Source organism: Podarcis liolepis (assembly GCF_965112155.1).
Source record: "Podarcis liolepis genome assembly, chromosome: 1".
Classification (NCBI taxonomy): domain Eukaryota; kingdom Metazoa; phylum Chordata; class Lepidosauria; order Squamata; family Lacertidae; genus Podarcis; species Podarcis liolepis.
Window position 1 is genome coordinate 19,782,952 of NC_139554.1, and position 72,089 is coordinate 19,855,040.

At 43.3% G+C, this 72,089-nt stretch overlaps 1 protein-coding gene and 1 long non-coding RNA gene across 7 annotated transcripts; one reads left to right on the plus strand and one right to left on the minus strand.

The window, feature by feature from the left end:
* Positions 1 to 9,475: 9,475 nt before the first annotated feature.
* Positions 9,476 to 50,652, minus strand: VRK1 (VRK serine/threonine kinase 1). 6 transcript variants are annotated; one of them, XM_083519306.1, is made up of 14 exons: positions 50,329 to 50,652; positions 41,205 to 41,363; positions 39,482 to 39,537; positions 36,693 to 36,762; positions 34,375 to 34,462; positions 32,065 to 32,173; positions 31,838 to 31,930; positions 28,773 to 28,905; positions 26,436 to 26,556; positions 24,680 to 24,738; positions 23,613 to 23,791; positions 15,068 to 15,179; positions 14,705 to 14,792; positions 9,476 to 9,837 (listed from the first exon to the last, which is right to left on the minus strand). In XM_083519306.1, the coding sequence occupies exons 2-14, from the start codon at positions 41,353 to 41,355 to the stop codon at positions 9,738 to 9,740; spliced, it is 1,359 nt and encodes a 452-aa protein (XP_083375432.1). In that variant the 5' UTR covers positions 41,356 to 41,363; positions 50,329 to 50,652; the 3' UTR covers positions 9,476 to 9,737. The 6 variants fall into 6 exon arrangements, with proteins under 6 accessions (XP_083375432.1, XP_083375434.1, XP_083375433.1 ...); XM_083519308.1 differs by having other exon boundaries at positions 41,205 to 41,358; positions 50,329 to 50,566; XM_083519307.1 differs by having other exon boundaries at positions 50,354 to 50,561.
* A 67-nt stretch (positions 50,653 to 50,719) lies between these two features.
* On the plus strand, positions 50,720 to 57,951 carry LOC310699473. Its single transcript, XR_014522102.1, has 3 exons — positions 50,720 to 50,773; positions 52,629 to 52,801; positions 57,449 to 57,951. It is a non-coding gene; the product is annotated as an uncharacterized lncRNA (long non-coding RNA).
* Positions 57,952 to 72,089: the final 14,138 nt, after the last annotated feature.

A 72,089-nucleotide genomic window follows, 5' to 3' on the forward strand; every position in this document is an offset into this window, starting at 1 on the left:
CGGTGTTTGGCTAAATTTTAAAATCAGCCTCTCCCTCTCTTCTGAACTTGCTGTTTTTGACACCATTGCTGTTTTTCTAGAAAAAGAGGTGCCAGAACTCACCATGAATGACTCCCTTGTTCTCCTATAATGGCAATGGCACCCAGTTGAGAGGTGCCAGAACTGAGTTCCAGCAAGTTCCGGCTGGGGGGAAAAATCCCTGCCCACACCTATTGCATGATTAGCTGGTGGGAATTATCTGACACAAGAGGTGATGATGGTGTTAAGAAAGGGCTTGAAATCTACTTGTAGTCTCAGTGGCTTTGCGGAACATTAATGGTCAGAGGCAACATGCCGCTGAGTGCCATTCGCTGGAGAGAGATAGAGAGAGAGGGCTTTGGCATTCAAGCCCTCCTTGTGAGTTTATTAGAGGCATCTGATTGGCCACTAGTTTAGGATGCTAAACTACATGGATCTCAGACTGATCCAGTGGGGCTCTTCTTGCGTCCACATCCCATGCCAACATTCTGGCTCCACCTCTCATTAGCCACAGCCAGCATGCCTAGTGGTCAGCAACCATTGTGGGAGTTGCAGTCCAACACCATCTGCAGAATGACAGGCTCCCCATCCCTGCACTAGATGGGATGCCCTAGTTATCTCCAGCTTGGACTACTACAATGTGCTCTATGTGGAGCTACCTTTGAAGGCGACTTGGAAACTACAATTAATCTGCTGACTGGGAGCTGCTGCCGGGACCACATAACACCGGTCCTGAAAGACCTACAGTGGCTCCCAGTATGTTTCTGAGCAGAATTCAATGTGTTGGTGCTGACCTTTAAAGCCCTAAACGGCCTTGGTCCAGTATATCTGAAGGAGCATCTCTATACCCCTTGTTCAGCTTAGACACTGAAGTTCATCTCTGAGTGGTTCCCTCACTGCAAGAAGTGAAGCTACAGGGAACCAGGCAGAAGGCCTTCTCGGTAGTGGCGCCCACTCTGTGGAACACCCTCCCACCAGATGTCAAGGAGATGAGTAACTATATAACTAGATACCTGAATGCAGCCCTGTATAGGGAAGCTTTTTAAAATGTTTTATTATGTTTTTTATATATGTTTGAAGCCGCCCAGAGTGGCTGGGGCAACCCGGTCAGATGGGTGGGGTACAAATAATAAATTATTACTACTACTACTACTACTACTACTACTACTAGCTGGAGTTCCTGAAGGCACTGAGTACGAAATAGCCCCCTGGAGCCCTGTCTTTCTCGAGCTGTGTATGCAGAGCAGTTTTGCACAACGTACAACAATGCTTGCTTCCGCAACCAACGGAGGAATGTTTTCCATGTGAAACAATATTTAAGATTAAGAAAAAAATCACAATAATAAAACACAGGCCAATGACAACAAGGTCAACTTTATTATCCTCTGCAGCAGAAAGCAATGGAAAGGTAAAGATGGAACACTTTACCATGCATAGCAATTATTCGGCTTGATTACCTCCTGCCCACCAGCACGGAATGTACACTTCCAGAGGTTACGTTTAACGTTGATAGATCTAGAAATGCTGGATATTGCCGTTCCCTTCCCTCAAAATGCTGCTACATCTGTGGGAAGCTATTTGCCAGCAATCTAATTTCCCCCCCGCAATTTGAAGAAATGTAGCACAATATTTATTTTTGTTTCCTCTCAAAAGAAAGGAGAGAGAGAGAAAGTAGAGTACAGCTATTTTATTAGCATTGAAAACAAAGCACCTTCCATTTGAAACCTAACTTAGATAAACAGCTGAAAAACGTTGTGCTTTTATATGCTATTATGCTCAATAATATTATTGGTTATGCCTTTTTTATATTTTTTTGTAATATATTGAGGAACTTGCCGATGTTTGTTCTCTCTCTTTGCCCAGACAAATGAATTCCTCGCAGCCATAATAATACTTCAAAAAGGTGCCAAATGAAGAACCGGTTGGGTGTAGTGTAGTGGTTACAGACTGCTGGACTAGGTACAAGGTAAAAGGTAAAGGACCCCTAGACGGTTAAGTCCAGTCAAAGGCGACTATGCAGTTGCAGCGCTCATCTAGCTTTTCAGGCCGAGGGAGCTGGCATTTGTCCTGGTCATGTGGCCAACATGACTAAACCGCTTCTGGCACAACAGGACACTGTGACAGAAGCCAGAGAGAACAGAAACGCCATTTACCTTCCCTCTGCAGTGGTACCTATTTATCTACTTGCACTGGTGTGCTTTCAATCTGCTCGGTTGGCAGAAGCTGGGGTAGCTCACCCTGTCACGGACATTCAAACCGCCGACCTTCTGATTGGCAAGCCCTAGAGGCTCAGTGGTTTGGACCATAGCAAATCCCCAGTCACTGCCTCTCAGCCTAACCTACCTCACGAGGTGGTTGCAAGGATAACGCTGGGAAGTGTAAGCCACCTGGAGCTCCTTGGAGGAAAAGTAGGATATAATAACAATTAAAAAACAACAGGAAATTAAATGATTGAAGGGGAAGGAAACAACACACCTCCCTACCTACCCAGGCTTCCTCCACCTGACTGACATCTGATGCCCTTTTGAATGTGTTGTGGGAGGGGGGTTATTGGTTTGTTGTTGTTCCTGTCTTTATTATGTATGTTGTATTTTTTTATCTTGTATTTTTATGTTACGAACAGCTCTGAGATCTACAGTGGTACCTCAGGTTAAGTACTTAATTCGTTCCGGAGGTCCGTTCTTAACCTGAAACTGTTCTTAACCTGAAGCACCACTTTAGCTAATGGGGCCTCCTGCTGCTGCCGCACCGCTGGAGCACGATTTCTGTTCTCATCCTGAAGCAAAGTTCTTAACCTGAAGCACTATTTCTGGGTTAGCGGAGTCTGTAGCCTGAAGCGTATGTAACCTGAGGTAATAATAATAATTATCACTGTACGGATGAAGGGCGACATACAAATTGAATAAATAATAAAGAGGAGCAGACAGTTCTTTCCAGGGCTGCCTCTACCAATATTGAGTACCGATGGCTGAGGAGCAAAGAAGGAGAGTGAACCATTAGGCAGACTGAGGCAGGTGCTGGGCGTTGGACGCAGCAGTGAGATGGTACAAGACAGAGCAACATTGGCCAAGTGGCCTCCACTGTGCTCCCCAATCTAATCTGCTGCCTTCAAGTACCACCATATTGGATGCTGGGTCCTCACTAGTGTCGAAGTAAGATTCAGCTGCCAGCTTGGTTGGCTTCTCTATACAGAACAGTGGCCAATGTCTTGAGATGACCTAGATTCCTATTTCGGACATTCAACAAGGTTTCAAAAGCTCAGGAGCCCCTATCCAGGCCAGCCTTGTTTACCATCAAGGTGTGAGTCGCTTTGAGGGGGCGCCCAACTTCTGCAGGCTCTGCGTGCATCTGATATGCAAGACCCACACCCCAGCTGACGCTTTAATTCAAATGAGAGGACCCTGGAGTCTTCAAATGCATCTATTGGCAACCCAGGGAATTTCTCTTTCTCCACCCCCCACTCCCTCTCTCTCACTACATCACACTTCAAGCCAATTGCAGAGTTTAAAGCTTGATTGCAGAGTTTAAAGCTATCTGGAACAGGCATTCCCAAGTGATTCCGGGCACTTTGCAATCGGTGACACGAGGAGTATCAAAGCAAGGCACGAACATCAGGCCAGAAGACTGACTGCTTCAAATAACACTCCAGCCTCCCAACAGTAGCGAGTAGGCAATGCTATGGAAATGTAGCTAATTGCAGCTTTTGTCATTTGCCAGTCCCCTTTTAGCCCGCAATAGTTTCATTTCAGTAATTGACTTCCACGCGCTACTTACAAATGCTCGTTTTTGCAGGTGGAATCTCAGAGTGATAGGAGCACGTGACGCAGCCTGGTCACGCATAGGGTTAGGAAGAGATTTCCAGCATTTCAATATTCAGGCAGTATTAACCCAAAGCGATCCGTCCATGCAAGGGAAAGCGGGCATGCAGCCAGACACTGTGTAGGGCTACGTGAGATGAAAATAAGGCATCCTAAGTCAACAGGAAAGCAAAACCCCAAATACTGACAGCCTGGAATGTTTAGTCAAAGTTGTATTGGTCGGTTTTAATGAAGAATAAAGTAATTTCAAGATGTAACCCACAAATCAGACCTATGCTGTGTCAGTTCCCCTAATGAGTTTGCATTCAAACTGGCCAAAATAAGATTCTAGTAGTTTCTGGCTTCTAGTAGTTTCTGGCTTCCTTTCATGGATCAATTTGGTGAAAATGTTGCCTGTATATTTTGGGGTGTACAGGGCATTAGGGGAGGAGTACCTCTGGTGGGGGACACATCATGCTCCTTCTGGGGTAATTTCTCCACCTTTGGTCTGCATCCTGCCCTCAGATCTCACCTGTGGCTCCTAAAAGCTATCAGCATGCGACAGCAGCCACACCCCAGGATCAGCTTAGACTGGCCAGCTAAACCAGGTGAAGGTAGCTGATGGGTCTCAAACCCTTAGAGCATTAGGGACTTCCCCTGTATATGAAGTCTCCAGTGGATTGGGCGAACAAGACCGATAGTGGGTCCAGCTTTCAAGATGGCAGTTTCTGCACATGCTGTAGAGGGATGTGAGGGCCACACAGAGCCCACGCGGAACCCATCATCAGCCCATCTAGGAGAAGAAAAACTCTGATCCTAAACCTTCACCGCCTTGCAGGCTATCTCCAGGAAAAGAAAAGGCTAAGGAGTAAACCCTACACAAATCCAGAGCCGAGTTCCTAAGACAGTTGGATTGTGACATGTACACCTCCTTCAAGCAACACCTGCAGCCAAGCTCTGCTTTCCTTTGGAACAGATTAGAGAGGCCAAGAAGCAGGTCTTGTCATCTGGGCAGCCCAGGACCTCCATATACACTGCCCAGGCTAATGCAGCTGTTTGCCTTCACCCCCTGGTCACCCACGGTGAGAACAGATGGATGATTAGATGGTCGATTGGCCTGATCCAGTAGGCTCTTATGTTCATATGAGCTAAGGACAGAGTATTTCTTCTTTCAAGAAAACAAAAAAGGCAAGGAAGGGGCAAATAAAATAGCAGATGAAGATGGGGACCCCTTTCCTCCTCCCCCCCTCTCTCGCACAGGGCATTTGAAATGGGTCAGCCCTAGGATCTTGGCCATAAACATATTTACTGGGGCATAAATTCTATTGATTAAGATTGCACTAATTTCCAATCCATTTCTCCCATGTCATTAGCAGTGGATGAAGGAGGGGAGAAAAGCAGGAGTGCGTGAACTGTGGCCCTCCAGATGTTGTTGGACTCCTGCTCCCATCGATCGCAGCCAGCAGGGCCATCAATCACACATAATCGCAGTTGCAGCACAACATCTGCAGGGCCTCAGGTTCCCTTACCCTGTTGCAAAGGAACGGCCTCCAGAACAAAACCCAAATGCCCTGGTCTGCCAAAGCGGCAGCCATGTGCGGAAGGGCTTCTGGGCACAGCTGAAAAAGACGCTGCATTATGATGCACATCCATGCACCGCTGAACTGGCTGGAAGCACCCATTGTCTAGAGTTGCCTCAGTTGGGACAGAGGCCTTTAATTAAGGAAGTTGCATCCGCTGACTGCAAGCTGGTATAAGCATCCTCTTTGGCTTCCTGGCAGGGTGTTTTGCAAAGTAATCTCTGCAGTCTGACCAGAAGGTGCTTCGGATGTTTGTGCTAACCATTTTTATCAAATAGATGAAATAGAGGAAAAACCATCATTCTTCTGATTAAAAAATAAATAAATCAATCAAAACAAGGCTCCAAGTGGAGAAGTAGCTAGTAGAGCCTTGACACCTCCACCTCAGCTGCTGCCCCCTCTCTCCCTCTCCCTCCATCCCTCCCCCCATCTCTGAATATCTTTGGTTTCCAAAACTAACAGTGCAATCCTTTGCATGCTTATGGGGACACGGGTGGTGCTGTGGTCTAAACCACTGAGCCTCTTAGGCTTGCTGATCAGAAGGTCGGCTGTTCGAATCCCCGCAATGGGGTGAGCTCCCGTTCTCTGTCCCAGCTTCTGCCAACCTAGCAGTTTGAAAGCATGCCAATGCAAGTAGATAAATAGGTACCACTGCAGCGGAAAGGTAAACGGTGTTTTTGTGCACTCTGGCACTTGTCATGGTCCTCCATGCACCAGAAGTGGCTTAGTCATGCTGGCCACATGACCTGGAAAGCTGTCTGTGGACAAACGCCGGCTCCCTCGGCCTAAAAGCGAGATGAATCGCCTTTGACTGGACTTAACCATCTAGGGGTCCTTTACCTTTACCTTTTTACCTTATATGACAAGGTCTTCTCCATTCACTTCTCCATGCAATCCTTTGCATGCTTATATTTGCAAGCAAGCTCCACTGTGTTTATTGGGACTTACTCCCAGTTACATATGCATGGGATTACAGACTAAGCTTGTGGACTCTCTGGCCACATCTGCAGCATATATTTAAAGCACTATTATACCTCTTTTGCAATCATGGCCTTCTTGCAAAGAATTCTGGGAGCTGTAGTTTGTTAAGGATGCAGAGAGTTGGTAGAGAACGCTATTCCCCTCACAGAGCTATAATTCCCAGGGTGGTTTAATGATCAAGCCCTCCTACCAGGGAACTGTAGCTGTGTGATCTACTAAAAACTCTCGGGACCCTCAGCCAACCATCGTTCCCAGGATTCTTTGGGGGAAACCATGACTGCTTAAAATGGTATAATAGTGCTTTAGACACGTGGTGAGAATTTGGCCTCTATGCGTTTCCCACTCAGAGCAACGTGGAAGGCATCGCTTCCAAAAATTTCTACTGAAGTCTGGCATTGCGAGAGCTGCAAACATAAGCACTGGCTGCCATATATTGGCTTTTTGCTTTAATAGCCTTTTAACCAACTTTCTTAATGGACTGAATACAATTTAGATATGGAACTTGGCTAAAACGTAGCTTCAATTGGCTATTAAAATTTAAGAGCCAACTAAGACAGCTAATTACAAAAAAAAAAATAAGAGAGAGAAAGAAAAAGAGCTCCGGTGATAATGCTAAGCAGAATTAGTAATAGCAAATGACAGTCTGTCTAGTCTTATTCCCAAAGGGAAGCGGAATTCTTAACTGAGAAGTCAAGCAGACAATGTGAAACCCCCTCCTCACTACCACCACCACCAAAAAACTCCCAACCCTTAATTATATTACTGGTGTTATGGCATCCCAAATCTGGCAGCTTTTTGGGGCAAACCATGTTAGAGTATCGGCAGGGGTGGGCTGCCAAAGTTATTCAATTCTAGGCTGTCAGATTCTTAAGAGATTATATATACACACACTCATTTAAGAATTATTACTGGGGGAATGGGAGCAAAGAGAGAGAGAAAATGAAACCAGCAAACCAGCAGAGTATTGGGTGTGTGTGTGTGTTTTAAGAGAGAGGGAAAGGACAGAACCCAACTCCTTATGCCTATAATTAAATCAAAGTCTCCCCTCCAGATATTTTAGATTAGAGAGGGAGGGGACCAAAGTACACAAGGATCTGCCTGCTGAATGTTTTGGCACCACGAAGTGTTGTACGATTCATTATCAATACCCTCATTACACCATCAGCTGAAGTGCATACTAGTTCTCCTGTGAAGATTTATCATGTATGGTGGCTACTTTGAAAGGGGTGGGGGAGAGAAGATGGGGGAGGGGGAACCCCACGTAGGTAGTGGAGTCTTTAACATTCCCGACTCAAGTGTCTCCCTGCTGTGCCTGTAAATGTCAGTCCGGTTTTTTCACGGCTGTGCGCACAGATTAGAAACAGCAGGAGAGCTCGGGAGTATGACTACAATACCGGTAAGGACTCTTGTCTTCATGGCAGTGCTCAAGTGATTCTTGGAATGCAGGGCCCTGCTGTTTTCTAATATTTACACACAACTGGAGTCATCAAGAGCAGTAAATGCAGTCTATAAGGAAGCTTGCTTCCTTTGTGTAAGGGACTTTACATTCAAATCAGGACGCCCCAAGTGCTGCCACCCTCCTTCTGCTCCCTCCCACCCTACAGACAACAGGATAGGGCAATACTTTTTAACCATGTCGTCATAGCAATGCGCTTCCTATCTTCTCCCTGGTTCTTTAAAACACCAGGCAGCAGTTCCTAAGGAACGCCTCTCCTTAACGCCGTGGGGTTTTCGTTGGGCGAACAAACTTCTTGCTTTCCAAAAAAACCCCAAAATTGCCTTATCTCCATCCATCTCTCCACTCTTGGATCTGAGGACATCCATTTTTGGAACCCTCCCTTGGTCAGTTCTGCCATCCTCAAGTCACTCCAAGCCCTGCTCCCGAATGCCAGCCCTCACTTACTCTCTTGCTGCTCCTTCGGCCTGCCTGGAACTGCTTCCCAGAGACACTTTCATGCAAACAAGCTCCATTAATTCCTTCAGCTCCATTCCTGGACCTCGGCCTTTCCAGGGACGCTTAGGAAGAATGAATACCAAAATGGACCAAACTAAAGTGCCTGGGATTGAAATGACTGCATATCCTTCCTTATTCGTTCTGGCCTTGGTCTGCTCCCCACCCCACAAACTTCTTCTGTGGCTTAAACTGAAAACTCCTTCGGCACAGATTTGTCACACCTGCTGTTAGCATAGCCCCAGCCATGTAAGTATGTACATCAGGGGCAGGGAACCTTTCGGAGACTGCGCGCTGCATTCCCACCTGAGTAATCTTCCAGGGGCCACATGCCAGTGATGTGCAGGGCCAGAGGCAAAAATGGCAGAAGCAAGAGCTGCAAATTTTTTCTTTGCCCAGTAGGCTAGTTTAGACACACACACAGGAAACCACGAGGCACCAACGGAGATCAAGGGCACATTCCAGCCAGGAGGAAACACCCAAGGAGAATAAAAGCTGGGGAAGGGTTAGAATCAGAGGGCCAGAATCAGAGTTCTCTTGCAAGAGGGATTGACTCCTAAACCACCTTGAGAACTGTAGCTCTGTGAGGGGAATAGGGGTCTGCTAACCACTCTCAGCCCCCACAACTGCAGTGTCCAGCGTCTTGTAGTGGCAGCCATAACCACTAAACGTGGTATGATACTGCTTTAAATGTATGGTGCAGATGGGGCCTTAGTGGGACATTGTTGTTGTTGTTATACCACCCTTCATCAGAGGAACATGGGGCACTTTACAGTATAAAAACACAAAACATAACAACAAGCCAAACACTAACTCCTCCAAAAATAAATTTATCAGTTCTTCCAATTATTATTTTTTAGTTTGTTTTGGTTTTTTACCGTGCGTGGTAGGTACTAGTTGGTGCTTCTGTTTGTTTTACGGGTTGCAGTTTTGATCTCTGTATTTTTGTTCTTGTTTTCTGTGAACAGCAGCACATAAGTTACCCTAAATAAATGCATATTGCCAGTCTTTTCTTGAGCTAGCAATTGCAATTGCACCCCAGTCGGAAGCACATTTATCTTGCATGTACAGCACCTGGATCCCAACGCAGCTTGCACCCGAACACACTTCCACTTCAACCTCAGGTTTCATTTAAACAAAGACCAGAATTGGGACTTTATTTTTATTCAAGTTTGACATAAACTAAACAGTTAAATGAGCAGGTGCAAAAACAGCCATTCAAGATTTTTGAAAACTTCTGTACTAGTATTAAAACTGTACATAAAAAACTTAAAATACCCCTTTTCCAGTTTCAGCTACATAATGCAGTGCCGCATTGTGACTGCCTATAGGCTAAACACATACAGAAAAAGGGAAAAGCCCATGATTACTGGGAAAGAACAGTAACTAGTAAAAAGCAGCAAGCACTCATCATTTAGACTTTCCTATTTCTGGGTCCTCTTCCTGGGGGTCAAGGTTTTCTTGGCTTTGGGAGCGGTCTTCAGTGCCTTGGGTTTCGTGGCTCCTGCCTCTACAGTTGTTAAAAACAAAAACAATTTAGAGGTTAGAAATAACGACTACGGTAAAGTGGTCAGGATATAATCAGAACGTTTTATATTAACAAAGGAAAATCCATGTGAATTTGCTACTGATTTAGACCAGACATAAAAAAAAGAAAGGAAAGGAAATGCAACCTGCTCACATCAGCTTTAGGACACTCTTGAACCCCACAAAATTAATTTATAGCAGTAAAAATCGTAGAAGTGGTTTATAGTATTTCAAGCTATACAAACTAACTAGTCTGAAAAGGCAGCCTATGGGCAATGCCTAGTCCTCTATGCGATTTCATCTGGCCCCTGTTAAGATTCCTGGATAGTGATCCCTGTGTGTCTACACTGCCAAAGGAGAGGACTATGTGAAGGCAGCTCTTAGGCACACAACGGGTCCTTTCCTCTATGCCTGAGTCCAGTGGTTAGCAGCGATGCTTGGGGAGCGTTCACTTCCTACAGTCCTGACACCAAGAGCATTTCCCCAAGCATCCACAGGAGCTGCCAAGGCCCGGGGATTAGGGAGGGGAAGGATAAAAAGGTGGGAAATAAATTCCAGCTTCAAGTGAGGAGGGAGGTGCCTCAGGTTAGCCCCCTATCTTTGCATGAACCCCACCTCTAAAATAAATACTTTCCATGTATGCTCCTGTACTGTAATATTGGTAATAACACTGTAATTGCATGTAGAATGGTCTCACAGCAGATCCACAGCCGGGGACCTGCAGCTGTATACATAGGTGTTCACACACCGAGTTCTTTATTTGCTGTTGTTGCAGCACTCCTTCCCTCCCAGCCGCTCATCTTATGTCTTCAGAGATCAATAAAAATACCCCACGACTGTTTAGAAATCTGAGTTGCAGGTAGGGCAGGGAGAAAAGAGGTGTTTGGCTGACAACAATGAATCCCCAATATATATTTGCAAGCGTGTAAGTCCCTCTCTGTGAGAAACTGATGCTCCAGTGCGGGAAATACATTTGGGGTAAAGCAAGGGCTGTTTTGGACAGTGGTGCCTTAGCAGGTAAAGAAGGAGCATAGGTGATTCTTGCACTGGTTGTTCTCGCTGATATTTCATTGTCTAAATCACTTTGAAAACACAGAGATCTCTCACCTTGCCTGCTGTCAGATCTGATCTGTGTATTCCAAGACTTTTCAGGGCACAAATATGACTGCAAATGAGATCCATGTGCCAGTTAAGTAGAGTGCAGTCAGTTCTCCCTTCTGCTACTCCTATCATCCTCATATCCAAACTTGCTCGAAAATGAGCAAATCAGCTTCACATCCAACAGTGAAAGTTAAACAAAGGGAAATAAACTGGGGAGATTTTATATTTCTAAGGAGGACACAGAAGGCAAGGTCCAGAAACAACTAATGTTTCTCAGTACAAAAAAAAGAAAAAAGATAAAGAAGCATATAAGCACTCATGCAGCTTTAACTAGGGAGTAGTAGGCAAACATCTCTAGTATATAGTAAGAGCTGGAACGATCTCCCTCGGAAGATTGTGGACTCTCCTTCCTTGGAGGTTTTTAAGCAAAGGTTGGATGGCTGTCTGTCACGGATGCTTTAGCTGAGATTCCTGCATTGCAGGGGGTTGGGCTAGATGACCCTTGGAATCTCTTCCAACTCTACAATTCTACAATCTCAGCTATTTATTATGTTTTTATATGTGCTGTAAGCCACCCAGAGTGGCTGGGGAAACTGAGCTAGATGGGTGGAGTATAAATAATAAAACTACAGTGGTACCTCGGGTTACATACGCTTCAGGTTACACACTCCGCTAACCCAGAAATAGTGCTTCAGGATAAGAACAGAAATCGGGCTCTGGCAGTGCTGCGGCACCAGGAGGCCCCATTAGCTAAAGTGGTGCTTCAGGTTAAGAACAGTTTCAGGTTAAGAATGGACCTCCGGAACGAATTAAGTACTTAACCCGAGGCCTCTGATTGCGAATGCTTCTGGTTGCACATGTGTCAGGTTATGAGCTCCGCTAACCTGGAAGTAGCTGCTCCTGGTTGCAACCTTTGCCCCAGGGTGCAAGTGGAAATTGTGCGCCAGAGGCGCGCATGCAATAGGATGCCCCATTGCTAAAAGCGCGTCTCAGGTTAAGAACAGTTTCTGGTTACGAACGGACATCCGGAACGGATTTAGTTCGAAACCGGAGGTACCGCTGTATTATTATTATTATTATTATTATTATTATTATTATTAATTATTGACACATAAAACATGCACTATGAAAAGTCAAAATCTTGTACTTCCCACTAACAATTGCCTCCACCTCAATTGAAGGCCAAGCTCACATATATTAACAGCAAACTCCTTATCCTGACCTGATGTCGGATCCTCATGTTGCCAAAAGGACACCACCATCCACACAAAATTACGAGACATCGGCAGGCTTGGAGTAACTCCAAGGTGTTCAGAAGTACAAGAAATAATAATAATCTGGGAGATCTCAAATGCAGGAGCACAGTGATGACTGACTTTGCTTGGTAGACAAGGAATGCCAATTGGCTCTTGGGAGGGAGGGAATGGAAATTGAGGGGAAAGCGAAATGGGACACAGCATCCTGGAATAAGAATGGCAGGACCTGAGAAGGAGCACCACACACTTTTATGTTGAAATTCCCACTGCAACCTCAGACATCTGAAAAGGATACATGGGAGAAATCCCAGCCATATTTCAAGAAATTTAAAACAGGAGATGAGGTACCAAGACTAATTCTCAACACCACATGATTGGTTTGTTACTGGGAACAGAAAATAAAGAAATTGCAGCTGTGCAAAGTTGTATTGCTGGAGAAACAGCATGGAAAATATACATCATATGGCTGGGAAATCCTACACTGAGAGATTAGCCAACAGCTTAAGAGGAAAAAACAGACTAGATAGTGTGTGGGGTCTCTGACTGAAGAAGGCTAATAATGGATTAGAGGCCCTGGACACTGAGGGCCCAATTCAGGCTTGAAAAGCGGAATGGCGCTGAAACAACGTGCATTCAGGGGCATAAAAATGGAACACTTGCAAGTTAAGACTTCAGTGCTGGGCAAACTGGATACAAGCCACTGCATGTATGGATGAGCAGTATATGCTAACAAACAGGCTGCATCCGTTATGTAGAGAAGCAAGTTTCACATAGTTTCAAGTGCTGTACATTGTGTGGACAAGGGTAATCTAGTGGAAGACATACTTGGAAATTCCCTCCCCATCTAAACTCTCCTCTCCGCTGCCCCATTACCACCACTCCAAAGTAGTAAAAGGAGCACGCCAGTCACTTTGAGAGACATCTTTACATTTACCAGCTCAAGAGGGCCATATCACTACACTAACCATGCAAAAGCATTTTTCTTTCACAAAGGTTTTCTTTGCGTTAAACCCCTTTTCTCTGCAACCTATACCTTGTACTGTCTCTACCTTCTACACTGCTAAAGAACCTCTCTAAACCCCTCTCTCTTAATTCTCTCTCTACCCCAGAGCATACATATTCTTCTTTCTGCATGTCACCTCTCTGTTTCTCCTTTTTCCTCATTAATTCTCTTCCTTCTCGCTTACGTCTTGCAGGGTCCAGAGGCACAAGCTCATGAATCTTTCGCTCTGCTAGCAATTCACACACTTGCGGAGCTTCAAGGCCAAGACATTGTTATTAATGGATTTATTTATACACCGCTTAATTGCAAAGGTGGAAAATGCTGAAGCAACACACTCTTCACACTGATTTCCCATAAAACAGGACAAGTGGGGTGGCTGTTTAAAGCACAGCAGGAGCAGGGTGGAGAGGAATGCCAAATCCTTCCCTTGCCTATGTTTCACACCCTAAACAACTTCACTTCACACACTTGATGGTGCCCTCCCATCAGATGTCAAGGAAATAACTACCTGACTTTTAGAAGGCATCCGAAGGCAGCCCTGTTTAGGGAAGTTTTTAATGTCTGATGTTTCATTGTGTTTTTAATATTCTGTTGGGAGCCGCCCTGAGTGGCTGAGGAAACCCTGCCAGATGAGCAGGCTATAAATAATATGATTTATTATTATTATTATTATTATTATTATTATTATTATTATTATTATTCCACCAACAGGGATCCACTGCTGAAAAGGCCCGTTCTCATGTTGCCACCCTCTGGACCTCTCATGGAGGAGGCACACGAAAAGGACCTTAGACGATCATCACAGAGTCTGGGTCAGTTTATATGGGGATTAAGGAATTCCATTCCTCTGAAGTACCTCCGCCACCCCAAAAATAACCAAGCATAAAGTTTTTCAAAGCTCTTTTTTAAAAATCCACTTCTCTGACCCCCATACCACCCCCCCCAAATTAAGCTAAACAATCAACAACTTAATTATAACAGTTTCATGTTTAACAGAAGGTGACAGATTCATTTTAAAGTTGGGTTTTCCTCTTAACACGTTTCCACGTGTGAATAAAAGCTCAAAATAAAAAAATAAAAAGTTCCAAACAATTTTTTAAAAAACCAAACACACACAAAAACCAAGCAATGGATTTCATCTGTCCCAGAGCAGGCGATACCAGGCTGGATAAGAGTAACAGACTGGGTGGAAGTCGAGTCCATTGAGTTATGCATACACCATGCATCTTCACTTGGAAATAGTATCACCTGCACCGATGCCTGTCTCTTAGGGATTGGCTCAGTGGCGGAAGGTGTGTGGGCTCCAACATCTAACCTCTGGCATTTCCCGCTAAAAAGATCTTGTGTGACAGGGCTGGTAAGTCTTGCTTTCAAACGTTCTGCTGCTGCACATAGCCTGGGTCGTAAGCTACCAATTATGCCAAAGCAGCACCGAGGTTCTTTTTCAGTCTATCTGGATAACTCCCTTTTCTTAAAGTAGCTCCACTCACTGTTGAATACGGTGGCGGCTGCGGCGGCTGCTGCTAGCCTCTGGCTGTAACCTGCTGTGATGAATTGGTCCTGGGGAGCGAGCACTTCCTGACAGTGAATTGGACAAGATAGGGGAGGATGAAAATGAGAACAGAGAGGAAAATAAAAGGTGGGGAAAGGGGCTGAGGACTACAACCAACCACAACCATCCGTTTTATATGTTGGGCCAAAAGCATATTTCGCGTTTGCTGCAGATAGACAACTGACAACCTTACATTCCCCAGGTTGCCCAGTATAAAAGAGTGACATTTATTGCAAAACTTAATGCTTTTTTATCTTCATCAAAATGAAAGATCTATGACAAACACCAATGGGGTACTTACTAGAGGTAGCACGTCTTCTTCTTTTGATGTTTTTCGCGTCTTCTACAGCTGTTTCGTCGTTGTCTTCATCAGTAGAGGCTGGCCCTGATGCAGCAGCTGCTTTTCTTTTCGTCTATCCCCGAACAAAACAAAACAAAAAACAAAGCCACACTTTATACAAAGCAGAAAAGTGCATGCAGACAAGTTAAATCACAAAATGATGGTGCACTGTAGTAAACTGTTTGGCATGTTTCTCCATCTTTGCCCTTGTGTGAGTAACCAGATGAAAAGCCCATAAGAGGAATAGTATTTTGTCATAATTAACACACCATGGTTTTCATTCCCTCATTTTGAAAGTTTTTGGTTTTTTTAAATGAGGTTCCTATGCAAACCCATAGACTGTTGGTGAACAAGGTTGTAGTTGGAATCATGAGGTATAATACATCAAATGCTGTATCATTAAAATGCATGTGGATTGCATTCAGAGACAAGGGTATTCCGCCAGCCACAGACTAGAAAATGAACTTTGTGGGATTCCTGAGTAACTGAGCTCAAATGTTTATTTTAAAGTTTCTTGTCTTTCAGATCACAGGGGGAAAGCGTCACAATTTTTACAATATGTGGACAGCATCAGCTAGGAATGCACAAGAACTCTGATTTTTGCAAATTGCTACACAAAATGAGCAGATCTGCACCTCTCGGACCAATACAGTATGTGCATTGGAACTTTGCTATGCACCTGATTTCACATTTCTCCAAATGGCACGACACAGTTCTCAGCTAATTCAAAGTATGTGTTAAGAACACGTTTTGAGAGAAAATGCATACCTTTAATATTTTTAAGGATTTCCTTTTTTAATGCAAATTAATGCAGAAAGAGAACTTAATCATGTGGGGAACGTGTGCAAGCGACACGGATCAGAAAGAGACAGATTCCCTCCTTCCTCATCATGGGAACTGAGCCTGAAAAAATGTCTCTCCTTTATCTCTCCCCACCCCCTTGCCACATCACCCTATGCGAAGACCTGGTGCTCAACCAAAGATACATCAGGTTAGACATATTCTAAAAACAACAGAGCATGCAAAATACTTTTAAATAAATCGGGTGTCTCTCTTTTCCTATCACCTCCTCTCCCCCCCCCTTTTTTTTGCAATGAATGTCGACAAGGCAGTACGTTTTGCCAGACACACAAACACATCTTCACCCATAAGCATAAAAATAACTGCGAAAGTTCAGCCTGCTTTTGGGGGGTAAGTTTGACAAACGTGTAGCTTTACTGAAATAGCTGCTGAAGTGGTTGCAACCTCACATAGCTGATGAGAGAAGGGGAGAGTGCATTACATCTTTCCAAAGTGTTGCTTCATGATTACCATCTAAACCCTGCTGGGCTGAACAGATTGGTTCGATAATTACATACAATAACTGCAGTGGGCAGGTAACCCTCAGCTGGCACAGGGCAGCTCCCCTGTGAGAACTTCCATATGCAAACTGCACTGATGGAGTGCATTAGGTACATCTTTCCTGCCGGTGCACAGGCCTGATTAACGCCAACCAAGACTCCAAGGTTAGCATGTCAGCAGATTTGTGATGCATTAGGCAGGAATAAACACAGACACTTTTGTTCGTTCTGACCAAAATTAAGGAGGAATATTTCACCACTGTATTGCTTTTATATTCAGGATATAAACGCATTCCTCCTGGTTGCACCGAGGAGAGATTTTTAAAAGGCTCATTGTGAAAACAGATATCCAATACTTCCCACACAAAAAGCAAAAGGACATTTATCTTGTTTCCAAGCTTATTCAATAAAAAAAGGGATTTCTTAATCTTGATGCAGGTGAGTTACATGGCAAGAGAAGTCAGGCATCATTCTCTGACAGAGGCAACACCCATGTTTGATGCAGAGTGCAAGGCAAACTATGAATCACTAATTCATATTTATTTCACTTCAAATGTTTCCTAACAGTTATCGAGTGCCATCAATGGGCCCATCACCGAGCATAAGACATGCCCCACGGCTTGAGTAGTTTACAGGAACAATAATGGATGCTTTCACTGCACCACAATGAGGATAACTTCTCTTTCAGCAGGAGCTAACAGAACCCATGCAAATATTAAAGTAACATCATCCATTACATATGAAAGTGAATTAGATTCAAGCCAAGTTGGAAACAATGGCTCATTAATAAATCGCAGAACTAGAATCATTTTAAAATTTATAGTAGAGGAAAAAATGTAGATCTCTTAGCGCGAAAGAATTTCAATTAAGGTAGGCAGCAGATGTTGCCGCTGTTTCACAATACTGGCCATTCTGATATGTCATATATACCCTAGCACAAACTGGATTAAAGTTCACCCAACAGTTTAACATTTGAGAAGCCTACCATGCTATATGCATACTTACTCAAGGTGCATGTCCCACTGTGATCAGTGGAGCTTACTCCCTAATAAGTGTGTTTAGGATGCAAATTATGAAATAGCAGAAGAGCAACTGAATTTCATTTTTAGGAAGGGAGAACAACAGCTCATCATAGAGTTGTCTGAGGTCCAATTAATATGCAAGACTGTCTCATCTTCTAACCAAAGTTAGATTGAAAGTGCTTATTAACTTTATTAACTTCACACACTCCTCCCTCTTCCAATCTAGCAGTAGGTCCAACTTTGGGTCTGGAGGCAACTATGCTTAGCATAAAATGGTGCCATGCAAGGAAGCCCGAGGTGATACTTTTAGAAGCCACTTTGACACTCAGGACTTGCATGCAATTCGACACCATGCTGAGGAGGCATACAAAGACCCATCTGGTCCAACTGAATTGGATCAATTTCAATTACTACAGCCCACGAATATCCTTGCAGGAGAGTCTGAGTGACCACACATGGCTCATCAGTGGGATTGATGGGACAAAAGGGATTAACATCAAGACTTTGGAAACTTAGCGTTATGCGATGTTAGCTGCTTCCAACACTTTCTCCTCTAGTCCAAAAATAGTCATGCATTACCAAAGATTCCTGCATTGCAGGGGGTTGAACTAGTTGACTCTCAGGGTCCCTTCCAACTCTATAATTCTTTGATTGCTATTTTTTTAAAAAAATGCTGTTAGATTTATCAATCCTCCCTTCCCCTGACGCGTATAACAGTCTGTCTCTTCTGAAAAGTAGTATTATAACAATCAGCAAAGTGTATTTTTCCACCTATAAATGCTGTTTGACTTGATAATGACAAGTGTTTACTGGAAGTACTTCATAATTCAGAATACTAACATCATTTATTCAGATTAACTGGAAGTTATTTTTTACCAGTCAGAAACAGGACAAAACGCTTCTACTCTAGAATTTTTCTTCTAGGAAACTAAGCTTCTGAGAGAGAGTTTATCCACGCTTATCCTTTGCCCTGCTCTTTCCAGCCACACTTCCGCACTTTAAAGCTCCCTATCCAAGCCCCCTTTTTCTTTGCTCTGGATCTTCCCCCATGAAAACACACTATTTAAAGCTGAATTGGAACAAACGTTAATTCAGGTTTTTGTGGGGAGGGCTCTGGAGCAAAAAAAAAAAAAGCGGGGATGCTCAGACATGAAGCTATAAAATGCAGACTGTGCCTGGAAAGAGCAGGGGACAGGTGTGTGTGGATAAACCCCAGAATGGGAAGTGTAAAAATCAGTACTGAGCTAGGAACAAAATCCAGATCAAGCACTTTGAAATCCAGTCGAGACAACTGCTAAATGCTGAAAGTCCCTTCATACACTGTCCTTTGCAAGGATCATGTCGATCTCACATGCCAACCAAAAGTAAACTAATGAATCAATTATGAAATGGCTAACACAGCCTGCAGGCATAATAGTGTGCTCATGTGATCAGCAGGCTCTTTTAGAATATGAGTTTTCACTCAGAAAAGAGGTCCTAGTTCTTAGGATGGCAAGGCTGCGTGCCAAGATGTTGATCCTATAAATTCTCAAAAAGGAGAGCAAGGAAAGAAAAGGTGCAAAGCAAACTATGTTAATGACCAACTTTTTATTTATAGCTACGAGTCTTAGTTTTGTAATAAAGTTGGCAACCTGGCAAAGCGTGAATGGAAAGTATTTTTAGCCTAACTTGTTACTTCCTGTTGGTTCTTGACCTCTGAAATGGCATTCTTCTGGATAAGCTATCTGAGTTTGGGACAAGTTTATGGAGATGTAAGGCTAATAGTATAATGATGGCTGTGTTCTACCTTCAGCACTATTAACTGGGACTGAGAGCTGTGATCATATTACAACTGTACTTTGCCAGCTACACAGTGGTGTCTTCCTGTTTTAGTTTTAATGTCATATGACCTTTCCGTAAGCCATCTTGGGAATTTGATGATCAGCACAGTACAAATCTCTAAAAGTGAATAAATATTCATCAGCTCTTCAAGAGATTATCTCTATTTTTTAACCCAGTGCTGCTGTGAAGCATGGAACATCTATTCTAAAAAGAGTTAGGAAGAAAAAAATGTTTTGGATTTGTGTATATTTTTATTGTCATTCATTCATTCATTCATTCATTACATTTAGATCCTGCATTTTCTCTGCGAGTTTTTCCTCCTCCCCTCTTTTTCATCTTCACAACAATCTTGTGAGGTGGGTTAGGCTGGAAGACAGTCACTGGCAAGTGGGGATTTGAACCCTGATCGTCAAGATCCTAGTTCAAAACTAACCATTATACCAGGGGTCTGCAACCTTTAAGACAAAAAGAGCCACTTGGACCCGTTTCCGAAGGAAAAAAACAACTGGGAGCCGCAAAACCATTGCGACATTTAAAACAAATATATCTCTGGAGCCGCGATCTGACAGCAGGCGGGAAGGTGACATCGGGACGGTGCGTGACTAATGCACGCACCGCCCCCATGCGACGTCACAGCCAGTACAGCGCCCGCCACAGTGGGGAGTGTCGGGGCGCACAATGCACCTCCTCCCCTCGCTAGTATCCGCCCCAGAGCCGCGGCAAAGGTGTAAAAGAGCCACATGCGGCTCCGGAGCCGCGGGTTGCAGACCCCTGCATTATACTATGAACGGTCCTAGTCCAAAACTAACAGCTAGACTATGAATCCATTCAACTACATTATGTGCAATTCTCCCACCCACTTACGGATACGTTACCATACCAAACAAGTGAATGCTGATTGGATTCGCGATTCCCACAAAGCTAAATGCCAAGATAAACCAATTGAACAATTCTAGAGAGAGTAGAGCTGAGTGCATTAATGTATTAATTGGTTCAATTAACTAAAGTGTGGCTTTTTTACCTGAATTGTAAATCAGAGCACTTCCCTTTCAAAGATCCTCAGCACAGAGAACGCTTTTTAAATCTATATACAGCTCTCGATTCAGGCAAGGCATTTGAAGATTATCTTTCAGAATACAATTTCCCAGTTTGGGGAAAGGGAAAGGAAACTTACAAATACCATACAACCATCACCTGTATTTAAAGTCAACTTAGAGGGAAAGATCAACAAAATGATCCCAAAGATATTTACTTGGAAGCAAGACCAATTATTTCAGTGCAACTTATAGCTTCAATTAACTAAACATCAATAGGCTAACAACCTGAATCATAGACAAAAATCAATTGCCAGGGTCGGGGTTGAGGGGGATGAGAAGAGAGTCACCAGCTAAGATTAATTCTTGTTTGATTGAGGCTTTATTCTCCAACTGCCTGTTTCATTGCAAGAGCAATCACATCAATTTACACTGAAAGAGACTCAAAAAGTGATGGGTCCCAGATATTTATTTAGGTAGATTTATATCCCGCCCTTCTGTTGCAGGAAATTGGTAGTATCAGATGAAAAGGGTCTTACAGCACTGCTACGAGATGGGCTATGCACAACTGCTGCACTAGTGCAGCAAAACATCCAGTGCAGTAAGTCAGGCCCACACAAATCCAAATGCAGTATTTGCTTTCAACATTTTAATGCATTTCATAGAGATGTGCTAGTGTATAGCTTCTGCTATTGTTTGGCTCAGGCAGCAGAAGCCAATTGATTGCCTGTCCTTAGCAATATTCCCTTGAAGTCTCTGGAATAATGATTTCTTGTTCCGGAACATACGTTATGTGAACGGAATGGAAAGATAACAGCTTCTTCTCTAAACTATCCATTTTTTAGTCCACTTCAAATTTCACTCCTCTTCGTTAAAATATGGCTCGACTGAAAGATTAAGAAACTCTAGCTTTTAAACATATAGGCTACACCAGTCAACATGTCAAGCACGATCTATTAATTTCAAGTATACTAATGAACATTGTAGACAGTGCTTCCTGGTGACAAGACTTCACTATACAATACTGTTAATTCCACAATTACTGCTATGACTATTCCTATATATATTTCAGGCTGTACTAGCCGACAAATCAATATTGTTTTGCAGTAAACCCCTGGATGGTTTAGTCCAGTCAAACCTAACTATGGGGTGTGGCACTCATCTCGCTTCTGGCTGAGGGAGCCAGCGTTTGTCCACAGACAGCTTTCCGGGTCATGTAGCCAACATGACTAAACTGCTTCTGGCGCAACGGGACACTGTGATGGAAACCAGAGCGCACAGAAACACCATTTACCTTCCCACCGCAGCGGCACCTATTTATCTACTCGCGCTGGTATGCTTTCGAACTGTTAGGCTGGCAGAAGCTGGCAGAGTGTATGGGGTGTTAGAGGAGGAGTAGTACTTCTGGTAGCAAACACGTCATGCTCCTTCTGTTTTAGGTTGTTGACTTTTGGTTGTTGACTTTTGGTCCCTACTCCCACTTGTGGCTCCTAGTAGCTGTCAGCTCATGACAGCAGCCATACCCTGAGAAATGGCACACCCGAACCATCATCCTATTGGCACATCCCATTGGTTGAAGCATTCCAGCGCTCAGTCTAGTACTATCACTTCATCCTTCTCTTCAGTAGGTTGCTCTGAGCGCAGCCGTTTGGTGCCAATGCTTTCCTTCTTATCCAGCTTCCTTTTGCGGCTCTTGCTTTCTGGGTCATCAGCATTAGCTGAAAAACCTTCCTCAGTCTCAACTATCAGTACATCATCATCTTGAGCTGTGGGTGCTGATTCCTGTATATACACAGCAGCCTTCAAATAAATCTTACACTTGAATCATAAATAATGTCATTTCATGACATCTCTGTCAATACATATATTCGCTGAAGGTTTTTCCTGTTTATGAATAACAAAGCAGTCAAATATGCTTTTGCAAAGAGATGGACTCTAAAAAGGAAAAGAAGGAACTGACCTCTCTTTCTTTCTCTGCCCCCCCCTCTCTCTCTCACACACACACACACACTTGTAGATAAGAGTTCTGTTCAGAACTACAGGAATTAAAATCAGCATTTATACAGAGTTCATACGAAAAATATTGAAATACACATATTTGGTGCATCAATGTTTTACCCATGGGATACAACCAAGTAAATATCCACCACAGAAATGTATCACTACGACAAACCCAAAATCCCACTTCTAATCTTTTTAATTACTGTTCATGAACAGCATTATGCTAATACTCAGTAATTATATTCTGATCAAATAGCTTGGTGTCCAATACCAAGCTTATGGATAAAATTCTGGTAAGTTAGATATTGGATATTATATAGAAGTACAGTGGTACCTCGGGTTACATACGCTTCAGGTTACAGACTCCGCTAACCCAGAAATAGTACCTCGGGTTAATAACTTTGCTTTAGGATGAGAACAGAAATCGCGCGGCAGCAGCTGGAGGCCCCATTAGCTAAAGTGGTGCTTCAGGTTAATAACAGTTTCAGGTTAAGAACGGACCTCCAGAACGAATTAAGTTCTTAACCCGGGGTACCACTGTAGACTGAATGCTTGGTTTACATGCCATTACAGGAATGACGCATCTGGTGGTTTATCTGTAGAACAGTCTCTCTGGCTGTTCAGCTACCATGTCAATTAAAGATTTGATAGCCTATAGCAGGGATGGGGAATTTGTAGCCCTCTGGATGCTGTTGGACTCCCCACTCTCCTCAGCCCCAAACAGTACAGTCAACATTCAGAGATGGTGAGAGCTGTAGTCAGCATTATCTGTGGGACCACAGGTTCTCCATACCTGAGCCACACAAGGACTCCCTGCGTGAAAATTGTATCTACCATGTTGAAATGCACAAAAAAGAGAAAACCTTCTGGGTAGACACCAGCCAAGATCCAAAGAGCATTTCCTAGCTTTCTCATGAGTTCCAAGGAGACTTGGGTGTATGTGTGTTTTTCCACTTCAGCCCCTTACACTGTGTGAAGTGGCATTTCAACAGCGGTTTGTGATGTGGCACAGAGGTCTCCATAAAAGAGAAGGGGGAAAAACCTCCCAGTGGCGCACGTGTAAGCTCTTGGGCAAGGCTAAAGTAGCTCTTTGGACTCAGGCCAGTGACAATAAGATGGAACAAGCCTTTTGCTCATGAAATATAGTCAAGTCTCAAGTGTGCATTTGTTCCCTTTCCTCTTCCAGTCTGGATTTCACCTACGTGACACCCATTTCCAACAGCACTCACTCGCTTTCCAGCTGAAAAGAAGAGGCATTAAATACTGATCTGAATTAAAAAATAAAGACCTTAAGTGCAGGCTTTGCTGGAATGTCTCCATTCTCTGAAACATCCAAGTCCAGTATACCATCATCCTTCTGACCAATGTCCTTGAGACCCCGAAGAAGTATTTCCCGTAACTGCTCGTATGGTGGTTTCTCAGCATAAGTCAGAGACATCACCGTTTCCATGTATTTGGCTATTTCATCTGAAATAAACAATAAGTGTCTGTCTAAGGAGATTGAATTATACTACAAACACATTTTAAAGTGATTCACCTAGAAAATTCACACAATTCTATGCTACCGCTCAGCCATGGCTATTGTGCAGAATCTGATTTCAAGGGTTTACTCGAAGTAGGACTTACACTGAATATCACCCTTCATCATGAAAAAGCCATCCTAGCATTTCAGTAAGAAAGCACTACAAACAACTCTGCTATTTTGCTTTGGAAGGAAGCATTTACAAAATATACTAGTCTTGCTCAGGAGTGTTTATTTCAATGACAATAGACTTGAGCCCAATGACTTACACTTTCTAAGTTCAATTTATTCAGGAGTTTTTAAACTTCCTGGAAATTATGTCACGTTTTCCAGTATTTTAGACATAAGGTGCTTGTTTTGTCTGTAGGCACAAACACATATCTCTCCAGTAAGCAAAAATTGTTATGATCTGAAAGCCAGACATGTTTCATGTGTGCTGCATGTTATGACCGAAGAATCTGGATCCTTCTGGCATCCCAAATCCCACTGGTGGTCTATGTGTGAACGCTAAACGATCTTCATAGCTGTGAATTTTGCCCCCCTGCATTTAAAAGAAAAAATATTTCCTTGCAAGCCAATCCTTTCATCCTGCAATTTCATGACAACCTCAACTACATTTCCAAAATGCAAAATGTACAAATATATAGCAAGTTGCTCAAGGGTTTGTTTTAACTTCGTTTGGAAAATGAGCACCAGAAGCTCTCCAAAAACAAGCAGATCCTGGACACTTTCTGTTTCAACAAAACCCCTTTGAATTCTTTTTTATAATTCTTGCAAAAAAATTTTTTACAAAAGTTTCATTATGGGTTAATATGAAAATTGAATCTTCTTACCTGGTTTATCTTTTTTAGAGAAACACTCACTCATCAAGTCTGCAATATTATCTGTATACCTGACGGGGGGGTGGGGGGAAGCAGACAAGTTATGTTTAAGAGATCAGCAGCTAGTATTTTTGGTGAATTTTCTCCCTTAGGTAAATAAGTGTGTATCAACACAATGATGAGAGTAAAAATGGGGCAAATCTCTTAAATTTTAAAATTATACTTCAGTACTGAATAAAATATCTCATTTTCTAATATCGTACAATCTCATTTAGTAACATTTGCTCAAAATATACAGGCAATCAAAACTGTGGATGAATGAAAAGATTATTGCATTATATTTTTGATGGATGTGTTACTATATCATGAAATTCCCAGAGAATCATGCATGTATATCAAATAGGAAAGCCAGGACCTTTAATTAGACCAAGCTGTGTTGGAAAAGTAGAGAAAGTCAGAACTTTCAAGCAGAAATAATAGGCAAATTGAAATTACACAGACGTAAGAGGCTGGAAACATTTTCAGAGCTGAGGGCCACATTTCCCCAGGGGAATGCTGTGAAGAGGCCCCACACCAGCAGATCCACTTGCAGAAGAGGATGGACTTGCAACCGCACACCTTGCACAACAGCTAAGCCCCATTCTCTCAACCCCACAGATGGTTGAGAAAGGACCTAGAGAGCTAGATGAAATCTGGCTGTGGGCTGCAGCTAACCCACAGGTTCCCCATTCCAGCTATGCAGAGCAAGGAGGGGTAATTACCCTGTAATTCACGAAAGCTAGGGCTAAGCTGCTGCTAGCAAATGAGGAACACTGTGGTAATGATTTAGCATCTAGGTTATTTCAGGGTAGCTTGTTCAAAAACAGATCTGAGCCCAACGTTAATAAAACTATGGTCATGCTAATCATGTCAGGAATCTGTTGCAAACTAAGAGGGATGTGGGATGAGTAGGTAGTATGTACTCATTGCCTAGAAATTTTCAGCAGTAACAGATTATACTACTATGCCCTTGTTTGCCGTTTCTGGCTACCAAGGCCCCATCAGACTATTGTAAAAAACAAAACAAAAAAACAGCAGTGCACAGGTGGGTGCATGTAATGAGATTCCTAAGTTTGGATGATATGTGCAATGAGAATGATGAAAAGTGGATGGTGAGCTACTTGTTCAACAGCTAAACTTTCCATTTGCTGCATGTTCAGTATGTTCATCTATCAGGGCTGGCCCGCCCATCAGGCAGATGCCTCAGGGTGACAGGCTCCTGTGGGTAGCAGTGCCGCTGTGTGCCTGCTGCTCACTGCTGCCAGATGCTTGGCACCTCCTCCTGCTTCTTTGCCACTGCAGCCACGCACCACTGTCTTGGCCACGCCCCTGCAGCCTGCCTGCTGCTGCACCTCCTTGACCACCACCCAGGGAAGCCTCAGTGTGCTGGCAGAAGCGAGGGGCTGTGGAGGAGCAGGGGGTGGGGAGTAGACAGGGGGGGTTGCCTCAAGTGGCAAAATGTCCTGGGCCAGCCCTGTCATCTTTTATGTAAAATGAGGAATACCCATAAGCAATGTGAATACCTTATCGTATTATTTAAATAAGGGCTTTTCATTCAGTTAAGTGAGTATTGGAAAATAGAGTAATCTCATTCCTTTTGGGTAGTCAAGCCCCATCTATACATCTGACTAATATTTTGAATTTGGGGGCCTCGCTATCAGCCAAGCTGAAAGATTACTATTTTGAATAAGACAAATTTGTTTTTGAAAATTAAAAATAAGAGTTTTACCTAATTTTGGAGTCTTTGACATAATTGGGGTCTTTCAGATTGTCTTCCCAAGGGAGTTTACCACAAAGCCAACAGATCATACAATAACCCAGAATTTCCAAGTCACCACGCCTTGATGGAGCTGCAAACAAAACAGAGCATTAACTTCACATTTGTGTCTTATAGTCAATTTAAAGATATATAGATGATTTATAGATCAAGTTTGGGAACTATAAAATATTTTCTTAAGAATCCAAAAGGAGCCATCAATGTACTGTCACAGGGTCTTTCAAAACTGATGGACGGGATCTCTTTGGAATGTGTGGAACATCGGCAAAGATTTGGATGGTACTATTGGTCACAGGCCTACAGGCACTCATAGTTCAGGGTCTTCTAAGGGTGGGTCATTATTCCAGTGTCATCAGTGAATAGAGAGGTGAGGTATGGAGAGTCCCCAGCTGCTGCTCTGTCTGGTTGGAGATTAAATGGTGCAGGGAGAAGAGGTGTGTAATTGATGAGGTTTCTAAGTGGTGTCAGAGATTACTATGGCTGGGATCCAAACAGCTACTTTAGTGGTACCCAAGGATTTGCACCTGTCCAGTGGGGTTTCTTTTAGAACAGAAAATCCCATGCTGCCTCACAAATTGCTTTTGAGACTATCCTCAGCAGCATGACAAGAATGGGGAGCCACTCATTGCATTAGCACAAGTCCAAAACCACTTTGGGTTCAACATTTTCAAGATCCTGAACCTAGTAAACTTAGAAGACATGTACTTTGAGGCACAGTGACCCATGCCACACTTCCTGATGGGACGCTTTTTAGTTTTATTTTTTATTTACCATTGGTCTCTGACTGTGGACAGCACAAGAATGACACCAACCCCTAGAGTTGTACTTTTAAAACTTCTGTCTTACAAGAAGAAATGCAACAATGTGCCATTGCTCTCACCACTGTAACGTACCAATGCAACTCATAATCTGAAAATGAATCAAGATTGCTTTAAAAAGCCTGGATCCAAAGAACAGATATGCATGCATGGAATAATGGAAAGCAATGCCTCAAGGGCAGTTTTTCTCCATATGCACCTTCCCAGACACTGAGGTCATCCTCGTGTGCTGCCTCCACAAGAAGTCAGGCATTTTCTGCAAGGGCTCCCCAGTGACGTTCGGCTGGCATCTTCCTTACACATCTTTAGGCACCAGGTGAAAACATGCCTCTTTAACCAGGCCTTTGGCTGACTGACATCCAATTCCCCCTTTAAATGTGTTGTGGAAAGGGAGGGGAATTATTGGTTTGTTTTCGTTCTTACTTTTATTAAGGATTTTGTGTTTTGTATATTGCGATTTTATGTTGTGAACTGCCCTGAGGTCTACAGGTATAGGAAGGCATACAAATTGTAATAATAATAGTAAGCAAGAGCTTTGATTTCATCCATTGTTTTCAGCAGCAGTACCCACCTGAAGCTGAAAGCTTGTGAACTGAAAAATAGCTAACCTCTTCTGTACTTAGAAATCCTGCTTAGAAAAAAAGGAGCTCTGGCTCTGGGAAAGTAGCTGGGTGTAGCTCTGTGATTCAGAATGTGCTTCGCATGCAGAAAGTCCTGGGTTCAATTCCTGCCGTTTCCAGGCAGGGTTGGAAAAAGACTCCTGCATGAAACCCTGGGAATGCCCTGTCAGTCAGTATAGCCAACGCTAAGCTAGATGGACCAACAGTCTGAATCAGCATAAGGCTGCTTCCTCTCTCATCTTTGAATGTACATTCATCCATTCTTTACCATCTAAGATCTAAACATATTTTTTAAGAGCTAATATGTTGTTGTTTTTTTTAAAAAGTAGTCTTGTTTTATATACTTGGCAATATGATAAAATATATTAATATTTGACTGGCCAAGTAAGACAATCTGTACAAAGATTTCAGCACGCAAATGTCCCGTTTGCAGACAATGTTGATACAGTGGTACCTCCGGTTGTGGACAGGATCCGTTCCGGAGCTCCAGTCGAATCCCGAGGTTTCTGCAACCAGAGGGGCCGCTTCTGTGCATGCATGCGCGGCTAAACACTTCTGGGTTTGCCGCTTTCGCAACCCGAAGCTTACATTACCCGAGGGTAACGTAAGCCGAAGTGCTACTGTATTATTATTCTCTAACACTACTACAATCTGGCTTGTAACATCGTTTCAAGTTATTCTGCTAATTATTCGCAGCTTTGTTCCCACTGTGGGATTCTAAATTAATTCTTGATATGTAAGTGGGCTACTTTAGACCAGTATTTCAACATGGCCACATTTTCAAGCTCGTTACCTTGCATTCACAGCAACCACAAGAAACGTTATGCAAGAAGCAAATGAAAACTACTTACCCACCCCCTTGTGAGCATCAATACTAGTAAATTCAAGAGTTCCATCATGACACCTCTTGGGATTCTCTTTATAATCTTTGTGGTTACCTTCCGGACAGTATCGATAGGCGAGACCATAATCCACCAAGTACACCTATTAAGATTCCAAATGCACCAAGACAAGCGTCATCCAAGAGTTTATAAGGACACTTTTACAATACTTCCAAAAATTCTCTTATCATTCAGACTTCAAATGCTTAGGTTATACTTGAACAAACATCTACAAACTATTCATTTTTACTTATTGCTTTGTTAAAGTCATTTATATATTTATATACTGTCATTTATATATTTCTAAGCAATGCACATAAACATAAACCATGCAGAATATAAAATAATAAAAAGGAATCATAAAACGGAACACTAGCTTCTACTGCCATGCATGTAAAGTTCAGCAAGGAGGTGGCTGTCTAATCTCAGTTGGGAGGAGAGCTCCATAGGTTTGGGCCCACAGCTCTGAACACATGGCTTCTAGCAGTTATGAGCCATGCCACCTGAGCCACAGGGGATCACCAACAGAGATGTACAAAAGGTCTCAGTGATCAAGCTGGGATATAAGGGATCAAGTGGTCCTTTGGATACTCTGGACCCAAGTTGTTAAAGGCCTTGTAAATTAATACAAGAACCTTGAACCTGGCTGGGTAACATATGGGCAGCCGGTGCAAGTTTTTAAGCACCAGGGTTATGTGCAGGTTGCAATGGAACCACTGTAAATCAGTGCCCCCAATACCTACCCCAGAAAGCCACCCTTGTCAATTGTATCAAAAGTTGCAGGTGGTTTGAGAAGCAGGAGCAAAAGATGCATCCTGCCGTCCCTCTATCAATCCAGGTCATCTATCAGGGTGACCAAGGTTGGTTCAGTCAAAAATCCGAACCTGAACCCAGAATGAAATTGATCTAGCTAGTCCACATCTTCCAGGAATTTCTCCAACTACTCTCTCCACTACCTTGCCTACGGAAAGGGCATTCATGACTGGGTGTGACTAATCACTGATTCCATGTACTCCAATATAAGACAATTCCATCGTGAGATACTTGCTTTTTGTTGCTGTTTAAATAAAGGAAGAAACCAAGTTAAAGCAAGTCTACCTGCATGCTGTGTTTCTATCTAGAGCAGGGATGGGAAGACCAGTGGATTAAAACAACCTTGCAAATAAACCCACAAAAGTTACTAGCCTGTAACAATTTTTTGCTATCCTGCTGGGGACTGGCACAGGAAACTCAGTCTCTGCTGCAGCAGCCCGCTGTATTTCTATGATGGGCATGGAGGAGGGGTTTTTTGTCTTCTGGCAGCCTGCTTGGTTTCTATGGACACAAGGCAGGGAAGGAGCACTCCATCTCTCCCCCAACAGCCTGTTTGCTCACCTGTATGCAAGTCTTTGTCACTTATGGCTACCAGGCTAGTGCTTAAATGCAAGGCTGAGATTCAACTCCCATCATCTCTGGCCGTGCTGGCTGGGACTGATAGGAGTTAAAGTCCAACAACAACGGGAAGGCCACAGATTCCTGGTCTCTGATCCAGAGCAATCCAATACAATCTTTAAAATAACAGTTGGGGGGGGGGGTATTTTAAACTATATAGGTAAATACTATATTGTCTCATAATCCTTGAAAAAGAAACATTTGGTTGGCTGCATGAATCTGACAAAATTGCCCCAGATTTGCGTCAAGTCACCAAGATAAGTTTGATCTATAATTTCTTTTTAAAACCTATCACGAATGCTCAGTAAGATGGTAAATGCTTTCACTCAGTTACAGAAGACTCCTGCTCATTTTTTAACAAACAGACACTACCCACTCAGATGGCAGAGGATGGTTTGCATCTGTTTGAGACTCACTAATTGGCACAGTGACTCCAGTCAGTATCAGCGCCATCTTCTTCCCTATACCTTAAATGGAGAAATTCTGTTCTCCCTTCCTCCAATAGGACCAAGAGTTTTCTACCCTCTGGTTGAATACTTAATTTGATATTAAAGGATTTAACAAATTGTTCAACCATTTTTAATAATTATGTTTTCATCCTACCTTTCAGACAAAAATATTGTCTCCCAAAGCAGCTCACATCAATGAAAAATTCAATACAGTCCTGGTGGGAGGCACTGTACATAAATTAAAATGAGACACAGGCCTTCAGCTCAGGCTGGCAGACTAAAAAACACAAGACATCCAAGGGAAGGGAAGGGAGGGAATAGGTAGAGGATGGAAATCAGTTCAGCAATGCCAGAACAGCAGTGAACTTTAAATGGGCATCTTTATTAGATGAGGGCAGGAGCTGATCTTTCCTTGCTGGTACTCTTGCTTGGGTATATATAAAAAAATGCAATTGCCCAGTGACATTTAGACCTCTGGCCAGTTTAGTCCATATACATGTGGGTAGCAGACTAGTAAAGCTTTTATTTTTTATTTTTATTTTTTGTAGACTAGTAAGTGTCACAAATTCATTTGCAAGGCTAGTTGGGCCACTTTAAAAAAAGTATAACATTCGCTTATTCACTCCAAGATAAGCACTCAAACAAGGGGAAATTATGGACTTTGTATGTGCATTTGCCAAACACTAAAGATGTAAAATAATAATAATAATAAAATTAGACAGCTACAGATATTTCTGTAAACCAATTGATTTGAACAATCAACATGTTAAAAATCAGGTTTTCCAAGTAACAGAACACTTATGCTTGATGGATTCTTCAAACAAAGGAAATAAAAAATTGACAAAGCAGACAGGCAAATGTAATTCACCGGTGTACTATATAATTTTAAACTTCCACCCCCAAATAGCTATTTGAAATTCATTTTGTATCGCAAGCATTCTCCTGAATATTATTCAGGGCAGAATAGCCAATTTGATCAACTGCCAGCAAAGTGAATAAAAAATGTACAACATTAACTAGATATAAATGTCAAGCAGAAATATTAATGCTGTACACATTCATAAAGGCAAGATTTCTGCTGAGGTTCACAGCAGCTCCATTAAAAAAAACACACAATAGGTTAAACAATGAAGAAAGAAAAAACCTGGAAGTTACCTGATGTGGAGCCTTGTAGCCCAGGAGAAGATTTGAGGCCTTGATGTCTCCATGCACATATTCATGTTCATGAATGTATTCTAAAACATCAAGCTAATAAAGACATAACAGAACAATTTCAGCATATATAAACCACACACAGCAGAGGGCAACTACTCTTTACAGGTTAACTTTAAAGCAAAGAAACTACATTAGATAGCACTAATGATACTTAATTTTTAACTTACTATTCTCAAGCCCAACAGTAGTACTGTTTTGCGGGTAAAGTGCTTTCCTCTCTCTTCAAAAATCTTCTGGAGATCTTTCCCAAATCTGTCCATTACCATAAATCTGTAGCTGGTTTCAGAAAAAGAAAACATAGCCTTTAAGAAAATCCATACGAGATACCTTAATATATATATATATACCTTTTTAGTGTAATATATAATATACGAGATACCTTTATATATAGATACATTAAATGTATTTATTTAAATTATGTAGCAACAAAAGATACACACAATAAGCCACTGAGAAGTCTAAACAGGAGAACAAATGAACAGTGAAGGACTGTCAGAATAAGAAGAGCTAAGCGAGTTTCCTAAGGATGAACAGGGAAAAGACTAGGTTCCTGAGGGAGAGTGTTCCAGGGTCAGGTCTCCTGTCCCATGACAGCGGGTGAAAGTGGGGCAGAGGTCTGGGCCTCACCAAAATATCTTAGGAGGCAGGAATGATTGTGTGGAAGCAGAACGTCCATAAATACTATGATCTCAAACTGAAAATGTAATTCTTTCAAGCAGTGGAGGTTAATCCATTACAGCCAGTGGGGCACTGCCCTACCAACCTCAATAAGATTCAATTGCAGAAACATGGAAGCCGTTGACTAAATGGAAAGGATCCTGCTCTGCGTCAAATGACAAGACTGGGTCAGGCTGCTTCTCTCTCCTCTTCTACTTTTTTATTTAATATTTTGATGAATGGTTATTTCATAATTTCCATTTCTACGCACCATTCCTTCTATATTTTCAAATTGCTCATTTAAAAAACAAAAAACTGAAGGAGTTGAAAAAGCAAATCATGGTGGTGTTGAGCTGCTTTTCCAAAAAATGCCCCCCTCCAAAGGCCCTATAATGCTTGTGAATATTCCACGCTCTGAGAAAAAGCTGGCTGTACAGGAAGCAATACATAACTGACTCATTTTTATTTTGCTTTGGGTCTGGCTGGTGCTAATGCCCTGCAATGAGGTCAGAATGCCCTGATCCCACCGAGGACTCTATCTGGTTCACAGCCATCGAAAATGCACTTTTAACAGATTGCTTTAGTTCTCATTGCTTTTGCGCAGCAGGATACGGCATTTCAACATTTTATTAAAAATGAAAACACCACTACGGAACCCACAGCACCCACCCACCCACCCTTTCAGGGTGGCACTCATAACAACTTGCTGCTGAAAGCTGCAGAACATTCAAGCAACTATTCCAAGGAAAAGAGTTCTGGTCAGAAACCAGAAAGCAAAATTACAGAAAGCGTGGAGTGCACATGGGAGGGCTTTTGTGACTCACACAGAAATAGAAGCTGCATTAGTTGACTGTGAAAAGTTGCTCCTAGAATCATAGAGCCGGAAGGGACCACGAGGGTAATCTAGTCCAACCCCCTGCAATGCGGGAATCTCACCCAATGTGGGGCTCAAACAACATGACCCTGAGATTAAGAGTATCATGCTCTAACGACTGAGCTATATGTAAGGGTGTATCTTCAGAAGCCCTTGGGTTGTTGTTGTTTTTTTTAAAAAAGCCACAAAAGATAGAGGGTTATAGACACATTCAGTCCCTCCCCAAACAGAAGGGCTCTTTGATCATGTAGAATCTTCTGTGAGCTGTCTGGGTGGGTGGTTTTTTTTTTAAAAAAATGCCCCCTTTCTCCTGCAGCCTCTTATGCTACTTCCCCAACCCTCTGGAGAAGACTTTGGGAGGTGCAGGAGGTTCTAGAAGGGAAGGGAGAATCAGATAAAATTGTATTTCCAGTAGTGACATAAGCTTCTACTCAGCGCCTTTTTTCTAAAAAAATATATCTTTAGGGGTACTCTCATTTTCCTACTCATATTGGCCTCAATGAGGCCAAACTTAGATTCACAAAAGGTTTAGGGGTATGCATACCCCTGCACCCCCCCCCCAGGAAAAAAACACTACTGCTACTACATTCAAGAGTTTCCCATCAAGTAGAGGGACACAACCGGATACAATTCAGGGGGAAAGTTCTAAAATTCATCTAACAATGCCTTTTGCATGCATCTGTCCGTACATATTTCCAGTAACATTGATCTGTTCATCAGTAACATTAATTTAACTGTTAGTACAGGTTTAATTCTCTATATAGAATTTTTTCTCACATGGCAATTCCTCTGATATTTTCACATTGATCAACTTTTAAGTCTGAATGCTGACACAACACCAAAGGCCATCAGTTACTGAGATGTGCTAAGCATGTGAGAAACTCACACAGGGGGAGTATTGGCTACGAAAAATCCTATAAACTCAAAAATAAGAAATGGTTTGTACCTTTTGCCATTCTTTTGATGCAAGCCAGAACCCCAGTACTTGGGTACACCTAAGTATTTCAGCTTGTGAGAAGAAATCCATTTCTTAACTGAAACAAGAAAAAAGTTTCCAAATATGCATTGTTACAGCTTTCTGCAAAGCAATTATTGCCATATTTGTGTAAGGATGTGATTAGTTAAATCAGACAGAAGGCAAAATGATGAACGCCTATGGATAAGTACTAAACATTTACTACTAACTCACTGAGGGGGCAATCTTATGGCAAGATCTGCCAGGTTGAAAAGATTAAGACGCAGAGGATCTCCAGCTGAACCAGGGCTAAGTCCCCAATCATATAACTTGCTCATCCCAGCTCGGCTAGCAGAGCCAAGGTCAGTGTACCCAAAAAAGTGGCATTCTGGGGGCTGTACCAGAATGGGGGATGAGGGACTTAGGAGGGCTCCTAAGCCCAATCAGTTTGGGCATGTGACCTGGCGACCCAGAACAGAACACCTTTTTTGAGGCCTGTTTTCCATCTGCCAGGCTTAGGCAAACCAGCAGCCCTGCCACTGAATGGAGTTTGGATCTCGTATAACTTTAACTTGCACCAGCTTGCCTTATGCCAACCTTTTTGTGCATAGGACTGCTCCCTTAGTTACTAAGCATGTGATCTAATCAACACTAAGCATTTTAAGGCTCAACAGAATCATAGAGCTGGAAGGGTGACTGGGAGCGGCCGCTGAGACCACATAACACCAGTGTAGTGGTTTGGAGTTACTCGTGTGTAAACTGTCCCCTTTTGGGGCTTGGCTGCCTGGGTTAAACCGTCCTGACTGCACAGCCCATCTCAGCATGGCTGCCTCAGTCGCTCGCAGAATCTGTCTGTGGGCGTTTCTTAAACCGTTGCCAGCATAAGAGTTGTTTGACTCCCAATCGTCTCCGCCTCTCATTGCGCAGGAGTCTCCTGCGCAAGGAGGGCGTGGGTAGTGGAGGACCAGGGCTCTCCTCACTGACTTCCAAGGAAGAATCCTGGAGCCCTTCCACCTCTTCTCCCATTTGCTCTCCTGGATCCTTGGTGTTACGCTGATTTCCTTCCCCCTCCATCAAGCTGCGTCTCCCCCTAGTGCTTGTACCTTCCCCTACAGAATCGGAGAGCCTCTCCTTCGCCTGTTGCTCTGATGTCAGTTTCCTGACAACCAGTCTTGAAAGACCTACACTGGCTCCCAGTATGTTTCCGAGCACAATTCAAAGTGTTGGTGCTGACCTTTAAAGCCCTAAACGGCCTCGGCCCAGTATACCTGAAGGAGCGTCTCCCCCCCCCCCATCGTTCTGCCCGGACGCTGAGGTCCAGTGCCGAGGGCCTTCTGGCGGTTCCCTCGCTGCAAGAAGCCAAGTTACAGGGAACGAGGCAGAGGGCCTTCTCAGTAGTGGCGCCCACCCTGTGGAACGCCCTCCCATCAGATGTCAAAGCGATAAACAACTACCTGACATTCAGAAGACATCTTAAGGCAGCCCTTTTCAGGGAATTTTTTAATGTGTGGTATTTTAGTGTATTTTTGGTTTCTATGGAAGCCGTCCAGAGTGGCTGGGGAAACCCAGCCAGATGAGCGGGGTACAAATAAATTATTATTATTATTATTATTATTATTATTATTATTATTAGAGACCACAAGGGTCATCTAGTTCAGCCCGCTGCAATGCAGAAGTCTTTTACGCAATGTGGGCCTCATTCCCATGACCCTGAGATTAAGAGTCTCATGCTCTAACAGAGTTAAGCATGTGCTTAGGTCTCTCTTACTGAAATTAGTGAGATTTAAAAGGGCTCAACTTAGGAACTGCATTGTGCCCTTTCTATCATTTATGCGTTCCACGAGTTTCTTTCTGCCTTCTTGGCAATTTTAATATAGCAAACATCTCGTCTCCTAGCAAATCCAAGCATATTATTTAATTAAGATTGCTTATGCTTTCTCCCCCCCTTTGAACAGCCACCTTGCGCTACGAAAATTCCACTTTCCCCTTGGAAATTAGTGGCTGCAGCCTCAATGGGCTGTGACCTTCGAGCATAAAAAAGGACAAGAGAAAGTGTTCCAGTTCAGTAGGCCCTGTTTATAAACAATTACCTTCAATAACTACCCAACACTGCACCATTATGAAGAAACATCCAGTTGTAATTAGGTATGCCCTTAAAGTTACCATTCAGAGTCCTCCGAGAACTATGGTTTTCGTTGCCCATGAATCATTAAATATATTATTACACCTCTCCCAACGTCTCACATTAGGAAATTCAAAAAGGTTTAAAGAAATTGTTTTGTTGATTCAAACACCAGTAGATTACTTACTTAGGTCAGGTTTAGCTGCCCGCGTGTAGAAACTCAGTTCTGTAAAGAGTGGTCCATTGTCACTGGGTTCCTTTAAAAAACACATTTTTTTAATTAAAAAAAAGTGAAAGCTTTCAAATCTGTTGGGTACTCGCCTCTCTCCAGTAAATACTTTTTAACAGATAAAGCTTTCTTCCCCTGTCCTATGCAGAATTCTAACAACCTAACCACTGTAAATTCTCTTCCTCTTTCTTTATCTTCTTAATGACTGTTACATAATGCAAAAAAGCATTCAATTAAAAAAGGATCATTTTTGTAGATTTCAATGCTGGGAGCAGGGATTAACTTAATATGGTGACTGAAAACTTAAGTGATATTCTGCATTTCAGTAATATTGTGGTATGCAGAAACAGCAAATTACTAATATATACATTTTTGCTTGACCCCCTCTTAGAGCAAATATATGTTTGTAACAATGGAATATACCCTCTAACAGGTCAGATCACTAGTCCATCTAGCCCCAAACTGTCTGTTCTAACAGTCCACAGCTCCCAAAGATCTCAAGCAGAGATCTTACCCATCACCTGTTCCCTGATATCTTTGGTTGAGGACACCAGGAATAGAACCTGGGACTATATGCATGTAAAGCATGGGCTCTGTTACTGAGCTACAGTCCCTCCAATATGTACAAGAGATACTTTTTTATAATAGAATCATAGAGTTGGAAGGGACCCCAAGGATCATCTAGTTCAACCCCCTGAAATGCAGGAATATGCAACTGTCCCATAGGGGGATCAAACCTGCAACCTTGGCGTCATCAGCACCATATTGGCACCAACTGAGCTATATTGAATCAGTTCCAATGACAACAAAGGCTCAGACACTAAAGAGCACAGATCATTTACCACTAATGGCAGTGAATGAGCTTACGCACACCAAAGCCTAGTAGTTCATGTTACGCACACCAAAGCCTAGTGTTCATGTTAGTTCAGCCATGTCCTGCTGAGACCTGAAGCAAGTTGAATGTTATGGTAGGCTTTCCCTTGCCAATAAACCCGTCTCAACCTTGTTTTCTTCTCTCCAAAGTACAAACTTTGCCCATGTCATATACCACATTATTTTGTCCACATGAAGTTGACTTAAGCAACTCAATCTTGATCCAGGGTAAACTCAAATGTACACAAGTACTTCACAAATCTACATCTGGGGTCATACGTCCCCATCTCTAAAAGACATTTATGTTTTCAAGCTGTCTATTCTACGTAGTCAGAGGCATTCATTTATTAACACAATTTGTCTCCATTATGGTTACACACTAAAGCAAGCTACAAAGTACTGATATTCTGTATAAATAAAATGTTTATATCAGCATCCTCTTAAAACCACACATACATCACCGGCATGAACTACGCATTAATGCTTTTCAATACATTTAGTAGTCAGGGGCATGATGTATAGACTATTTTTACAAACATAAACTTAATCGATTCATAGTGTCTATAACTCTATAAATAACAGGCAGCCCGATACAGGCAAATTCACGGCACTAGGTTACTGCTACCAGGCAATAATACTTGCAACTATGCTAAATGGAAACTTAACAATTTGGCTTAAATAAATAAATAAATAAATAAATAAATAAATAAATAAATAAATAAAACAGGCTTCCCTCTTCCTGTCAAAATGGGCAATAGTCTCAAGATAGGTAAATAGCAAGCAGGGTTTAAGCAAATAAGGCCAAATCCTATTTGCTTCAAGGGGTGCCATCTCCCCCGCCCTCCAACTTTCCAGGCATGCGACATCCACTCCTTCTCAAGGGGTGGAGAGACTGTGGAAGAGGGAACTGAGAGGCAGCAGAAAGGAAGTGGCTGCACAAAGCTTGCACTCTGTCCTCTGTGACACGTTCATTTTTTATGGGGAAACGGGCTGTATCAGAAACAACGCATGACTCTCTTTCCTACCGTTGCTGGTCTGGCTGGTGTATGGAGTCAGAATGCCCCAATATAGCACGGGGCTCTGAAACAAGTGCCAACTTCAAGTGCCCAGTCATCTCCCAGCCACCTCTATATCGACAGCCTTGTTTTGTGAACCACCCTGAGACCTCCAAGTATAGGGCAGTATATAAATTCAATTAATAACAATAACCATGTCAGGCAATAAGATGATGAGTGGTACAGTTGGACAGCAGCCGGGGACCAGACAGGGGAAAAAATGATCTGGCCCTCCACTGTGTAAAATGGCTTGTAGCCAGAATGAGTTGCCAAATAAGGAATTATAGCTAAGCACCTCTAATACCATAAGGACATATACCAAAAGTTATAAGCCTGTACTCCAGCTCCAATCTGTCACAGCATTAGTAACTGTCCATTTCTTATGCGATTGATAAATATTTCAGGGAATCTTAAAGCAGAGAAACAATCCCAGCAGATGAATGCAGTAGTGTAATTTGAGACTATAACCGTGCAGTTATAGGAATGTAGGTCAGTATGTGTTCAGTTATTTCAGCAACAGGACAATGTTTGCATTTTTTAAATGTATTATGTATTTATTTATTTCCATTTATGAATGTTCATATGAAGTGGTTTAGCAATGCATAAGGAATGCTAATGGCAGAACAGAATAAAAAGATTTTTAAGTAAGGCTTCAACTTATCTAAACTTATTTCAACGTACTTGTAATTCATGGGACATTGGGTGCCTAAGGATTTTCTCTCCGCAAAATTCCACCTACCTACTGAAAGAGTCTTTCTAGTTTTGCTAGGATGTTCTGTGCATGCATCTGAAAATGGACTACTTCAAATATATACTTACCACTTTTATAACATAGGGTGCATCACTGGTGACTGATTTTGAAGAATTAACATCAGCTGTTAAAATATGAAGAGTTTCTTATCAACATGGTGAAAGAACCATTTGCTTAATATACAGTTAGTAGTAACAAATAAGTTGTTGAACACTTAAAGTTAAGTCTTCAACTTGTTTCATAACCAGTGGTTTGACGCTGGCTTGTTTTGTAACTGACCAGATTTTGTGACAAATCACAGTTCCTGGTTTTCACACAATGACAAGGCAGGATTAGAGGAAACTGAAAATAAATGCTGATGAAGTTCTCCTCCTGGCAGAAGGAGATGGCAGCACACAAGACTGATGTTTTGTTCAGGCTCATTGCAGCTCCTCGTCCCAACGCCAAACCATGGTTTAGTGTGGCATGCGGACATGGCCTGAGTGCATTATATAATAATACTGGTGAAATCCTTCTCCCATTAACACTGAAGGAGGAAAGAATAGGCGACTTCGATTAGACTCATTCCAGCTCATACACATTGCGCTAAACCATAGTGATAAACATGTGCTTGTTACACTTAACATTTTAATTTTCCGTGCACATGTTAAATTGTACCATGAAGTGCCTCTCCGGGAATTGCTTGTCACTTCCAGCAGGCACTTAGCTTCTGCAAGTGACGAAGATAGTGACATTAGCCTGTCTAACTCTTGCAAGCCAGGAAGGGACCATGCCCTCTGCATTCCAATTATTGCTAGTCCAAACAGAGCAAGATCAGTACAGACAGCACAGTAACGGTACCACTGAAGAGCCACAATTGCATCAATTGCTTAAACTAGAAACTACACTGTCTTTGAGGTACTTCTTGTTGCAGGTCTTGTATCAATACTCTGATCACCGTAGAAGCGAGTTACCATCAAATGTGCTCTTATAACACAGAAAGGCTACTTTTTATATTAAGACTCTGCTCATTTATATTTCAGCTCATAAAGGAATCCTGTGGCTGAGATACTTATCAGAAGTTTAGAAAAAGCAAAATATATATGCAGGAATTACAAAGTAAGAGCCTCTGGCTTCAACCTGGCAGGAAACAAGTCTTGAGACAGAAACCCCTCCCTCTTCTTTACACTATGGCCATCCATTTCAGCTTTCTGTTCCTAAGCCAGATTACATATTTATACACACACACACACAAAGAAGAAAACTCATTAGGCAGTGATGGGTGGGTTTTACATCATAAGAAATCTGAGACACAAACTCCAGGTATTACTCTGGAAATCTCTAGCTGAAATGCATTATTCATTTTTACAAGCCATGCCCAGCCAACAGCCAACTGTGTCCAAACTTCCACATAACAAAGGACATAAGAACTGCCTAGCTTAATCAGACTAGGGTCTGTCAAGTCCAGCATCCTCTTTCCAAACAGCAGCCAGCCAGGTGTGTCTGGGAAGCTTCCAAGCAGGGCATGGAAGGTGATGAATAAAATCCGGATCAGCAGCAGAAACTTAGTAAGCTAAGCAAATGAATAATCTAAACAATGCAGAATGTTAAGTGTGTCTTTGGGCTCATCAGGTGATTATTTTGAAGGAAAGGAGGGAAATCAAGCTGCCATTCTCTAGCCAAATTGTGCCCATGATAAATTGATTTCACTGTTCCCATGTTTTCGGATTATATATTCCCCACACCACCACCCCTGGCCTAAAGAAAGGAATGCAGTGCTCCAACTTTAACAGGCTTCTTTCTCAGTCTTACCAAGATAGAGGCAGCCAAAACCACCTTTGCCTATAACCGGACCAAGCTTCCAATCTTTCTTTGTTAGGTCAGTAAAAACTTCTCCTGGAGGAAATTCTTCTGCAAGTTTCCGTTTTGCAGGGCCTCTTTTCCCAGCTGCTTTCTTAGGCATATTCTAAACTAAAACAAACAAAAAACAAAAATCAACACACCTGTTAAGAGGTAGGTTATTCCACACTGCCACTTGCTTTTAGTTATTTAATATACCAGTTCTCTTTCTTCAACATATGCTGCCTCCAACAAAACCCAAGTACTAAAATAAGAACCAAACAAATTCTCACTCCAGAATGAAGATACTTGAAGTGCTGTTTTCTCCCCCTTTTGGGACAAAATTGCCTTCTCCTAATTGAATCTTAAAACCATATTTCCGCATGAACAACAATAAGAATTCTTTAGTTTGTAAATGGTATATGTATCAGCGACCAAGCTCTCAAACACTCATTATGACCATACAGGTTATTTTAAAACACTTTTACCCTGCTCTTGAGCTGAAAAGACTTCCAGATCCATTTAAAATAGCACGCGCGCACACACACACACACACACACACACACACACACGACAATCCCTGCCCCCAGGCTTACAATATAAAAGCCTCAACACGAAAGGAAAAGGGGACGAGAAAGTGGAAAAAAGCAAACTCAGGTATTGTTATCATTTTAAATTACAGTTTTTATAATTAAGAGCTGGGATGAAAATTGCTCAGGTACCCTGATGGAATGGGAGATAAGGGAGAGCCAAAGGCAGCTGATCTCTCAGTACAGCCAGTTGAAGATCCGTACTTCCTTTCTTCCTTTCTGCTTCAACTTGATAGCTACTGCTAGGTGACAGCTGAGGGACAGCCAAAGGCAGCTGGTCTTAAAAAGGAGATTGGACAAATTCATGGAAGATAAGGCTATCAATGGCTACTAGTCATGCTGACTATGTTCCAGTGTGGTGTAGTGGTTAAGAGCGGTAGTCTTGTAATCTGGGGAACCGGGTTTGAGTCTCCGCTCCTCCACATGCAGCTGCTGGGTGACCTTGGGCCAGCCACACTTCTTTGAAGTCTCTCAGCCCCACTCACCTCACAGAGTGTTTGTTGTGGGGGAGGAAGGGAAAGGAGAATGTTAGCCGCTTTGAGACTCCTTAAGGGGAGTGAAAGGCGGGATATCAAATCCAAACTCTTCTTCTTCTTCTGTCTACTACTGGAGGCCGTATGCCTCTGAATGCCAGTTTCTGGGAATGGCAAATGGGGAGAGGGTTGTTGCACTCAAATCCGGTTTGCAGGTTTCCTGGAGGCATCTATCTCTTGCCCTGCTGTGAGAACAGGATGCTGGACTAGATGGGCTTTTGGCCTGAATTTAATCAGCAGTTCTCAATCCTTCATAATGACTGAGTACATCTGAACAACCAGTTTCCACACTTCTACGTGAGCAAAGTTCTTTATGCTTCCCTGTTATAGACATTAATTGTCTTGTGCTGTAAAATGTTTCTTAATTATCTATCCTAACCATAACACAGAGACATCACCTTGTCAGACAGTTCTGGGCTTGATGGACCAACGGTTTGACTATAAGGCAGCTCCCTGTTTCTGATTGTGATATTTTTCATCATTGCATGGTGCATTCTGGGAGCTGTGGCTGAGAGCTCTGCCATAGGACTCAGCATGTCTTCTATCTGCCTGTTTGCTGAGGTCATCAGAGGCCCTTATCCAGGTATCTTGACTGCTGGTATCCTCACTATACTGTTTTTGATGCTGCAAAAAACATATACGTATGTATGTATGTCAGCAAACCTATCCAGACACATCAGGAGTGATGTATGGAAGTGAGAGCTGGACCATAAAGAAGGCTGACCGCTGAAGAATTGATGCTTTTGAATTATGGTGCTGGAGGAGACTCTTGAGAGTCCCATGGACTGCAAGAAGATCAAACCTATCCATTCTTAAGGAAATCAGCCCTGAGTGCTCACTGGAAGGACAGATCGTGAAGTTGAGGCTCCAATACTTTGGCCACCTCATGAGAAGAGAAGACTCCCTGGAAAAGACCCTGATGTTGGGAAAGATGGAGGGTACAAGGAGAAGGGGACAACAGAGGACGAGATAGTTGGATAGTGCTCTCGAAGCTACCAGCATGAGTCTGACCAAACTGCGGGAGGCAGTGGAAGACAGGTGTGCCTGGCGTGCTCTGGTCCAGGGGGTCACGAAGAGTCAGACACGACTAAACGACTAAACAACAACAACAACCATAACTATGACCTCACTATCCAGTACTACAGATGGAAATGGCAACAGAGCAATGGGAGATGTTGAACCAGGGGGGAGGAGAGGGCTGTGTGGATGGCCAAACAACAGTTACAATTGTATCCAGAGTTTCTGCACCTCATCCTCATGAGTGAAGGGAGAAATAACCTACAAGTCACAGCAGCAGCCAGGCAAGCCTCGATGGCAAGCCTACTTTACATGTGGCAACATATTATATTGCCTTGTTTCACAAACATGGGCAGAAGGAGCAAGGTAACCTGGCTGGAAGGGTGGTATACAATTACTTGTAATAAATAAATGTTCTTGTACAACGTATTCTCAATTGGAAGGGAAGCGCTACACAGTTATAAATGCTTACTTGCAATGCACATGAAGGGAGACTCCTTAACTATGAAAACTAAAAGCAAGACTCTTTCTAGGAATCCTACTGTTATGCTAACTGCACCGGCTCCATTTCCTGGCCGAGAATGCCCACATCCATCTGCTTATGATGGCACTGTGCCTATTTGCAAGGTGGCCAAACTATTACTAGGGCATTGATGCCAAGCAATGAGTCTGAATGGGCAGAACACAAATTTCACAGTATTCATTCACTTCCAGACAACCTGCTCTTTGTGGAGATATCAAATCTTTCACAACCCTACTTATGACCACCCCTACAGCTCAAATTTAACTCACTGCAAACATCCTTTAACCTGCCCCCAGACTCAGGAAAAGGTACTTCTGTCCATTGGGATTTAAGATACAACAGAGGCAATTTTGTGCAGGTATCTATGCACATGTTTCCATCCTATTTTGCTACTGAAAAGTCAGGTTAGATATCTAAATAAATATGTATATGCATGAATGACTTGGGGATGTTAGCATGTGCAGTTTCACGGATGGCATACTGACAACAGTGAGCAGCAGACTGTCAGATAACACAAATAGCAGCAACTAGTTTTATTTTTCAAATGACTTAACTACCATGTGAATTAGAAATACAGGAAGCAGCCTTAAGCTGGGTCAGACTATTTGTCCATCAAGCCAAGCAAACACTATTCCCATTGGAAGCAGCTCTCCAGGGCCTCAGGTCTTTACCATCAGCTGCTTTCTAAGTAAAGATGCCCAGGGATTGAACCAGGCACCTTCTGCATGCAATGGATGTGCTCTGCCACTGAACTACACCACCTCAGAAATGTGCTGGATGAAAAGGTATAGCTGATACAGTCAGCTATTGGCTATTATATTTGACAAGACTTCACAAACAGGGTTCTCCTCTTTTTGCCCCTTGAAAATAAACTGTTCTGTTCATTAACAAACTATCACCCCTTGCTTTTAGAAATGTGCAAATATATATATATATATAAACACACACACACACACACACACACACACACAGTGGTACCTCGGGTTACATATGCTTCAGGTTACATACGCTTCAGGCTACAGACTCCGCTAACCCAGAAATAGTACCTCGGGTTAAGAACTTTGCTTCAGGATGAGAACAGAAATCATGCGGCGGAAGCGGGAGGCCCCATTAGCTAAAGTGGTGCTTCAGGTTAAGAACAGTTTCAGGTTAAGAACAGACATACATATATATATATATATATATATATATACGTATATAGTGGTCTGCAAGGTGCAAATGTTTAGGAAAATGAGCTACAGCAGTTCTCTCTGTGCATTCTGGCATACCTAGTTTTTATCCCCACTTTTGTACACTGCCCAGGCATCTTCTGATGAAAGGTGATTAACAAATGAATAAATAACATGGAGAAGGGAGGCAGTGGAACTGTGCTGGTGGTCCTGACAACCTACAATACCAATACTAGAATAGGACATTATGAAAGCATAAGAACCACAATTCTAATTATTTTATTTGTTTATAAAAATATCCTTGTCTTTCCATAAAATGCTCCCGGCAGTTTACAATGACAAAATCAAAACAAAGCTAATGTTAAATAGAAACATAAAAGAAAAAGCAGTAACCGCAGTCATAAATAAATTAAATAGGCCACTTTAAATCATTACAGTTTCTTCTGAGAAACTACATTTTGGCCACAGAACAAAAGTTCAGCATTATAAAAAGGGCCCATCATTTGTTCCCACCCCCCATACTCCATATGGTGAAAGAAAGATCACCAGGAGAGCCTCAGTTATCAAAGTTCAAGGACACTTGGGGTAAGATCTCATAGTGAGAAAAAATCAAAGAGAAGGGAGTCCAAGATGGATGGGAGTTTCTTAAAGCACCCCCTTGGTAGGTGTAGGTCACAAGGCTTCTGACTTGCTTTCTAGCTGACCTGAAACTTGCATGGAGTTTGTATTCTGAAAGCAGCCTTGCTTCTTCATCTTATTTAAGTGAAGGGGTCAGGGAAGAGAGGCAAGTTAAGTAGTCCTCGTGATTTTGTGAGAAGAGTCTGAAGATGCGTGAGCTACAGAGGAACTAGGTCATGACTTTGTTGCCCAGGGTCTGTAACTTTGCGAACTAAAATAGATTCTTCTCTAGTGAAAAAACAAATTCTGAACACAGAAAAAGTATGCAAACTACGGTAATTTATGATATATTCTACCCTGAAAATGGAGGGAAGGAATGGCATAGAAACTAGACTTTAAGAATGCTGATTTCAAAAAGCTTAAGGAACTACTGGGTGAAATCCCATGGTCAGAAATACTCAAAGAGAAAGGAGTCCAAGACGGATGGGAGTTTCTTAAAGGTGAAATACTAAGGTAGACAATTCCAACAAAAAAGAAAAGTGGGAAGCACCTAAATATACTAGTGTGACTGCATAAGGAGCTTACAGATGAACTGAGATGTAAGGAGAGAAGGTATAAGAAATAGAAAGGAGAAATCACAAAGTAAAAGTATATATGAGTAGCCAAGAGTTGCAAGGAGAAGGTCAGGTGGGCCAAAGCTCAGAATGAACTCAGGCTTGCAAGAGAGGTTTAAAATAATAATAAATCTTTCTTTGGCTATGTTTGAAGCAAGAAGAACAAGCAAATAGTATGGGCAAGTATTATAGTTGAAATAATGTTCAGGTGGCGCACTTGGAACACCTCTCACTAGGCAACAGTCATTTTTGCTCCATTATATTCCTCAACAGTGTGTTACAATGATCTAACTTAGACATAACTAGGGCATGAATGACTGTTCAGTGTCATTGCATCTGCCATTAATTTTTCTCCCCCCTCCCTCCCTGCACACTTCGTTTCTTAGCAGCCATTTCCTATTATATGTTTCCATCCCTGCTGAACAGAACTAAAATGAACATGCCTCTAATTTATTTTGAACACAAAGTTTCTGCTGTGTGGGAACACAGAATGATTCAACAGCTGATGTCCTTCCTCATTTGGTAGTGCTCTAATCCACCACAAACTGCTGTTTATTTCAGCAAGGTTGCTTCCTTTTAGTGATCAGGCAGTGCCACTAAGTTTGTAAGTACTGCATAGATGAAATTTTCTAAGAAAACCCAAGGAACAGGGGACATACAACACCCACGTCCAACCTCAAAAATAAAGAAATTAGATTCTCCTCTTATTTAAATGAGGGGGCACTGTTTATCAAATAGGAGAAAGGGAAAAAATGAGTATGGATACTTTAGTAATTTACAAATGGCTGGAACCAAAAAAGTATGAGTACTTTGCCCAGGCAGCAAGGCTTCCTGCCTCTTTCCTGCTTAAGACATATGTACCCAGAAGCTCTTATAAAGTGCCAGGGACAGCAGGCAATGGATGTGACATGAAGGCTGGGAACATCAACCCTGCTATGTTGCAATCCCTTGCAGACTACCACAGAGCCTGGAGACAGGCAGGCAGGTTGTGCATCCAGCAGTGACCAGAGGAGGAATGACCACTGGAAGGAGTGCAGAGAAGAAACACCATAGCACATCTGCAGCAGCACAACCAGATGCCTTCTGCCCCAGCTACAACAAAACACGTCTCTTCCACATCAGTCTCTACAGCCACAGCCAGCACTGCAACTTCCCAACCGTTTGACTTCACCCCCAAAGGAGCACTCCTCCAATGACAGATGGGTGCCAACCAGAGTTGAAACAGATAAATTTCCAAAGCATAACATCTATTATTTATTAAATTTGTATACCGCCCTTCATCATAAGATCTCAGGGTGGTACACAGAATAAAATTCTTCTCAGGCCTTTAGTACACTTTTTTTTTTTTTTGTGAGTTACCAGAAGATGACATGTAATGTCAGATTCTGTGGGTTTATATGCCACAAACCCCATAATAATATATGAGAAATCCTTATTTAGAACTCATTAACAAAACTCCCATTAAGCTATTTCACCTCCTCTTTATTAAAAACAGGTAAATGGAAGTACAAAACAAAGTCCACACACATTTTTACATGGGACAAATTGCTCTTGAGATACTCTTAGGCATTTTATCTGAATGTGCAAAAGCAAAATAATAATAATGCAGAAATACAAAAGAAATGCATGCAGAAGGTCCTAGGTTCAAGTCCTGACATTTCCAGTTTCAAAGAAAATCAGGCAGCAGAAAAAGAGCCCTGCCAGTCAGAGTAGACAGTCCTCTGGGCTAGAGATGAATCAGTGGTGTGACAGAACTAATCATTCAGAGCACTAGAACTACCAAGTGAAACCTATACAGGATATTGACTTCTAAAAATATCTTCCACCTGGTTATAGTAAGACACTTTATTATATGAATGCATATAAATAATACATAATTTAATTCCACTTTTCCACAGCTACGGCATACTGGGTTGACCTTTTCACATTCAAGTATCTACAACTCCTAAAATCTCCTTCCTTGTCAGTCACTCGTCAGTGCAGATCCCGTAAGCATATATTCTCAAATTGTTTATATTTAACTTAATTTATTCAGTTACATGACTACATTGTTGCTATTCTAGCCTCACAGCAAGTCTGCAAGATAGGTTACCAGGAAGACAGCAATTTATTAGAAGAGCCCTCTGTACTTCATGGATAGAAATGTGAACCTGGATTTCCAAGACCCAAGAATATAGGATAGTTTACAATTTTTTAAAATGGCTTGCAAGATAAGAGGCACAATATAAATCAATTATGGCATAATAAGCTGTTGTGGACTACAGTTAGCTTCATCAGATCAACACTAGCCCACAAAATACTTCCCTGTTATAAACATGAACCTTTAAGATGCCAAACATTGCTTGTGTGGCAAAAGCCGAACATAGATCCCACTCTGGAATATATTAAGCTACAATCCTAAACAGTCTCACTAGAGAGTAAGACCTTTTGAACACTACAGAACGTCCTTGTGAGAGCATTGTACTGTCCATCATGATGGCTAAATGGAACATTGAAGTTCAGGGGCAGTGTACCTTCCAAATAGCTGATACCAAGGTCAAACATTGGGACAAATTACAAGATGACATCTCACTGCCCTGTGAAAAGCAGAGTGCCAAAGTGTGTGCATCCTTTTGGACAGATTCAGCATGGCTCTCTTGCAGTTCTGTTGATACATGACAGCTCTAAAAACTCTGCCACTACGATGCCTTTGCTTTGCATTAAAACTTGTTGACCTGGAGTATCCTGAGCTGCGTGTGTGTGAAAATAAACCAGGAATACAACCCGCCACATTTACACCAAAGTGAATTCCCTTTGGAATGGGCTTCAATACAAAGCGAGATAATGAAAAAGCCTCCAGCAGGCGAAGGTTGTGTGTGAGATAAAGTGTGCAAGAGCACACAACCCCTTTCCCCCATCTCCAAAGCCAGCACGGTGCAGTGGCTGGTGCAGTTTTGGCTGATTGTCACCTGCAGCCTTCAAGATGTGTCGGATTGCCACTCCCATCAGCTCAATGCCATGGTCAGCGGTGATGGGAACCGTAGTCCATAAACATCTGGAAGGCCAGAGGCTCCCCAACCCCTGGTGAACATCCCCATTTGCGGTGCAGCCCTAACCACGTCTATTTAATTGCAAAGTTGCTTTGGGTTTCCCTGGGCAAGACAAAATGACAAGAAATGTAAGAGATAATAAGAAATCTTACTGAATTCCACGGGGCTTATACCCAGGCCAAGTGGGGTTAGGGTTGCACCCAGCCACACACTGAGTGGCCTTGAGCCCTGTTTAGGGAAGTTTTTAATGTTTGATGTTTTATTGTATTTTTATTATTTTGTTGGAAGCCGCCCTAGAGTGACTGGGGAAACCCAGCCAGATGGGCGGGGTATAAATAAATTATTATTATTATTATTATTATTATTATTACTCCCTGCCTCTCTCCTGAACATGCCTCACTCCCAATGGTTCGCGTGAGAACAAAATGGGCGGCAGAGAGACATAGCCATCTAAGCTGCCTCCAGCACCTCCAAGGATAGTGAGCGCAGCTATAATGATTTTAAGGAATCTCAATAATGGGGAGGAGGGCAAGGAGTGGAATGAGATGCAGAAGCACTTTCTTCTCCCCGTTTGTATCTGATAAAAGTGACTCTAGCCCACCCTCTATTAATAATAATTAGTAATAATAATGTGCCACAAAACTCCCTACTTTCTTCTGCAAACACCCCTCGGGAAATCCTCACAGAAAAGTCCCCTCCCGAGTGGCTCCGCCTACCCCGCAACCTGCCAGCCCACGTGTAGAACCGGGAGGGGCACCCAAGGGTCATCTAGTCGAACCCCGCCTCACATCGCCTCACCAGCGTTGCCCTCCCAACCCTACCCTGGAGGCTGCTGTTATTATTATTATTATTATCGTCATCGTTATTTACACTGTGCAGCTGGGAATGCTGAGGGGGGGGCGAAGAGAGGAGCGAGCAGCCTGGGCCCGCGGCGTCCTAAGCTCGCCTCGCCCCCCTCACAGGCGCCTGCCTCCCCTCAGGCTGCAGCAACGGCCTTTCCTTACTTTTGTTTTTACTTCTGTGATATACCTCCCTGCTTCCCTCCTCTGCTCGCTCGCTTCCTTCCGCCCGCTCTGAAATTCCCGCCGCGAGTCTCTCGCTCTCTCCGCTTCCCTGTCAAAGTCCAGCGCTCGGCTTCCTCTCTTTCCCGCCCCCGCGCGACGCGGCACCTCATTGGTTAATTAATCCACGCGCCCTCCCGTCCGAAAGTGACGAGGCTTCTTTTTTTGTAACGTTTGCCCCACCTCGGCCGCCGTCGCAAGGCAAACGGTCTCCTTTCTCTCTCCCCCCCCAACGCCACCCGCGTGCTGCGATGCATTCAGGGAAGTGTAGTTTTATTTCCCGCGTAGGTATGGCGTAGGAACGGCCGTTTCTCGCTTCTTCCCACCCCGCCCACTCCTCCTCTCGCGCATGCGCGTTTGAAGAGGGGAGCCGGTGCTAAGTTTGAATGTACAGTACTGTACATGCACTGGTAGCTGTCATGTATAGTATGTTGAATTGTGGTTGTTGTTTTAATGATTTCCCCCTGCGCCTCGTTTATGTCATAGTGGGTCTTCCCCCCCCCCCCCGTAAGCTGCCTTGAGTCCCCTCAGAAGAAAAGGTGGGGTATTATTATTATTATTATTATTAATACTTAATAGGACAGTACCCCAGTTCTAATCCCCTATAGCATTCCAATCCTATAGGGGATTAGAACTGGGGTACTGTCCTATTAAGTTAAGGTGCTACACTCAATATGCCAGCAAGTTTGGAAAACTCAGCAGTGGCCAGAGGATTGGAGAAGATCAGTCTACATTCCAATCCCAAAGAAAGGCAGTGCCAAAGAATGCTCCAACTACCGCACAATTTCACTCATTTCACATGCTAGCAAGGTTATGCTTAAAATTCTACAAGGAAGGCTCAAGCAGTATGTGGACCGAGAACTCCCAGAAGTGCAAGCTGGATTTAGAAGAGGCAGAGGAACCAGAGACCAAATTGCAAACATGCGCTGGATTATGGAGAAAGCTAGAGAGTTCCAGAAAGACATCTACTTCTGCTTCATTGACTATGCAAAAGCCTTTGACTGTGTTGACCACAGCAAACTATGGCAAGTTCTTAAAGAAATGGGAGTGCCTGATCACCTCATCTGTCTCCTGCGAAATCTCTATGTGGGACAAGAAGCTACAGTTAGAACTGGATATGGAACAACTGATTGGTTCCAAATTGGGAAAGGAGTACGGCAAGGCTGTATATTGTCTCCCTGCTTATTTAACTTATATGCAGAATTCATCATGCGAAAGGCTGGGCTGGATGAATCCCAAGCCGGAATTAAGATTGCCGGAAGAAATATCAACAACCTCAGATATGCAGATGACACAACCTTGATGGCAGAAAGTGAAGAGGAATTAAAGAACCTTTTAATGAGGGTGAAAGAGGAGAGCGCAAAATATGGTCTGAAGCTCAACATCAAAAAAACGAAGATCATGGCCACTGGGCCCATCACCTCCTGGCAAATAGATGGGGAAGAAATGGAGGCAGTGAGAGATTTTACTTTCTTGGGCTCCATGATCAGTGCAGATGGTGACAGCAGTCACGAAATTAAAAGACGCCTGCTCCTTGGGAGAAAGGCGATGGCAAACCTAGACAACATCTTAAAAAGCAGAGACATCACCTTGCCAACAAAGGTCCGTATAGTAAAAGCCATGGTTTTCCCAGTAGTGATGTATGGAAGTGAGAGCTGGACTATAAAGAAGGCTGATCGCCGAAGAATTGATGCTTTTGAATTATGGTGCTGGAGGAGACTCTTGAGAGTCCCATGGACTGCAAGAAGATCAAACCTCTCCATTCTGAAGGAAATCAGCCCTGAGTGCTCACTGGAAGGACAGATCGTGAAGCTGAGGCTCCAATACTTTGGCCACCTCATGAGAAGAGAAGACTCCCTGGAAAAGACCCTGATGTTGGGAAAGATGGAGGGCACAAGGAGAAGGGGACGACAGAGAATGAGATGGTTGGATGGTGTTCTTGAAGCTACTAGCATGAGCTTGATCAAACTGCGGGAGGCAGTGGAGGACAGAAGTGCCTGGCGTGCTCTGGTCCATGGGGTCACGAAGAGTCGGACACGACTAAACGACTAAACAACAACAACAACCCCAGTTCTGGGTGACCTGTTATGTAAATCATGGGATGGGTTGGGAAAGGGCTAGTTTAGGATTAGCTGCCGTTTGCATTTTTTCAAAATAAAAAAAATGCAATAGTAGGTTGGCGAGAGCTTCATGCAAAATAAGTAGAATGCATATTCATGGATGAGCTTGTTCACATTTTCTAGGTAGGCAGAACTGCGCGCAAACTCATTTCAGTCAGTGCAAAATGGGAGAAAGTGCATCAGTGGTCAGCGGACATATGTTAGAAAAGCAAATCTGTTAGAAAAGAACAAAAACTTATAGCGCAACCATAAGGAAAATACTACTGCAGCATTTTGGACTTTGGTTTAGAGAAAAGGTGAGTAACATGGTAGAAGTTTTTTAAAATTATGCAGGACATGGAGAAAGCGGATAGAGGAGAAATGTTGTCCCTCTCTCTTTCAATATTTTAATGTTGTATTTTAATTTTGTTTTTAAGTTGTATTCATTCAACTTATTTTTATTATTGCTTGTTAGCCGCCCTGAGCCCGGCCTTGGCTGGGGAGGGCGGGGTATAAATAAAAATTATTATTATTATTATTATTATTATTATTACACTTGAACTTGTGGATATCCTATGAAGCTGAACTTTGAAGATTCAGGATGGAAAAAAGAAAAGACTGCTTCACACAGCACACAGTTAAACTATGAATCTCACTCCCCCACTTAGATGGCTTTAAAAGAAGAAGAAGAAGAGAAGAGTTTGGATTTGATATCCTGCCTTTCACTCCCTTTTAGGAGTCTCAAAGCGGCTAACATTCTCCTTTCCCTTCCTCCCCCACAACAAACACTCTGTGAGGTGAGTGGGGCTGAGAGACTTCAAAGAAGTGTGACTGGCCCAAGGTCACCCAGCAGCTGCATGTGGAGGAGCGGAGACACGAACCCGGTTCCCCAGATTACGAGACTACCGCTCTTAACCACTACACCACACTGGCTCTCAGTGGTACAAATTCATAGAGGAGAGGGTGGTCAAGGTCTACTAGCCATGATGGCTATGCTCAATGCTTCCGAATACTAGTTGCTGGAACCATAGAGTGCTTTTGTGCTTAGGTTCTGCTTGCTAGTTTCCCTCATGCATCTGGTTGGCCACTGTGAGAAGAGGATGCTGGACTAAATGGGCCACTGGCCTGATCCAGCAAACTCTCCTTCCATTCTTAAGTTCAATGTTAAGCGTATATAACAAAATAGTATTGTGGCACTTTAAAGTCTATCAAATTTATTCTGGCATAACTTTTCCAGAGGTCAAGCTCACTTTGTCAGATGCATGAAGTGTTGGTGCTGACCTTTAAAGCCCTAAAGGGCCTTGGTCCAGTAATCCGAAGAAGCATCTCCACCCCCATCGTTCTACCCGGACACTGAGGTCCAGCGCCGAGGGCCTTCTGGCAGTTCCCTCGCTGCGAGAAGCCAAGTTACAGGGAACCAGGCAGAGGGCCTTCTCGGTAGTGGCACCCGCCCTGTGGAACGCCCTCCCATCAGATGTCAAAGAGAACAACAACTACCAGACTTTTAGAAGACATCTGAAGGCAGCCCTGTTTAGGGAAGATTTTAATATCTAAGGACTATTGTATTTTAATATTTTGTTGGAAGCCGCCCAGAGTGGCTGGGGAAGCCCAGCCAGATGGATGGGGTATAAATAATAAATTATTATTATATGAAATTTTAGCTGGCAGGTATATGAAGCAGAAAATTATGAGATGCAAAAATTACAGCCAGTGATCACTGGGGCTTATATATAAGAGGCACACCTTAACCTTTTACAGTAGCAGACTGCTGATCATTTACTGATCATTGCGGACACCATTGTATAATTAACAGCTTATATTTTGGGAATGATTCCTGTTCTTATGTAGCTGTGTTGTTTCATACTTTCTTGATGTCCCATGATCATAGAATCATAGAGTTGGAAGAGACCACAAGGGCCATCGAGTCCAACCCCCTGCCAAGCAGGAAACACCATCAGAGCACTCCTGACATATGGTTGTCAAGCCTCTGCTTAAAGACCTCCAAAGAAGGAGACTCCACCACACTCCTTGGCAGCAAATTCCACTGTCAAACAGCTCTTACTGTCAGGAAGTTCTTCCTAATGTTTAGGTGCAATCTTCTTTCTTGTAGTTTGGATCCATTGCTCCGTGTCCGCTTCTCTGGAGCAGCAGAAAACAACCTTTCTCCCTCCTCTATGTGACATCCTTTTATATATTTGAACATGGCTCATATTATAAAGTAGTTGTGTTCTATGTTGCAGTTCAAGGACTGCTAGGAGTTGCTTCTTTTTGCTTATTTGTATTTCTTATCGATAAAAAAAAATCAGTGTGGCGCGAGAAAATTTTTATTCTGAAAGTGCATATCCTCTGCTGTTTCTCTGATGAAGATAGGGACGTCCTACCATATGCTCCAACATTTCTCCATTGAAAATGGGGACATCCTAGGGAAAAGTGGGACATTTGGGGATCAAATCAGAAACCGGGACGGCTTCTGTAAATCCAGGACTGTCCTTGGAAAATAGGAACACTTGGAGGGTCTGAAAGTTTGGCCCAGGGAAAAGAGTTTGAGAGCCACTGTGTCTCCTACGTCAGTGGACAACCTTTCTATTTATCTCTGCAGACTGTTGGTAAGGTGCTCTGGGGTTAATGTGAGCAGTTAGAGTGGCGGCTGCCTGGCAATCACTGGAGGAGTTCCAGGAAATAAGACCCCATGTGTCAGAAGCAGAGGACCCTCAGCAGGTGCCCAAAGGTGCCAGCTGCTGATGTGAGCCCTCTCCAAGAGGGCTTCATATATATTCCCACTTTCTGGTTTCAATACAGTCATACCTCGGGTTACAGAAGCTTCAGTCTGCGCATTTTGGGAATACGGACATGCCAAAACCTGGAAGTACCGGAACGGGTTACTTCCGGGTTTCGGCACATGCGCAGAACCACTAAATCCCGCTATGCGCAGAAGCGTCGAATCGCAACCTGCGCGTGCGCAGACACAGCACTGCTGGTTGCGAACGTGCCTCCCGCACGGATCACGTTCGCAACCCGAGCGTCCACTTTATAACCTTTTCACACATCTGTATCCCTGGAAGTGCGGAATCGTTTGTGGGAGAGAGGGTTGAAAATATTCATTGTGGTTGCAAAAAGTTACACGGGAAGCAGGCCAACAATATTTTTCCCGGTGATATCAGGAGGCGGATGAATGATTCACTTCAGTAAGTTCAACTTGGGAGTCTCTTAAAGAGTGCCAAGCCTGGGAAATTATTTTGTTGTTGTTGAATGACATCAATCCAAATTAAAGGATTCTTGCGACTTACAAAGTGGTTATGCTTATTTATTTTATCGCCCCAATTTTTTTGTTGATGAGAGTGCTTTTTACCCTCTTACCTGGCCCATCATTAGGCCTTCCTTCTAATCACCTTCTGGAATATAGCATACGATGCCACCCATCATATACCTAATAGAGGCCCCCACAAACGGTACAGTCTTGCTATGGCTGTACAAAGGACTTCTGTTTATCATCAAACATTTCATGAATCCCATTACGTGTGAAAGAATTATTATCTATCCCGCTGCAGCAAAAACACTTTTCCCTATAATGGAATTTTTACTCTGGAAATTTATTTTAGTATTAAAAGGTTCCACTTTATACTGTCTACAGTTCAATCAGTGATCTAAAAGGCACTTACATGCTTTGAACGAGATACATAAAAAGCTTTTATTGCAAAAGCTTTGCAGTATCTACCAATTTTGCCATTGATCTGTTTCCATGTAAGGCAATCCTGGAAGGTGCCCAGGCTGTATAAAACCACATGGTGGGTTTTGATCTCCAGCCGGTGATTAAAGCACATTATGGAGGTTTGAAAATTTTCTTGTGGCTATTAGCATACCTCGAAACATCACTGTATTAAATGCTAGCGGTGTTCTTAATACATGCTATTTAAAAACAAGAACCCCAGAATCTATAAACTCCTTATTTATTACTCTGTTGCCGGGAGGACGTAAAGCTCTTGAATGAAGTGAGTTTGGCCTTTAGTGATAGAAGCTTTGCTGATCAAAGAGTGATTTCCTGAGGTAATTAGGAACAGGCACAATGCAGTGAGGTGGAAGGTATATGTATTTTTAAATCCTCATTTGATACTAATACTACTAATAGGCACAACCTCAGCCACTGCGGGGCTGAAAGGCTAGAGTGAATTCCTATTAGGGATGAGGAAGAAACTTGATAACGTCTACACTTAAAGGTTGAGCGTACCTAATTTGCAATTTCCAAAAATAGGCAAACCCAACGACAGCTGTCCTTCAAAATATGAAATGCTCCTAATTTTGCCACTCCGTTCTCCAGCCAGATTTGAATCTATTGGGTTAAAGTGTGCATAAGAATGTATATGTTACTGAAAATAACACACACACACACACACACACACACAAATGCATTATATTGTGGGATTGCTTTGTTAAATGTGTGCATTAGGCAAATTTGCATTAAAAATGTGTATATTGGGGGTGAGTTTTCATGAGGACACACATAGATAGATAGATAGATAGATAGATAGATAGATAGATAGTGGTACCTCAGGTTCAGAACTTAATTCATTCTGGAGGTCTGTTCTTAACCTGAAACTGTTCTTAAGCTGAGGTACCACTTTAGCTAATGGGGCCTCACACTGCCGCCACACAATTTCTGTTCTTATCCTGAAGCAAAGTTCTTAACCTGAGGTACTATTTCTGGGTTAGCGGAGTCTGTAACCTGAAGCGTCTGTAACCCGAGGTACCACTGTATATGCTAAGTGATGTGGAAAAGTGGGTGATCAAGTTGAAGACTGAAAAAATAAGAAACAGAGAAAGCAAAACTGGCAGATTTGCCCATCCTTAGTTCCTACCAGCAAGTTGGCTTAGGTCTGCTGAGATTATGACCCACCAGCCATGTAAGGTGCTGCGTCTGGGGCTTGCTCAATATCCTAATTTTGTTGCATCTGGAACTTTGGAAAGAGGAGAGGAATACTGAGCAGTCTGTCAGGGCTGGAAGATAGGAAGCAACATTGTACCGGGTCAGTTCAATGATAAAGAAACTCCAAAGAGGGGAGCAGTTGGCATTTAAATTGCCCAGCCACGGCTGCCACACAGGCCAGTATTTCTATTTAAATTAGAGTGATTATTTCTAAATTTGCACCTGTTCATCATATACCAGTTTTAACCCAATCTGTATCTTCTTTTGCTTTCTTCTTTGGCGATATATAAGTGGCCACCCCATGCCACCAGAACATGCTGGTGGAAGAATGCAACCCTGGGCAGTGTGTATGGAGGTCCTGGACTGCCCAGACAACAAGACCCCTCTCTCAGCCTCGCTGATGTGGTCCAAAAGAAAGGAAAGCAATACATTTGGCAGCAATTTGGCTGCCGGAGTTGCTGGAAGGAGGAGTACAAGTCGCCACCCAACCGCCTTAGAGACACCACTCTGGATTTATGTAGGGTTACTCCTTAGCGTTTCCTCTTCCTGAAGGCAGCGGAGGTTTAGGATAAGAGTTTTCCTTCTCCTAGATGGGCTACCTCTCCAAGTTTTTATATATACGCAAACATTTTAAAACAAACAGACAGTAATCAACCCCAGTGGTTTTTTTTCAGGGTACGCAGTACTGGCACCTCTTTTTTCCTTGTTGAAAAGTGTGGCACTTACACACATTTTTCTAGAAAAAAAGCACTGAGCAACTCTGTTAAAAACACTTAAAGCCATTTAAAAGTACATACGTACAACATCCACCCTTAGAAGACCCTGTCAGAACAAAATACTCTGCCTATCAGAAAAAGGAAAGCAGAGAGGGGTTTAGCCTAACTTCTGGTGGAAGGGAGTTCCATAGTCTGGGAGCAGACACCAAGAAGGCCCATGATATCCTGAAAAGTACACTGTGTCAGGAGCAATAGCAACAAGAGGAGGATGCAAGGAACTTCGTACTAGTAAATTTGCATGGTAGTTTACATGGCCTATAAAGAAGGAATTTAGATTATTTATTCATTGATTCCCTGATTACCAATCTCCTTTCCTGGCTGCTTCTTTTTTATATTAAAAGAAAAAGGTAAACAAAAGACACCCAACCTCCGAAAAACTCATCATAAGATGTCCCGTTGGTTCTCCTGCACAGGCAATGCAAGCTCAAAAAGTTAACGCACTGAGAGTTAACAAAAATACTGTTAATCACCACTGACATTCTCTCATTCTTTAGACAGGCACGCTAAGAGTTTAATCACATGCATTATTGTAATCAACCTGCCAATCACGTATTGAAGTGTTTCATTTTTTTTGACAGAATTATAATACTATTTCCCGCTCCCCATCCTACTCCCACCCTAAACCTAAAGCATGGAGATGGCAAGATTGATACTGTACCACAAAATAAAGGGAGGGGGGGGAATGGATGCTTCTCTGTAGAAAAAGACCGAGAACTCCTAATTCTTTTGTCCCACAAATCGGTTGCCCTGCAGAGACTGTCAAGAACTTGGTTTATTACAATAGGAAGGTGTCTTATACGCAATGAGACCATTGGTCTGTCTAGTCTACACTGAGCAGACTGGCATTGACTCTCCAGGGTTTCAGACAGGGGCTCTTTCTCCAAGCCCTACCCTGAGATGCTGGAAATTGAACTTCTGCATGCAAAACAGCTGCTCTGCCATTGAGCTACAGCCCTGTCCAAACCCAAAGTGGCTTATATATTAGGCGCCTAAATGTTTTAAACATTTTGAATAATAATTATTGCGTTGCTCGAACCCTGATATATTTGCTGCCCTAGGCTCCTTTGAGAGAAAGGGTGTGATACAAACGTATTCAAGCAATAAATCTTGGATTCAAATGCAGCTTTCCATCCAAGTAGGCTGAGGTCCACTTAGCTTCAGCAATGTGTTGACCTTTATGCCCTAAACAGCCTCAGCCCTGTATACTTGAAGAAGTGTCTCCAACCCCAGCGTTCAGCCTCAGACTCTGAGGTTCAGCTCTGAAGGCCTTCTGGCGGCCCCCTCGCTGCGAGAAGTGAAGTTACAGGGAACCAGGCAGAGGGCCTTCTCGGAAGTGGCGCCCGCCCTGTGGAACGCCCTTCCATCAGATGTCAAGGAAATAAACAACTATCTGACTTTTAGAAGACATCTGAAGGCAGCCCTGTATCAGGAAGCTTTTAATATTTGATGTTCTACTGTGGTTTTATAATAGCTGGAAGCTATCAAAAGTGCCTGGGGCAACTCAGTCAGAGGGGTGGCATATACAGGTTAATAATAATAATAATAATAATAATAATAATAATAATAATTATCCCACCCATCTGACTGGGCTTCCCCAGCCACTCTGGGTGGCTTCCAACAAAATATTAAAATACAGTAATGCATCAAACATTAAAAGCTTCCCTAAACAGGGCTGCCTTCAGATGTCTTCTAAAAGTCTGGTAGTTGTTGTTCTCTTTGACATCTGGTGGGAGGGCGTTCCACAGGGCGGGTGTCACTACCGCGAACGCCCTCTGCCTGGTTCCCTCTAACTTGGCTTCTCACAGTGAGGGAACCACCAGAAGCCCCTCGGCGCTGGACCTCAGTGTCCGGGTAGAATGATGGGGGTGGAGATGCTCCTTCAGATATACTAGGCCGAGACTGTTTAGGGCTTTAAAGGTCAGCACCAACACTTTATTATTATTAGTGTCCGTGTCCAAAGGACACTGTCATCTTTCTCCTCTCTGAAGAGGACAAAATGGTACATGCATATGATGCAGACAGCATGCTCACATAGTAGGGTAACACTACTTCTCCTTGACTGCTTAGCCATTGTTGGTGTCAACACCTCTGTGGCTAGACTTGATTATATCTGCCTACGCACACATGTTGGTTTGATCTCAGCAGAGCTATTTTGCTTTAAACATAACTGAAGAAGCATGGACAAAGGCCGCTCGCATAGTAAGAATTGTACTCAAGATATCAAACACAGCTTTCTTCAAAGGGGTTTAATTTCTAAGGATGTTCTGTAGTAACCAAGAAGTCATGGGATGTGTATACTCAGGTTGTTGGGGTGGGGTGGAGGAGCAGCCTCCCTGGGTTTCCGACTACATCTAATTATTTCTTGGGAATGTCTTCGTCTTTGGCTATTACAAGGCATGAAAGGTATCAAACAATGGCTCCTCAAATACAGTGAGGTGGTTTTTGTTTCAGTGTTTCTTTTTAGCATGGTGAAGGACAACCTAGACAGCATCTTAAAAAGCAGAGACATCACCTTGCCAACAAAGGTCCGTATAGTTAAAGCTATGGTTTTCCCAGTATGGAAGTGAGAGCTGGACCATACAGAAGGCTGATCGCCGAAGAATTGATGCTTTTCATTTATGGTGCTGGAAGAGACTCTTGAGAGTCCCATGGACTGCAAGAAGATCAAACCTATCCATTCTGAAGGAAATCAGCCCTGAGTGCTCACTGGAAGGACAGATCGTGAAGCTGAGGCTCCAATACTTTGGCCACCTCATGAGAAGAGAAGACTCCCTGGAAAAGACCCTGATGTAGAGGGCACGAGGAGAAGGGGACGACAGAGGACGAGATGGTTGGATAGTGTTCTCGAAGCTACCAGCATGAGTTTGACTAAACTGCGGGAGGCAGTGGAAGACAGGAGTGCCTGGCATGCTCTGGTCCATGGGGTCATGAAGAGTCGGACACGACTAAATGACTAAACAACAACAACAACAGGACAACCTTGTTTTCATGATACCTCAGGAGGAAGTCCTTCTGTGTTCCAAGGGCCTTAGAATTGAAAGGGACCCGGAGGATTATCTAGTCCAGGGGTCTGCAACCTGCGGCTCCGGAGCCGCATGTGGCTCTTTTACATCTTTGCTGTGGCTCCGGGGCGGATACTAGTGAGGGTAGGAGGCGCATTGTGCGCCCCGACACTCCTCACTGTGGCGGGCGCTGTACTGGCTGTGACGTCGCATGGGGGCGGTGCGTGCATTAGTCACGCACCATCCCAACGTCACCTTCCCGCCCGCTGTCAGATCGTGGCTCCGGAGATATATTTGTTTTAAATGTCGCAATGGTTTTGCGGCTCCCAGTTGTTGTTTTTTCTTCGGAAACGGGTCCAAGTGGATCTTTTTGTTTGTCTTAAAGGTTGCAGACCCCTGATCTAGTCCAATCCTATGCAGTGCAGGAATGTGCAGCTGCCCCATTCGGGGATCGAACCTGCAACCTTGGCACGATCAGCAACACACTCTAACCAACTGAGCCATCCAATAGTCCATGGCAAGTGTGCACAGGATCTTGCAAAGGCCTTGGCTGTGCTTCTTGCTCCTACCAAGGTTATTTGAAATCCTTTTAAAGACTAATATTAATTGCAAAATTGCAAATACATCTATAGTACTATTTGTATTTGTTTGTTGTATTTAACAAGGTTTATATACTGCTTAATGATGATAAAAAACCCTGAGCAGTTTACATAAACTAATATAAAATATTCATTTAAAGGTATGGATAAAATCAAACTTTATTTTTTAAAAGTAGCCATAATACGAACAATCAAGTTATGGATGAAACCAACAGTTTTAAAAGCGAATATAAGTAAGATTACATGTCTGGAGAGGTTTGCCCAAACAAATAAGTTTTTAGCAGGTGTGGAAAAGAGGACAGTAATGTCACCTGCCTGCTATTTATATGCAGTTCCAAGGAATAGGCGCTGCCACCACACTAAAGCATCGATTTCTTGCAAGAGCAGAACAAACATGCTTTGGCATTTGCAAAAGTGGCAGTTCCGCAAATTGAAGCGGTCAAATGGGCACATATGCGATAAAGCGATCCGTCAAGCAAACTGGTCCCGAGCTGTGGATGGCTTTATATGCTAGTAGCAACACCATGAAATTGGTCTGGTAACAAAGCAGCCTCAAGCAGAGGTCTTTGAACAGGGGTGTAATATGCTGACAGGGTCTCACTCCTGTCAGCAATTGTGCCGCAGCATTCTGTACTAACTACAGCTTCCAGATCAAGTGCAAAAGATGTCCTGCATATACACACATCTATCTATCTACAGTGGTACCTCAGGTTACAGACGCTTCAGGTTACAAACTCCGCTAACCCAGAAATAGTACCTCGGGTTAAGAACTTTGCTTCAGGATGAGAACAGAAATCGTGCTTCGGCAGCGCGGCGGCAGAGGGAGGCCCCATTAGCTAAAGTGGTACCTCAGGTTAAGAACAGTTTCAGGTTAAGAACAGACCTCCAGAACAAATTAAGTTCTTAACTTGAGGTACCACTCTATCTATCTATCATCTATCTATCTATATCTATCATCTAAATACTGATAAAACCTTGTGTCTGTTAATGCTCAGATATATAATTCATGTGTGAGAGAACACAAGTGCACGATCATTTCACTGTTTTCAATGTTTGTTGGGGGGGCAGTTAATGTGGTTGAGAACTTTTAACTAAGAGGTGGGGGGGTCAAACTATTTTAACAAATAAATATGCCCTTCCCTATCAAACCTGAAGTGCCCTCTGGAATAAGAATTTATTGGTTCAGGGTGGCAACTGTTAATAGCTTCTGAAAGGACTTTCAGAATCCACGATCATGAAAGCAAATCTGTACCACAGAATTCACATCCAGAACACGAACAAATGCAGAGGGAAGTTTGGGGGTGTGTATATGTGTGCGTTAATGGTGGAATTTATGGTATAGCATATTTTTATGCATTTGCTCATGGCTGTACTTCATAATAGATGAAAAACATAGAGAAGCAAGATACTGTTGACAGCTATCCATCTGTCAGTGAAGAGAAAGCTTTTCCTGTTCGTGAAAAATAACTTTGCTATGACAACTTTATAGAGGACAGAACTTTCTCCTCGCTGTAACAGGGCAATGGGTCGCATCAGAACTAAGCCAATAATAGGACGGACTTATTATATTGCTATCGGATGACCACCTCCATGGCCTGCAGGATATAATTTTGTCATCCCACTCCAGATTTCTCTGTAGACAGATGTCCCCTCTCACATAAACAACTGTCACAATTGGCATCAGTGTGCTTGTTGGCAGCCCCAACACCAGTCCCCACAAAGCAGCCCGGGTACTGAACGGATTGGAGAAGATCAAATTACATCCCACGCCTCTTATTCACGAGGGTTGGCATTTGCTGTGCCAATAGCTGGGGCAAAACCTACAGAGTGTCTGCAGAGTCATAGACCCTTCCGAGACTGTCACAATCTCCCCCCACTTTCATTTCTGTGTTTTAATGATCTTATAGGGTTGAAAAGGCAATTAATAAATCCAAGACAAAGATGAGATTTGATTCTTGGAAAATATTTCCAGATGTTTTAAATGGCTTTTCTTCTTCTTCTTCTTGCTATCATTTTGTTGTCTGCTGCCCTGGGCTTGCTTTGGGAAGAAGGACAACATAAAAAATTAATATTTAAAATAAATGTCCACAGGTTTGCGGTTAAATCTTGGGGTGGCCAGCAGTCCTACACATCGCAGAGAGGCAACCAGAGTTTGGCATTGGCTACACTCAACTGGAGGGCATCTGCCCGTCATCAGAGTGACCCTCATGGTATGTAGGTTGGTCACATTCAAACTTTGCATGCTCAGATGTGCAGATTTCTTAGATATGCACCAAATCGTCTTCATCCCAGAGGCTCATAATGCTTTCTTCAGAGATGAGGCAAGCACAGTGGCCCGATCATCAGCCCAATACATTTTGCCGCTTATGGAGGTCCAACATTTCCCACCTGGCTGCAACTCCTGCTGCCTCTGCATCTTCCACTAACACCCACCGCCTGTGGACTTACAGTCCCTGATGCTCACTGTTCCACCTCCCCTTATTCTTCCCAGCCTTGATGGTGCAGCCACCTCATATGCAAATGAGATTGCCTCGAAGAACCCCTTGCACCCCCAATTTCTCTCTTGGATAGGGGCTATGCAGGTGGTCTACAGCAATGGGGCTTGCAAGGAGCCGTCAGCAGCAGGGGCAGGAGGAGATTAGCTGCTGTGGACAGCCAACGGAAGCAGCACTGGAGTGGATGCGATTTGCAACTCCTCTTGACCCACCTGAGCCAACCCAGAGGCTCTTCTTGGCTTGGCTAGCCCTGATAAATCTCAGCTGGAGTAGAAGCAAAGCCCTTCCTCTCATCTACCCCCTTCCTTTGCTGCTTCCCACTGCCAGTGGCAGTGAGAAAAATAAGGAAGACTCCCTTCTTTTCTCTTTGGCGTTGGTCTGATGAGGTCCAACCTGATCGATACGATACGATACGATAATTTTTATTGTCATTGTCCCATACAGAACAACGAAATTGAAAAAAACTCTACATCAGACATTCAAAAACCAACAAGCCTGCTATCCCATCTATCCCAGCCAAGATCGCATTTGGATAGAAACTGTTTCTCAGGCAGCTAGTCCTAGTCTTTATAACCCTGTACCTTCCCTGCTCCTGCCAACCTAGCAGTTCGAAAGCACATCAAAGTGCAAGTAGATAAATAGGTACTGCTCCAGCGGGAAGGTAAATGGCGTTTCCGTGTGCTGCTCTGGTTCGCCAGAAGCGGCTTAGTCATGCTGGCCACATGACCCGGAAGCTGTACGCCGGCTCCCTCGGCCAATAAAGCGAGATGAGCGCCACAACCCCAGAGTTGGCCACGACTGGACCAAATGGTCAGGGGTCCCTTTCCCTTTCCCTTTTACCTTCTTCCAGAAGGCAGAAGATGAAAGAGATAATTTCTGGAGTGCACAATATCCTGCACTATATCTGCAGCTTTCTTATGACACCTGGAAGCATAGATTTGATCCAAGGTTGAACCAACTGAGCTATTGACTGATTTGGGGGAGGCACCAGTGGGTGGAGGGGGGGCTATGGGGTGGGTGGGTCCACAACACTGAACCGATTCCCTGGGTGCATTTAGAGACTGGAGGGCCGCTGGTGCAAGCACTCTTCATACAGCCTGCGCTTGTAATAGGCTGTTTGGGGTAAGGAGATTTCCTTTGGTGGCAGAGACGCTGGGTGGTTTTGCAGCACATTAGCTGGCATGTACCGCTGGAGTTAATGTTCCCCTTAATGGACCGGGGAACACGCCTACTGCAATCTTTTTGTAACCATTTCTACTGCATCCTTGACATAGGATAAATAAACAGAACTGGCAATATTGCTAAAACCGTCCACTAAACATTTTTTCCTCATCTCCCTCCCCACCCCATGCAATATCAACACATGCTGAAATTTAAATATCACTTCCATCTGCGCTCTTTTCTCTGTTAATAATCAAATTGCAGCCATCAAGTCTTCATTTGGAAAAAGGGCGGGAGGGGGGAACCCTCAACTTGCACAACCATTTGAAACCTTTTTCTGTGTGTGTGATTTTGGAATGGCATGTCAATTCTTAAAAGTGCTGAATTTGTATCGCCGCTGCCTCATCAACATATCATAATGTATATTGGCCTGTTTTATCAAACAGCAAAAATAATAATGTACCGGTACTTTTAAAAAGAGGGGGAAATGTTTCTTCTGAGATATAAAGCAGGGAAGATGAAGTAATATGTGAATATGGCACTTCAGTCCTGACTTAATGGAGGCCCCCAAATACTATATCACTTGAACCAATGATGAAATGGGCAAGACTGCATTGACTGTGAGGGTTATGAGCATTTCTTAATATGCCCCATGTTTCCCTCCCCCATCCCTTATCCTGGAGTTCTTACAAGAAGAAAACCTCACTTTTCTCTATGTCCCCATTTGACTTGTTAGGTATGGATGAATATGCCAATTTTGGGTTCCCTCAGTTGGTAATTTTATCAATGTTAAGTTCAGTTGTCCCCATTTCCTCAACAGCTTGCAAATGATTTAATTATGCATTTCACCAAATATACATACAGTGGTACCTCTGGTTACAAACTTAGTTCGATCCGGAGGTCCGTTCTTAACCTGAAACTGTTCTTAACCTGAGGTACCACTTTAGGTAATGGGGGCTCCCGCTGCTGCGCAATTTCTGTTCTTATCCTGGGGCAAAGTTCTTAACCTGAGGTACTACTTCCAGGTTACCAGAGTCTGTAACCCGAAGTGTACGTAACCTGAGGTGTTTGTAACCTGAGGGTCCACTGTATTTTTGCACATAATTTTGTCTAATGCATGCATTTTTGCAAGCAATTTTCCCTGACATAATGTTTTTTCCTACATTATTTTCACTAACAAGTAGGGTTGTGCAAGGCCTACCTAGCACATGTTTATCAGGGGTTAAGCCCTAATTAAGCATGTGGCTGGCAGCAAGGAGAGGGGGAAGAAAGAGGCAAGACATTGCTCATTAAAATTATCAGGTGGCAGGAGAAGGAAACGACTTCTGCTTGAGGCCGGGAAAGCTCCTGCCGTTCAGAGTGGGCTACCTTGGACTAGATGGGAAAATAGCCGGACCTGCTCTAAAGCACCTTCCTATGTCCCTCTGTTTTTCTGCAGATCTGTACTCGTGATAACTTATTCCTTGAAAACGTTGGATAAGATCTTTCAAAAGCAAACTTCAGCTTTGAACTTAGGTATGTCAAAGAGATGCAATAGCAATTAAAGAGGGGGTGGCAGGAGGGAAATAACAGCAGAGGAGCAGAGCTAGCTGGGGGTGGTATTTGCATGCACGACCCCCTCCCTAGGATGGCACACACAAAGCCATGTTTGTGAAAGGACCCCACTGATCAGCTGTTCTGGAGTAGGGCGAGTGGACGGCTGCATCTGCTCACCCTTGCTCTCTCTTTCCTGACAAACAGTTGACCAATACAGTGGTACCTCGGGTTAAGTACTTAATACGTTCCGGAGGTCCGTTCTTAACCTGAAACTGTTCTTAACCTGAAGCACCACTTTAGCTAATGGGGCCTCCCACTGCTGCACAATTTCTGTTCTCATCCTGAAGCAAAGTTCTTAACCTGAAGCACTATTTCTGGGTTAGCGGAGTCTGTAACCTGAAGCGTATGTAACCCGAAGCGTATGTAACCCTAGGGACCACTGTACATTCCCACCTTCCTTACTTCCTTAAATAGCTGTGGCTTTCCTGTGCACACTTTCTGGGATGGTAGTCTCTCAATATATCTCCTGTTACAACTTCAAATCACACACCTACCAAGTGCCCCAGGAAAGAACCAGGACCTCCTGGTTTTTTGGTGCTAGATTGCCACAGCCATTTTGGGTCCCTCTCACTTGCACCACACTCTCACGAACCCCCCCCCCAACTGTTGATGGGGGGGCGAGAGCAAGATGTGGGTTGTGTGATTCACCTGGAAGCGTATCCCAGAAGACCAGCGTCCCCGTTTTGGGTCTCCCCAAGTTGGATGGTATGTAATCAGGGCCAACCCCTACCATTAGAATCATAGAATAGAATCATAGAATCATAGAATCATAGAGTTGGAAGAGACCACAAGGGCCATCAAGTCCAACCCCCTGCCAAGCAGGAAACACCATCAGAGCACTGCTGACATATGGTTGTCAAGCCTCTCATTAGACAAGAGTGAGGTATGTGCCTCAGATGCTGGAGGGTGGAGACTGATGCTAAGGAGCTAGAAGGCTGAACTGCGTGTGCCAGGCAGCTTACCTGAAATCCTCTGAACTGCCATCACAAGGGATGGTTTCACCAATGCTGGAGATTCAACACCAGCCAGCTTCAAATATGTGGGGAGTCAATAAGATGGGATGCCATCTTGCTGTTTGCTGTAGGCAGTCAGACTCTGCTTGCACTGTTGTTTACTCCAGAAGTCTTGAGAGCAGAGCTTCTGAAACTTCAGGAGCACTGTGCCTCACTAAGGATAGTCAAGGTTGCTTCAGCTGCTATCAGAACACAGACAGAGAGGAGGATAACTGTTATGTACTGAGTTGAATAGGATCCAAAATGCAGCAGTCTGATTGGTCCTAGAACAATAGGATTCAGAATGCAGCAGTCTGATTAGTCCTAGAACAATAGGATTCAGAATGCAGCAGTCTGATTGGTCCACAGGAGCCACCCAATCCAGCTCCAGGTGGAAGTGAATCCACAACCTGATTGGCCTACAGGAGAATCCCGGAATTAGCCAATCGCATGGGGCCCATTGTGTAAATAATGTATATAAAGCAGACATTCTGGTGGAACTTCCATTCCTCCTCACCACTATGAGCTGAATGAAGAGCATGAAATCCACTCTCGACTCTGAGAATATTTCAATAACCTAATCTGTTGCAGCTGGGAGTTCCCCCCAGGGCTGGGACCACCACAGAGAAAGCCCTCTTGAACTTTACCACCAACAACAGTTCAGAATTCTGCAAACCAAATGATATAATAATAATAATAATAATAATAATAATAATAATAATAATAATTATTATTATTATTATTATTATTATTATTTATTATTTATACCCCGCCCATCTAGCTGGGTTTCCCCAGTCACTCTGGGCGGCTTCCAACAAAATATTAAAATAAAATAGTCTATCAAACATTAAAAGCTTCCTTAAACAGGGCTGCCTTCAGGTGTCTTCTAAAAGTCTGGTAGTTGTTTTTTCTCTTTGACATCTGGTGGGAGGGCGTTCCACAGGGTGGGTGCCACTACCAAACCAAATTAGCTGGGAACTGTGACCTATTGCCAGTTTACTAAGCAAAAACGTAAAACAAATTTCAAGCTGTGGCTTACAGTCCCGGATAGTAAGCTGACATTAAACCACACTTCCCCATTTTGGAGGACATGGCTAACCAGTTTAATTAAATAATACTTTATTTGTTTGTTTGTTTGTTTGTTTGTTTGTTTGTTTGATAAATAAATAAATAAATAAATAATAAATGTTATTAGCCCAGAGGAGAGGAGGGGAAGGTCAAGGAAGGAGCTCACAGTTCCCTTATTCATTCCTAGCTGCTCAACTACAGCTGGGAACTAAGTACCCTACAAGTCATCTTGCATTTTTTTTATCTTCTAAAAACCTTTCCACTTTTAAAAGAGCTTCTGACATGAAGCAAGTGGGGTGGGAGAGCAAGGAAAAAAACTGGTCCCACCTGTAGAGATATATCTCTTGAATATTCTATTAAATCAAAAGTTTTAGCGTAGGGAGGGCGCAACTGAAAAAGAAAGAAAGAAATGTATTTAAAGATTGGACAGCGATTGAATTAAGCAGTCGTTAAAGAAAATGAATGAAAGAAACAGAGGCTAACAGTATTGGTTAGAGCCAGATTTCGTTCAGATCAGCAAGACAGACTACTAGCACAAAAGTGGAACATCTCAGGGGACACGCCTACAGACCGTCTGTTCCTACCTCTTAATTTTAACTTCCAGTTCCCAAATTTAATTTGATCTATGCTTCAATAAAAATTTGCCCATTACAGTAGTTGTGGCCAATGCCTGTCTCCAGGGACACACCTCAAATGGGGGGGGGGGGAATCACTGTTGGAGGCAACAACGCTTCTGAATAGCAGTTGCTGGAAGCCACAGGAAGGGAGAGCGCTCTTGTGATCCCATCCTATTTGTGGATTTCCCACAGGATAGTATCTGGTTGGCCACTGTGAGAAAAGTTTGCTAGATCAGGTGGGCCATAGGTCTGATCCAGCAAGCTCATCTTGTAGGCTTATTTTCTTCCACTACTATCTTTTTGCTTGGACTTCCACATTTTGCAAATGAGAAAGAGCCGTCCACACATCATATACAGTCATACCTTGGATCCTGAACGCCCTGGAACTCGGACGTTTTGGCTCCGGAACGCTGTAAACCCAGAAGCGATTGTTCCAATTTGAGAGTGTTCTTTTGGAACCTGAACATCCGACAGGGCTTCTGTGACTTCTGATTGGCTGCAGGAGCTTCCTGCAGCCAATCAGAAGCCGCAATTTGGTTTTCGAACATTTTGGAAGTCGAACGTACTTCCGGAATGGATTCCATTCGACTTACAAGGTACAAGTGTATGTTTATTTTGGCATGCATTCTGTGCTTTTGTGTTGCATTTTTTATGTTGCGCACTGTCCTGAGATACTTGACCTTGCCATGGCTACTATTGGTGGCTGTATTCAGGGCCAGGTAGGAATTTGCCCAGGGGACTTATTGGCACCGTCCTTTGGTTATGCCGACCTCAGAGCAATTGTCACAACATTATCAGTTAAGGCACTGGGTAAACCTTAGTTCTGGGTGGAGAGGAGCTTGTAGCCTCTGCCTGCCTCTCCAAAGCAGAGAGTATCCTGGTCATAGGCGCCATCTTCAGGGGGCCCTGGGTGCCTGGGTACCTACATAATTTTCACCATGGGTCCCGGCTGGATGACCCAACACATTGTGCACTGCAGTGGGGTGCTCCGTTGGGCCCTCCCACTGCAGCAAAGACATGTGATATCACGTGACATCACACACGTGCCGGACACCCACAATGCTGGGTGGAACCCGACGCACCTGATCCCAGCAAAGGGATCCAGGAGGAGTTGCTTCTCTCTGGAAGCCCAGGCAGGGGCCATAGCACTCCTCAAGCTGACAACTCTGTGGGTGGTACCTACTTGATGTGTGTCATCAGACCCCCTTTGACTCGGGTTGACCCCAAATTGTTGCCAGGGATTTGACTCAAGGGGGTGATGTCAGAGCTGTGGGTGTCTCTCCTCACCACAGAAGCCACGAGAGCCTCTTGACGTTTTTATGATCTTTGTTTACAGGGTTTTCAATGGGTCATTACCACATGATTCATCCATCAGAGTCACTTAGTTCAGATCTCTGCTGAGGCCTGCATTTGGCCCTCCAACAGCTCATAAAATGGCGAAGTCTCTCACCCCTATGTACAGCCCTTCTCTTAATCACACGCCTCTTGAGGGCGGTCGTAAATTTTCCTGCCCCTGATTCTGAGGCTGAGTTTAACCCCTGCGTCCCCTGTGAACTTTCTGTCTCCCCAGCCCTTTCTGAGCTTATTCCAACCGCTCTCTCCTCATTGCCTCCCCCTCCCTCAGGCACCTCATCCACATCTTCTGTTCCCAGGCTTCCCCCTCCCTCTGGGGAACTTGAGACCTTTGGTTCGATCCTGACAGGTGAGATGGAGGAGGAATGGTGAAGATCACTCCCCTTCTCTTGACGCTGCAGGAGAAGAATGCAGCATTGATTTACAGCAGGGTTTTGAGGAAGGTCACAGCTCAGAGAGAGACAAACAGAAGAGTTGTGAAGTGTTAGGAGAAGAGGGAGGGGAGACAGAGGCAGAGCAGTCAGCTGACATTTTGTCACTGGAGAGCATTTCTGAACCCCCTTCTCCCAGAACTCGGCTTTCGTTAAGAGTGCAGGAACAAAGGACTCAAAGACAATTGACCATGATCAGCCACCGTAAGGGGAAATGCTGTTGCTAGGAAGGAGGGAGGAGGAGCTCAGTTGGAGCAGCACATTTATCAGGGCATACAGTGGTACCTCGGGTTACAGACGCTTCAGGTTACAGACACTTCAGGTTACAGACTCTGCTAACCCAGAAATAGTACCTCGGGTTAAGAACTTTGCTTCAGGATGAGAATAAAAACCGTGCGGTGGCAGCGCGGCAGCAGCGGGAGGCCCCATTAGCTAAAGTAGTACCTCAGGTTAAGAACATTTTCAGATTAAGAACAGACCTCAGAACGAATTAAGTTCTTAACCTGAGGTACCACTGTACTGCATTATTTTGTCTCTCGCTGTTATGAATGAATAACCTCATGAATAAGGACTCTACCTTGTTCTCTCTGCTTC

Excerpts from the sequence above, each read along its gene's own strand:
- VRK1 (XM_083519306.1), bottom strand. The coding sequence starts at position 41,355 with ATGCCTAAGAAAGCAGCTGGGAAAAGAGGCCCTGCAAAACGGAAACTT. Across the intron at positions 31,931-32,064 it reads TACTGTTGGGCTTGAGAATA|CTTGATGTTTTAGAATACAT; the intron begins GTAAGTTAAAAA and ends TGTCTTTATTAG. Across the intron at positions 24,739-26,435 it reads GTCAAAGACTCCAAAATTAG|GTATACAGATAATATTGCAG; the intron begins GTAAAACTCTTA and ends CCCCCCCGTCAG.